Source organism: Gobio gobio (assembly GCF_949357685.1).
Source record: "Gobio gobio genome assembly, chromosome: 7".
In the NCBI taxonomy this organism is placed as follows: Eukaryota; Metazoa; Chordata; class Actinopteri; order Cypriniformes; family Gobionidae; genus Gobio; species Gobio gobio.
Genome location: NC_137103.1, coordinates 57,076,506 through 57,148,594, shown reverse-complemented (window position 1 = coordinate 57,148,594; position 72,089 = coordinate 57,076,506). Strand labels below are relative to the sequence as shown.

The window sequence follows — 72,089 nt, the reverse complement described above, 5'->3', positions numbered from 1 at the left end:
TCTGAAGGACAACTGGTCATCAAATGTAACTCCAAGATTTCTGACTGATTTTGAAGGGGAGATCAGGGATGCACCTAGCTGGATGGTGAAGTCATGTTGCATAGTGGGACTGGTGGGAAAGATGAGGAACTCAGTCTTTGCCAGGTTGAGCTGTAGGTGATTTTTACTCATTTACTGTAGGTGATTTTATCAGTTTTTATCTTCGTCTACTTTCAAAAATTAAAACTGTCTCTCCCCAAAAACTCTCGAAATGGCTGTTCATGCATTTTAGATTAGATTAGATTAGATTCAACTTTATTGTCATTACACAAGTACAAGTACAAGGCAACGAAATGCAGTTTAGGTCTAACCAGAAGTTCAATAGCAGCAAGTGCAGGATATACAACGTTTGCATAAGTGCAGGACATGGATATGTACTGAGTATATATAAATATATCTATAAATAGAGAGATGGTTATTACTATAAACAGAATTTACAGGTGAATATGTACAGTGAATAATATACAGATGGTTATTACTATAAACAGAATTTACAGGTGAATATGTACAGTGAATAATATACAGATGGTTATTACTATAAACAGAATTTACAGGTGGATATGTAATATAACATACAGATGGCTATTACTATAAACAGAATTTTACAGATAGAGGTATACAATGATATGTTAGGCTAAAATGAGGAATATGGCAGTGGATTAAGGTAGTGCAATAAATTATGGACAGAAGCTATCCGAAAAAAAAAAAAAAGTGCAGTGGAAAGTGATTGCATATTACAGTTAGGAGTATGGTGCAAAATGCAAATGTAAACAGTAGGTACTGTAAATAACAGTCGGCAGTGCAAATGAGCATAATACAGTTACGGTGTGGTAGTGCAAAATGAATAAGTAAACAGTTGTGACTATAATAAACAGTCAGTAGTGCAAATAACAAAGTGAAGGCGGATGTGAGGTAGGAGAGTTATCAGTATATGAGGGAAGTGGATCAACGGGGGTTTGAGTTCAGTAAAGAGGCAGCTCTGGGGAAAAAACTGTTCTTTAGTCTGCTGGTCCTGGTCCGGTGGATCCTGAAACGCCTGCCGGAGGGCAGGAGAGAAAACAGTCTGTGGGCTGGGTGAGAGGAGTCCTTGAGGATGCTGGAGCTCGATGCAGGCAGCGTTTCCTCTGGATGTGCTCGATGGCAGGCAGTGGAGTCCCTGTGATGCGCTGGGCAGTTTTCACCACCCGCTGCAGTGCCTTGCGCTCCGCAACAGAGCAGCTCCCATACCACACTGCCACACAGTTGGTCAGGATGCTTTCTATTGCGCAGCGATAGAAGTTCACCAGGATAGCCGAGGAGAGCTGATTCTTCCTCAGTGTCCTCAGGAAGAAGAGGCGCTGGTGAGCCTTCTTGACCAGGCTGGAGGTGTTGGTCGTCCACGACATGTCCGCCGAGATGTGGATCCCCAGGAACTTGAAACTGGAGACACGCTCAACAGCCATTCCATTGATGTGGATGGTGTCGTGTGTGCCTCTTGACTCCTTCCTGAAGTCCACGATGAGCTCCTTCGTTTTGGTGGTGTTGAGGAGCAGGTTATTATCAGCGCACCATGTGGCCAGGTGCTGGATCTCCTCCCTGTAGGCAGTCTCATCGTTGTTGCTGATGAGCCCAATCACCGTAGTGTCGTCCGCAAACTTGACGATGGAATTAGATCCATACACAGGCTTGCAGTCGGCGGTGAAGAGGGAGTAGAGAAACGGACTTAGCACACAGCCCTGTGGGACACCAGTGTTGAGTGTGATGGATGTGGAGCAGGTGAATCCTGAACGAACATTCTGGGGTCTGTCAGTTAGGAAGTCCAAAATCCAGTTACACATTGAAGTGTTGATGCCCAGGTCTCCAAGTTTGGCAATTAACTTGGTTGGGATGACAGTGTTGAATGCTGAGCTGAAGTCAACAAACAGCATGCGTGCGTAAGTGTTCTTATGGTCCAGATGGGTGAGCACAGAGTGCAGTGCCATGGAAACGGCATCCTCTGTGCTCCTATTGCTGCGGTAGGCAAACTGGTGCGAGTCCAATGTGGATGGTATAGAGTCTTTTAGGTGTTCCAGGACCAGCCGCTCAAAGCATTTCATGACGATGGGTGTGAGTGCTACAGGGCGGTAGTCATTAGGGCACCTCGGGTTAGAGTGTTTTGGCACTGGCACAATGGAAGTGCGTTTAAAGCATGAAGGTACAGCTGCTTGGGCAAGAGACAGGTTGAAAATGTCTGTAAAAACCCCAGCGAGCTGCTCCGCACATGCCCTGAGAACACGACCAGGGATGTTGTCTGGTCCAGCAGCCTTGTGCGCGCTGATCCGGCTCAGTGACTTGCAGACATCTGTGGAGGAGAGTGTGATTGGTGGGTCAGCTGAGGGTTTGAGCTTGGTGGCAGTTTCTCTGTTGTCTCTTTCAAAACGAGCATAAAAGTAATTTAGCTCATTCAGGAAGTTGACATCAGTGGCTGCGGGGGTGGAGTGGGTGGGTTTGTAGTCACTGATGGCCTGAATGCCCTGCCACATGCGTCGAGGGTCAGAGTTGGAAAAGTGACCCTCTATCTTTAGCTTGAAGCAGTGCTTGGCCTGTTTGATGCCCCTCTTCAGGTTTGCTCTGGATGTGCTGTAGGCTTGTGCATCTCCTGATCTGAAGGCAGTGTTGCGTGACTTCAACAGGAGTCGCACTTCCCTGTTCATCCATGGCTTCTGATTTGGGTATGTGGTGATCTGTTTCTGGGTTGTAACACTGTCAATGGTGGTATTGATATGATCCAATACAGAGGAGGTGTAGAAGTCAATGTCTGTGTGAGCGCCACTGGTGGCTTGAGAAGCAAACACACTCCAGTCTGTGTGTAGAAACCTTTCCTGGAGTGAGGAATCAACCCCCGCAGGCCACACCTTGATGATCTTCACTGATGGCTTCACACGGTTGATGAGGGGTGCATATTTGGGGATGAGGAACAAAGAGAGGTGATCTGACTGTCCCAGGTGGGGGAGGGGTGTCGCAACGTAAGCTCCAGCCATGTTTGTGTAAACATGGTCTAAGGTTTTGTTTCCTCTGGTGTGGCAGGAAACATGCTGGTGAAACTTGGGTAGCACTGACTTTAAGTTTGAATGATTAAAGTCACCTGCACCAATAATATTGTTACGTTGTGTCTAGATTACTGTAATTCTTTATATTGCGGTATATCTAAATCTCAGATTGCGCGACTTAAACATGAACATGAAAGTAAACATGAACACATCACTCCTATTCTTAGATCCCTTCACTGGTTGCCGATTTGTCAGAGAATAGACTTTAAAAATCTCCTCTTCGTTTATAAATCCCTACATAACAAAGCTCTTGTCTTTTTATCTGAACTCCTTCACTCCTATTCTCCACCCAGAAGCCTCCGTTCTTGTGATCAGGCTTTGTTGGTCGTTCCACTAGACTAAAGCGTAGAGGCGAGCGTGCGGTGGCAGGGCCACGACTTTAGAATACGCCTTTAGAGATTAGGCTGGCCCCTTCCTTGTCTATTTTTAAGTCCCTGCTAAAAACTTTTTTATTTTCCTTAGTGTACTGATTAAACTTTTAAATAGGTGGTTTTATTTTTTTTTCTGGTTTATTTCTATGTATGTGTGATATTCTTGCTCTTCTGTAAAGCACTTTGGTCAGCCTGGGGGCTGTTGGAAATGTGCTATACAAATAAAATTGAACTTGAACTTTAAAGTGAATTTCGTTTGGTATAAATTGTATCTTAAATTTAATCAATGTTACTCCAACCAATTGCCTGGATTTAATAATTAATGAGCAAATATGGCAGACAATTCAGTGTATAGACTACTTGCCTCACAGACATGAGAAATATGTCAATAGAAAGCTTGAAATGTCTTTTGATCGAAACCATCAAAAACGAAAAGAAATAGGCCACTCTGTGCATTTCTGCAGCTGACACTGACACAGAAAACACTAGTTTATTAATAAACAAGAGGTCTCCATGCTATTTTTGACATTCATAATCATTACTTTTGCCGATGCTTTGTGGCAAGCTTTATGAGTGCGCTTGAGTGTGGAATAGGCTAATATAGCCTATTATTTAAACGCTCATTATAGGCTATGGTTTAGAATTCTCTCCAGTAGCCTATATTTATGTAATTAAATTAATTGTAATTAAAAAAAAAGGTGCTTAGTCGACTAATGGCTTAAATGAACAACTAAAATAAAAAAACTTGCGGGGAGGTCGGGGCAGCCTTACTTATTTCACATATTTTCAAACCAGCATGTCACAAAGGGCATTCTGGGTGATATTCGCTGAGCGGAACGAGCGGCTCGCTGCTACACATCTTTATAGGCTATAAATCATATTTCTTATCGATAGGCTATACATTGAGTGAAACAATGTGGTAAATAACAGTTACTTAGACTGATGATTAAAATGGCGTCTTAAAGATGCACAATAAGTTGCAAACAGAATAGTGACTTTTGATGTCACTGTATTCTTTTTGCAACTTATTGTGCATCTTTGCAACGTATTGTGCATCAAAAAGCATCCCAAAATTGTATTTAGTCTATATCAACTGGATTAAACGTTTGTTTTTTTAGAAACCTTACCTAAACCACATATTAATATTTAATATATTATTTTTAAAATGTAAAACGAAAAGAGACGTTTTATTATAAATATATAAGATAATCAATGTAGGCCTAGCTACGCGTTGCCTGAACCACATTCGTGTGGCTATTATGTTTAAGATTTTTATTTTTTATGAAATGAGGCAGTGGTGTTTTATGACATATTTCGTACGCGAACTTCTGACTTGCGTCCGTGACTTGCCAAGTTTGACTCCGGAGAATGAACTCCCGAGGACTGAGGACACTAGTCCGCCTACAATGCTGACAGCATCACTCAGTATATATTTGTATATGTAGTGCAGGCAATGCATATTATCTTCAATGCATGTTTATAACAAAACGAAATATAAAAAAACCCAGCCTCTTTTTGTTTACATAAAAAAAAAACATACACATAATATTGGCTATGATTATCACTGTAATAAATTAAATATGACATAAACACAACCCAGTCTCTTTTTGTTAAATGTCAGTTTATGTGTGATCATCAATAGCAATTATAAAAGTAAGTAAAAGGTATAAGAAGCTATACAATAAATAAAGCAATTCAGTCAAAGTCAGCGCTAGGAGACTACAACGGTAAAGTTTAATAGCTTAAAAATATAAAGTTATGAAACTTCACTTTGCCCTCAGCCCTATATTTTGTAAAACATTAACACTAGAGGGCTCTCGCTAAGACCCATTTAGCCACCAAAGGGCCAAGCTGGTTTCAGACTTTTGCCGAATCCAGTCGGTAAGACAGCGATAACATCTTTTTTAGATATGAAGGCTTCGAGTGTTGTTCTTTCCTCGGGTTTTAACGAAAAGGAAAAGTTTAAATCGCTTAAAACAGACGCGATAGCTGATTCGAACGAGTGATGCTCCACAAATCTGCTTCAATGTCGCTGCGCTGTCGTCATCGTGTAAAGCCCGCCCCAACGTTTCTGATTGGTGCCGCGATTTCTAGGGTTTAGAAATGGGCTTGAATGGACTCTTTGCCAGATTACTTGCAGAGCAAATCTAAATTTGCCGGAAGTTGTCTGGGTTTTCCCAGGCTACGTCACACCCGTTTCACCCATAGACCGCAGTTTCACCTTTTAAACAATCTCTGAAATGTGGTCCGTCGCACACGTTTTTTGCACATGTTCTGCTGACAGAAGACATGACAAGCAGTTGATTGCAGCACGAAACGTAACAGTTGCTCAGTCAGTGTTGATGCACTTTGGCAGTTGTAGTTTTTATTCCGATTGTATTATACATCTATTCATGAGAATCGATTGGGTCACTCCTAAACTCCTAAATGCGCCTAAATATTTTTTTTGCAGTCGCACGCGGTAATTTTCAGCGCCCAAAATGGTCGCTATGTAGAGCCCTGTAGGGTACAATTATACCATTGTTTTCCTCACTTAGAGCAAATTCGTCCTACAGAACCGCTGTCCTACAGAGTTTGGCTCCAACCCTGAAAGACGTCTATAGAAGCTCTTATTGAGAACTAACTGAGGTTTAGATGATGATTTATTGAAAATGTTTGGTCACCATTGTGTCAATTTTTAATGTTGAGTGTCAATCCACAGTGTACGAGCCTCTGCTAGACTGCATGTAGTCTCAAATTATTACACAACCTCACCTTGTTTTTGTGTGATTTGATAAGGCAGACTCTCGCTAATGTGGTGTGTATGTGGAACTTTGAATATTAATCATATTTTCAAATCAGACAATTTTTCGGTCTGTTCCTGCTCCATAAAGCCATTAGAGAAACTCTGAAATCAGTGAGAGGAGAAACAATTGAGACATTTGATAAGAAATGAACAACAAATGAGCTGAAGACAGTCAGAGGAGAGAGCAGAGCCGAACACTCACAGGATCTCATGACAAGATGAGACTGATGCTTATTTCTGATATAAACTACATCATTGATCTAGAGGAAGTTGATGCCCACTTAAGCTCAAAGTGACTAAGTTCAGAGCGTGAATTAATGAGCTAAAAGGAGCTATAGATGATCACATGTATTAACACTTAAAGGTGTGCAGTTATTTTAGATGTTGGTGGTTTCACATCATTTTTCTACGGAGCACCGTCACATCAGCGCGTCTCATTTTATTACTGAAGCCGTTTTGAAGAGTTTGTCTTCTCATATTTGTGGACTGAAACCGCTGAAGATGTTTTGGACTGTTTTGTTGTGTTTGTGTTTCTGGCGTCTGGATGGTGAGTTTTAAATGTGTTTTTATGGCTTCTGCTGCTTCTGTTCTGGTCTCATGTAATAAATGACTGGTTAAATTAGTCAGAGAGGATTAACATTCACTGTCAGGACAGCACTGATAGGGGGCATTCAAATAAAGAGAAGATAAATTAAGAAAAATCATGCTGGCAAGTTTGAATTTCTACATTATTATCCAAAAAATATGTGCATCAGTTTTAAACAAAGTTCATTTTTGCTATCGTCCCCACACAGTTGTGATAGTCTATTATGTGGGACATGTTGCTGTAGAGCTGCATGATTATCATTAAAATATTGTGATATTGATTTAAACACTACGCCATCTTATTCCTAAATAACAATGATTCTATAAGGATTCTCTCTATTAAACCTTTGACAAAAACCTTTGCTGTTCTTTGCCTAAAACACCTTCACAAACACTCTTTTCAACCACACAGGATCATAATTTCTGTTTTAAAATCATTCAGATTATCACAGAACTACTGAAATAAAAGTTTATAGTTCAAATATAAACACAGTATATCGATCAAAATAGAGTAACTTGATGCTTCAAATAAAAATTGCATCAATTATATCGTTACACCACTAGGAGGTGACATATGAATGTTAAAAAATATATATATTGAATCATTCATTCAAGAGATTCATTCAAAAACACTGATTCATCCAGTAATGAAACAAGTGAAGTCTATATGAGTCAATGAATCATTCATTCAAGAGAGTCGTTCAAAAACGCTGATTCATCCAGTAATGAAACAAGTGAAGTCTATATGAGTCAATGAATCATTCATTCAAGAGATTCATTCAAAAATGCTGATTCATTCAGTAATGAAACAAGTGAAGTCTTTATGAGTGAGTCATTGAATCATTCACTCAAGTGATTCATTCAAAAACACTGATTCATCCAGTAATGAAACAAGTGAAGTCGCTATGAGTCATTGAATCATTCACTCAAGAGATTCGTTCAAAAATGCTGATTCACCCTGTAATGAAACAAGTGAAGTCTTTATGAGTGAGTTATTGAATCATTCACTCAAGAGATTTGTTCAAAAACACTGATTCATCCAGTCATGAAACAAGTGAAGTCGCTATGAGTCATTGAATCATTCACTCAAGAGATTTGTTCAAAAATGCTGATTCATCCAGTAATGAAACACAGGAAGTCTTTATGAGAGAGTCATTGAATCATTCATTCAAGAGATTTGTTCAAAAATGCTGATTCATCCAGTAATGAAACAAGTATGGCCCTGTCCCAAATGGCACACTTCATGTGCACTTTCGATCTTGGGGACTTACAATGGCCACTGCGTGCCCGTGTCCGTTAAGTCCACGAGACCACAGGGTGTCCCAATTTTCATTTTAGGTCTTAGAAGGCCCGCGAGCGCCCGGTTTGAGGTCGATATGCGCCCTCGATGCGCACTTCTGCCGAGCCCGCACTGGTGCAAGATACGCAGCAGACTTCTTCCCGTCAGTCAAAGCGGCATTATGCCGTGAAAGTGCGGACTCCGTGAGGGTTTAGGGTGCCATTTGGGACAGTGCCTAAAGTCTTTATGAGTGAGTCATTGAATCATTCATCAAGTGATTTGTTCAAAAACACTGATTCATCCAGTAATGAAACAAGTCTTTATGAGTGAGTGAGAGCTCAGGAGGCTCACACAGGGCACTGGAAGGGGGCAGAGGCCATGGTGCTTTGGTAGAGATTCCTATTCGTCAGTACTGCGATGTGGCGTTGAGAGTGACCGACTGAATGGGAACGTCTCGGATAGGTATGTAACCCTCATTCCCTGAAGGAAGGAGAGGAGACGCCACGTCCCGTCGTCATGTCCTCTGTACCCTGCTGGGGTGCCAGTCTACCTACTCGACTCCTCAGCAAAAAGCTAATTTGATGCAAACACCTGTCATTTATACCCGCGCTGCATGGCATGAGCACCTGGTGCAATCATTGCATGCCAATGTGCATTGGCTCATTAGTTACACTCGAAGTAGACCGGCTCTCATGAGCGAGATTCCTATTCGTCTGTACTCCGACGTGGCATCTCCGTTACATACGTAACCGAGACGTTCTTTCCACTCATTTCTGCATTTCTTTCTCAAAAGGAAGTTTTATCAAGTGGCATTAACAGTGTATTAAACGAGCTCTGTACCTGTCAGGTCCAACAGTGGTTTGGTTTTGTCCAGAAAACACTCATCATCAGGGATGATCATCCAGGGCTGTGAGAGCTTGCATGAGTTTATTGTTGGTCTCAAAATAAGCCATTTCTCCACTCACAGCATCAACCGTGCTGAAATAAAGATGATGAAGTTCAGTCCCTGTGTTCATTTTGTCCTACGGTTTCCTCAACACAGTAATGCTCCAAGTTCTCACTCGATGTTCCTTGTCTTTTGTTTGGATTGTTTTTGGTTGGGACTAAATCGCAGCTATTTCTCTTTGTGTAATTAACATGTTGAAATGATCAACAGAGCATTCAACAGCTCAAGCGCAGACAGAGTGCCTTCAGAAGGATGGCAGATTATTCTGTAACTGCTATTCTAAAAATTGTTTAATCATGTAGGATATGCTGTGACTGGTATCATGTGCGTTTCTATGCTAGACTTCCATTAAAAAGAGGTGCAATACTCCAATATACACTAAATACAATCTTGGGATGCTTTTTGAAAAGAGTGTTTATGTATATGTGGTTTGCTACAAAGAAATGCACAAAATACAATAGTCTTCATATCGGTGAGTTTGGGTTTATTAGTAGGCCTACTAACAATACCAGTACCCAGTAATGTATAAATGTAGAATGTTAAAAAAGTATGGCTTATTTCTGCATTGACGGCAAAATCCTCTCATGAACCGCTGACGCTCACCCGCTCAAGCTCTGTACTGCAGGATACTTTTTGTAGCCACTAAAAAGACGTATTTAGTTTTATATTTATGTTTGAATATTATGTAGAGATGCTCCGATCAGCATTTTTGGGGCCGATCACCGATTACCGATCACCAAGATCATGATCTGCCGATTGCCGATCACTGCCGATCACAGAATGGCAATATTTTATCTATAATCTTGCAGAGTTTGCACCATTTGTAGAAATTAAACTAACTCTAAATTAACTGAGTCAAGATCTTGAAGAACCACCAAGTGTTTATTTTAGAAAATGAGATAACTTAAGGCTACTGTAGGCCATCTTTCCCAAATAAATATAATAAATGTATATAATTATCTCACCTAAATATTTGATCATGCAGTGCATTTTTGTTTTAAAAAACAATTTTTCAGGTAGGTCTAACATTAGTATTGAGGTAAGAAATACTAAAGACATTTAATAAGAAATCAAATGTAAATTAATATTGGTCTTCCCTGAATATATTAAATTAGATTAATCCTTACACTTAAGGTTGCAAAAGTTAGTCATTCAAGAGCAGTGAGTGTCATAAAGGTTCATCAAACAACACAAGACAAAGAGAAACTCAGAGACAGCAGCAGTTTATTCCACAGCTGTCACTTTAAGAGCGAACACGGATACGGTTACAGTTGCACAAACGTTCACTCGCGAGTCACGACGGGGTTTACGTGCACACTCGTCAAGAGCTTTTTGTGAGATGGCCTGTGTGTGTGTGTGTGTGTGTGTCAGAGGTGGACAGTAGCTAAGTACATTTACTTGAGTACTGTACTTAAGTACACTTTACTTGTATCTGTACTTTACTGAAGTATTATTTTTTAGGGAAACTTTGACTTTTACTTCACTACATTTGAAAGACAAATATCGTACTTTTTACTCCACTACATTTCTATCAAGGTCCTCAAAGTTGAAAGTAATTTCTTTAGCAGCTTTGAAAGTCAGTGGAGGATTTTTTTCTTCTTTAAAAGTTTTTTGTTGTTGTTGTTTTTTCAGACAGCCTATCAGTAATCACGCTTGTATACGGTCATGTGAAGTTTCCCAACATTTTTTGAACACTGATCAGTTTATAGCAAAATGGAAGAAAGTGGTTCCTCTGTGAAGTGTGTGCACCCATGGCCATACTTAAAAAGTATGTTTCAGTTTTCTGAAAAGATTAAAGATGAGTTTAGTTGGCATACAGTTGATAAAAAATTTAAAAGTTTGGGAGAAAGGGAAAAGTAAACAGTTGGGAGAACATCGGATGTGTATCAGTGTATTGGATCCGTGCATTTGGCCTTAAAGTGACAGCAGCTTTGTGAAGATCACTGTAACTTTTATACAAGTATTGAAATGAGTTTAAGGTAGTCGTATGCTAACATGTCGGATTGAGCTTCACTGACTGGCTTAAACCACCATAGTGGCATAATGTGCATTTATACAATAATAATAAAATAATGCATTGACATAAAAAATGAAATTTACTTTTGATACTTAAGTACTTTTAAATACAAATACTTCTGTACTTTTACTTAAGTAAAAATCTGTTTTTAGAACTTTTACTTGTAACGGAGTAATATTTGACCTGTAGTACTTTTACTTTTACTCAAGTAATAGAGTTGTGTACTTTGTCCACCTCTGGTGTGTGTGTGTGTGTGTGTGTGTGTGTGTGTGTGTCTCTCCAGACCGTGCGCGCGAGTGCTGAGCGGTTTGAACACTGGCAAGACTTAAAAAAAAATGCAAATGATAAACTTTAGTCACGATGCGACACTGCCTCGATTGTGCAAGCGGCAAATCCTGTGTTAACTGTGCAGCTCGATTTTATTGCAGATGCGCTGATGTGAAGCCATTTGAGCATTATGAGGGAAAGAGAGAGAGAGAGTGCACGCGGTGATTCACGCGCGCTGTTTGTGAACTTACGTCCCACAGAACGTTTTCAAATGACTGCGTAAGTTATTTAATATAGAAATATGAATTGTACCTCACCTTCAGCATTATAATTATTTTACCCGCGTCGGAAAGAGAATGAGACGGTGTCGCTGCATATCATGCCCTCGCTCTCACGGCAGGTGCGGGTTTATGTGTCGTCAGCTGAGATCGGTTCATGAGATCTGCCTTTTTAGAGACCGCTGATCAATCATCCCAAAGCGATTGTCGACCGATCGAGATCGGTTGCCGATCAATCGGAGCACCCCTAATATTATGTTTTTTTTTATTTTTATTTAATGATTATGAAAAGTGAACACCATGAGTAAGATCATAGGACACATCATGTTGGAAGACCTGAAGTGGGTCAGAAATTATTTTGACCACTTCATTAGGCTAAGTTTTGTAGAAAGCTTTTCTTTAAAACTCTGTTACCCATCTCTTAAGACAAAACTGCAGGAAAGCAGAACGTAAATGGAAACAAGACAGGCTGCATATCTCTCTTCAAATGTTCAGAGACTCTCTTACATCTTACCAGACTGCAGCCAAGTCTGCAAAAGCTGCATACTTCTCCAACCTAATTGAAACTAATCACTCTAAACCGAAGGTTTCGTTTTCAATTATTCAATCAGTTACCAATCCTTCTGTGAACACCCTGCCTGTGGCTTCTGGTGCTCTCTGTGAAAACTTCTTGAGATACTTTAGTGACAAAATTACGAACTTAAGACTTGATGTCTGTCCCACCTTAACGTTAGCCAATTCTCCAATCATGTCACCCGCCTCGGCATTTTTGGACGCTTTTGAACCCATCAATCTCCAGGAATTGAAGGAGGTGATTGACAATCTCATTTTGTGATTGACAATCTCAAAACCCTCATTTTGTCCTAGTGATATTATTCACCCCAAATTTTTATAATTAATTATTGATTCGATTGGGCCTGGTCTGTTATCTCTTGTTAATAAGTGTCTCCAAACGGGCTCTGTTCCTGCTGACCTTAAAATCGCTACAGTCACTCCTCTGCTCAAGAAGCCTTCTCTGGACCCCACTGTCCTAAAAGAATTTTGTCCCATTTCTGTTTTGCCTTTTATTTCAAAAGTTTTAGAGAAAATTGTGCTGAATCAACTTCAACACTTTATGACAAGCAATTCTATTTATGAGGTTTTTCAGTCTGGCTTTAAGTCCGCTCACAGCACTGAGTCCGCCCTTCTGAGAGTTGTAAATGACATCTACATCTCCACTGACTCTGGGGACTCTGTGGTTCTTATTCTCTTAGATTTATCGGCTGCTTTTGATACCATAGGCCACTCCTTACTATTATCTAGACTAGAGTCTTGGGTAGGTCTAAAAGCAAACGCTCTGAAATGGTTTAATTCATACCTATCTGACAGAAACTTTTTTGTGAAACTGGGTAATTTTTCCTCTTCCGCCGCTCCTCAGACCTGTGGCCTTCCTCAAGGCTCTATTTTATCTCCCTCTCTATTCTCTCTGTACATGCTGCCTCTGGGCTCTATTCTAAGAAAGCATGGTGTGTCCTTTCATTTCTACGCAGATGACACTCAAATCTATCTTCCAGTCAAGAAAAACAACTCCACTGTGATCACCTCTCTTCTCCAATGCTTAGAGGAGGTTAAAATATGGCTAGCCCAGAACTTCCTCTTCTTAAACGAGGACAAGAGTGAGGTGATTGTATTCAGTCCTAATGAAAACTCCCAGTGTATAAGCCCTGAGCTAGAAAGTTTATCCGCTTTTTGATCGACACGGGTGCAGAACCTAGGTATTATTTTTGACCAGCTTTTAAAATTTGACAGACATATCTCCTCTGTTGTTGGATCCAGTTTTTACATTTACATTTACATTTATGCATTTAGCAGACGCTTTTATCCAAAGCGACTTACAACTTGGGGGTAAAATAAGCGATTGGTCGTGAAGAGTCGAGTGAGCGCAACAAGTGCCTGAAATACTTAGTCCATGTACATTTCTCAGTGTAGCACAGGCTAGAGTAGGGAGGGAAAGAGGAGGAAAAGAGGAAAGGAAAGATTTTTTTTTTTTAGAGGTTAAGTGCTCATGGAAGAGATGAGTTTTTAGTTGACTTTTGAATGTTGTCAACGAATCAGCATTTCGGATGGCGGTGGGAAGACCGTTCCACCAGCTGGGAACGTTGAATGAAAATGTTCTGGAAAGGGATTTTTTGCCCCCCCGTGAAGGTACTACAAGCCTTCTCTCATTGGCTGAACGAAGGCTTCTGGTGGGGGTGTGGAGTCGTAGAATCGAGTCAAAGTATGCCGGAGCTGAGCGCGTGGTGGATCTGTAGGCTTAAACTTGATGCGAGCAGCGAGTGGACGCCAGTGCAGAGAGATGAAGAGTGGAGTGACGTGGGTCCTTTTGGTCAAGTCTGGAAATAACCAGGGCCTGGACAAGAAGCTGTGTTGCGTGTTCTGTTAGGAACGGTCTGATCTTCCTGATGTTGTAGAGCGCAAACCTGCATGAGCGAGCTGTCTTAGCAATGTGTTCTCTGAAGGACAACTGGTCATCAAATGTAACTCCAAGATTTCTGACTGATTTTGAAGGGGAGATCAGGGATGCACCTAGCTGGATGGTGAAGTCATGTTGCATAGTGGGACTGGTGGGAAAGATGAGGAACTCAGTCTTTGACAGGTTGAGCTGTAAGTGATTTTTACTCATTTACTGTAGGTGATTTTATCAGTTTTTATCTTCGTCGTTTTATTTACGTTCGTAAAACTTTCTCTCCCCAAAAACTCTCGAAATGGCTGTTCATGCGTTTGTTACGTCGTGTCTAGATTACTGTAATTCTTTATATTGCGGTATATCTAAATCTCAGATTGCGCGACTTCAGCTTGTCCAAAATGCTGCTGCCAGACTGCTTTTAAAGTGTCGTAAACATGATCACATCACTCCTATTCTTAGATCCCTTCACTGGTTGCCGATTTGTCAGAGAATAGACTTTAAAAATCTCCTCTTCGTTTATAAATCCCTACATAACAAAGCTCTTGTCTTTTTATCTGAACTCCTTCACTCCTATTCTCCAACCAGAAGCCTCCGCTCTTGTGATCAGGCTTTGTTGGTCGTTCCACTAGACTAAAGCGTAGAGGCGAGCGTGCGGTGGCAGGGCCACGCCTTTAGAGATTAGGCTGGCCCCTTCCTTGTCTATTTTTAAGTCCCTGCTAAAAACTTTTTTATTTTCCTTAGTGTACTGATTAAACTTTTAAATAGGTGGTTTTATTTTTTTTTTCTGGTTTATTTCTATGTATGTGTGATATTCTTGCTCTTCTGTAAAGCACTTTGGTCAGCCTGGGGGCTGTTGGAAATGTGCTATACAAATAAAATTGAACTTGAACTTTAAAGTGAATTTCGTTTGGTATAAATTGTATCTTAAATTTAATCAATGTTACACCAACCAATTGCCTGGATTTAATAATTAATGAGCAAATATGGCAGACAATTCACGCGTCTCATAAATGAACCGACACTCAGTGTATAGACTACTTGCCTCACAGACATGAGAAATATGTCAATAGAAAGCTTGAAATGTCTTTGATCGAAACCTTCAAAAACGAAAAGAAATAGGCCACTCTGTGCATTTTTCTCTTGCACTTTCGCAGAGATGGCCAGTCGTCTTCATCTTCATCGTCAACTTCATCTTTGCAGCTGACACTGACACAGAAAACACTAGTTCCCTTTCAGTCGGTCACTACGACGTACGTCGGTAATACCGACGAATTGGGATCACTTTAGAGAGCCCCTATCAGCTTCGAGATTTAGAGAACAGGCCAATGGGCCATTGGCGTGCGAGATTTGCATCTCGCGCTCCGCCCCGCGCCGCGGGTATAAACAGAAAGCGAGAGCATCGCACTGACGTCATTCACTTCGGAGCCGAACAGCGTTGATGAAGCAAGCCTGCTTTTCTAAAAGAAAGCCTATCTGCAAGAGAGATGCTCCAGAGAACGAGAAGGACGCTCTGTGTTGGCGAAAAGGCACAATCAGTGCGACCGCATGTTCACCGCTGCATCAGCATAACAAACTGCTGTTCTCACAGCAACTGTCGGTCCAGTGGCAGGCCACCTCCGCCCTGCTTAGGGCATGAGGGTAGTTCTCAGCCGAGGTTGAGCTGCGCACAGCGCTGGCCCTTGGCTAGACGATGTCCAGAAACACCATTGACCCGGATTTGGTTCGGGACTGTTCTTCCCCCGGAGGAGGGCCGGGTAAAAACCATTAGTAATTCTGTTCCGCCACTGGGGTTAAAAACAGCCAGTGGTACCCAAATATATATATATAAAAAAAATAAAAAAAATAAAAGAGAAGAACAGTTCCAATATCTCTGGGTCTCGGGAGTTCAGGAATGGCAGCGTGTGACGCTACAAGCCTCGCCACTCTCATTCCCCTCTTCTCAGCGGTGTGTGGACGACAGTGTGCGACGCTATGCCTCGCCGCTCTTGTTCCCCGCTGAGGAAGGAGGTGAGGCAGACCGTGTGCAATGCCACAAAGCCTTGCCACGCTCAGCCCCTCCTTCATTTGGAGAGCGCGCTGGGCGGTGTACAACGCTCCCATGCCTTGTCAGCCTCTGGTGCCTCTCCAAATCGCCAGCAGGGGGTGCCGGCTGTGGGAACGCACTCAAGCGGCCTTCCCACACTCGCGCACCCCCTCAGCGGATGCAGGTCGTGTGTCAGACCCAGACCCCTACACGGACCACTCCCATGTCGTCCTGGGGTCCCTGCATTCCGCCTCGCTGCCCTGCTGCGGGTACGTCTGTGGTACCGATGACCCCGCTTGTTCGGTCTCTGGGGGCCTGGCTAGCGCTCCCCAGCCCGTCTCGCTGGGTCATCTGTACCATCAGACTCGGATTGCGATTCAGTTCGCCCGGCGTCCACCCAAGTTCGGGGGCGTTCACTTCACGTCTATTGCGTGGGTGGATGCCCCCGTGCTTCGGGCGGAGATCGCTGTCCTACTGGCGAAGGACGCGATAAAGCCGGTCCCTCCAGCTGATATGAAGTCCGGGTTCTACAGCCCGTACTTCATTGTACCCAAGAAAGGTGGCGGGTTACGACCGATCCTGGACCTGCGTTACCTGAACCGCTCCCTCCACAGGATGCCGTTCCGAATGTTAACCCAGAAACGCATCTTCAGATGCATCCGTCCCCAGGCTTGGTTTGCAGCGATCGACCTGAAGGACGCGTACTTTCATGTCTCGATTCTCCCTCGACACAGACCGTTTCTACGCTTTGCTTTCGACGGACGGGCATACCAGTACAAAGTCCTGCCCTTCGGGCTGTCCCTGTCGCCCCGTGTCTTCACGAAAGTCGCGGAGGCGGCCATTGCTCCCATGAGAGAGCGTGGTGTTCGCATCCTCAACTATCTCGACGACTGGCTGATTCTTGCCCAGTCACGGGAGCAGTTGTGCGAACACAGGGACATGGTGCTCCGGCACCTCAGCCAGTTGGGTCTTCGGGTCAACTGGGAGAAGAGCAAACTCTGTCCCGTACAGAGGATCTCTTTTCTCGGGATGGAGATCGACTCGGTCGCCATGACTGCGCGCCTCACAGAGGAGTGCGTCCAGTCGGTGCTGAGCTGCTTGAGTACGCTCAAACGCAGTACAGCGGTTCCACTGAAAAATTTTCAGAGGCTCCTGGGGCATATGGCAGCAGCAGCCGCAGTAACGCCGCTAGGGCTGCTCCATATGAGACCGCTTCAGCACTGGCTACACGACCGAGTCCCAAGATGGGCGTGGCACAGCGGGTCCCTCCGTGTCCAAGTGACGCCGAGATGCCGCCAAACCCTCACCCCGTGGTCGGACCCTTCATTTCTACGGGCAGGAGTGCCTCTAGAACAAGTGTCCAGGCATCATGTTGTCTCCACGGATGCCTCACCCACGGGTTGGGGTGCCACGTACAACGGGCTTGCAGTATCGGGTCTGTGGACGGGGCCCCAACTGCAATGGCATATCAATTGCCTAGAGTTGCTGGCAGTTCGTCTTGCTCTCAGCCGCCTCAAAGGGTCGCTCAAAGACAAGCACGTTCTGGTCCGGACGGACAGCACGACGGCCGTTGCGTACATCAACAAACAAGGTGGTCTACGCTCCCGCCGTTTGTCCCAACTCGCCCGCCATCTCCTCCTGTGGAGTCAGAAGCATCTGAGGTCCCTTCGTGCTATCCACATTCCGGGCCTGCTCAATCGTGCGGCCGACGAGCTGTCGCGGTTGCCAGTGCTTCCCGGAGAGTGGCGACTCCAACCCCAGGTGGTCCAGCTGATTTGGAGTCGCTTTGGGGCAGCACGGATCGATCTGTTTGCCGCCCACGACACGACCCACTGCCAGTTGTTTTATTCCCTGTCCAAGGGGACCCTCGGCACGGATGCACTGGCACACAGCTGGCCCCGGGCTCTGCGCAAATATGCGTTTCCCCCAGTGAGCCTTCTTGCACAGACACTGTGCAAGGTCAGGGAGGACGAGGAGCATCTCCTCTTGGTAGCTCCGTACTGGCCCAACAGGACGTGGTTCCCGGAACTAGTGCTCCTCGCGACAGCACCCATTCCTCTGAGGCAGGACCTTCTGTCTCAGAGACGGGGCACCCTATGGCACCCGCGTCCAGACCTCTGGAAACTCCATGTCTGGTCCCTGGACGGGACGCGGAGGTTCTAGGTGACCTACCGCAAGCGGTAGTCGACACCATCGCTTCCGCCAGAGCCCCCTCTACGAGACGGCTATATGCGTTGAAGTGGAACCTGTTCGTCGACTGGTGCTCTTCTCGCCGAGAAGACCCCCGGAAATGTTCGATCGGATCTGTGCTATCTTTTCTTCAAGACGGGTTGGAGCGAAGGCTGTCTCCCTCCACCCTCAAGGTATATGTTGCCGCTATCGCCGCAAGCCATGACCTCGTTAATGGTGAGTCCTTAGGCAAGCATGATCTGATCGTCAGGTTCCTGAGGGGAGCGAGGAGACTAAATCCTCCTCGCCCTTCCTCTATACCCTCTTGGGACTTGACTCTGGTGCTGACCGCACTGCAGAGGGCGCCCTTCGAGCCTTTACAGTCAGTAGAGCTTAAGATCTTGTCTCTAAAGACAATACTTCTGATTGCATTGGCCTCAGTTAAGAGGGTAGGGGACCTGCAGGCATTTTCGGTCGACGAATCGTGCCTGGAATTCGGGCCGGGTGATTCTCAGGTGACCCTGAGACCCCGGCCTGGATATGTGCCCAAGGTTCCCACTACTCCCTTCCGGGACCAAGTGGTGAGCCTGCAAGCGCTGCCTTCGGAGGAGGCAGACCCAGCCCTAGCTTTGCTCTGTCCCGTCCGTGCTCTCCGGACTTACGTGGACAGAACGCAAAGCTTCAGGACCTCAGAGCAGCTCTTCGTCTGTTACAGAGGACAGCAGAAGGGAAAGGCTGTCTCCAAGCAGAGGATGGCCCACTGGATAGTGGATGCCATCGTCTTGGCGTATGAATCCCAAGACGTGCCCTGCCCGCTCGGGGTTAGAGCTCACTCCACCAGGGGTGTAGCTTCTTCCTGGGCGCTGGCCAGTGGCGCCTCGCTGACAGACATTTGTAGAGCTGCGGGCTGGGCGACACCCAACACGTTCGCTAGGTTTTATAGCCTGCGTGTAGAGCCGGTGGCTTCTCGTGTGCTCGCTTCCCATAGTCAGCTTCACTGAAGTGCCCGTTCTAGTGTCGGCTTGCTGCGCCATTCCCTTCCCCTGGAATGGATACGTGCGCTTATTTTCTCCAGTCGAGTTCCCCAGGATTGGCGAACCCTGTTGAGTCCTCCGCACCCCTCGGCAGTCGGATGTTGCGGAGCGTCCGACGCCAGGTCTGGCACTCGTATGCATTGGTGGAACTTGTGTCAGGCTGGGTTCCGTATGTCGTGACTCCTACGGCGGTCCCATACGTGTATCTTCCACGGTACAGCTCCCTACGGCGAGCTCGTGTCTTTCCCTTGGCAGAATTCCTCTGCCGTCTCAGTACGGTGTCGTCCCCCGCCTGCATTAGGCCGGGGCCTCCCCTGGGACTTCGTATGTTGAGCTGCCCACGGCCAGCCCATACGTATTCTTTCCACATGGTAACTCCCTCTGGGCATGATGTGGCTCCCGCAGCGTCCTTCGGGCACGCTTTCCCAGCGTTATCCAATCAAGTCTGCTGAATGGGTCTTGCGGAACAGCAGTATGACTCTTCTGGCGTGAATCTTCCCGCCCGCTTCAGAACGGGGTCTGAGGGGCTCTCGCTGGGCGCTGGAAGTGGTAGTAACTGTGGCGTTTTCCATAGGGATCCCAAATCTCGCACGCCAATGGCCCATTGGCCTGTTCTCTAAATCTCGAAGCTGATAGGGGCTCTCTAAAGTGATCCCAATTCGTCGGTATTACCGACGTACGTCTCCGTTCCCTCCTTCAGGGAACGAGGGTTACCATACGTAACCGAGACGTTTATTAATAAACAAAATGTCTCCATGCTATTTTTGACATTCATAATCATTACTTTTGCCGATGCTTTGTGGCAAGCTTTATGAGTGTGCTTGAGTGTGGAATAGGCTAATACAGCCTATTACTTAAATGCTCATTATAGGCTATGGTTTAGAATTCTCTCCAGTAGCCTATATTTATGTAATTAAATTAATTGTAATTAAAAAAAGGTGCTTAGTCGACTAATGGCTTAAATGAACAACTATAATAAAAAAACTTGCGGGGAGGTCGGGGCAGCCTTACTTATTTCACAAATTTTCAAACCAGCATGTCACAAAGGGCATTCTGGGTGATATTCCCTGAGCGGAATGAGCGGCTCGCAGCTACACATCTTTATAGGCTATAAATCATATTTCTTATCGATAGGCTATACATTGAGTGAAACAATGTGGTAAATAACAGTTACTTAGACTGATGATTAAAATGGCGTCTTAAAGATGCACAATAAGTTGCAAACAGAATAGTGACTTTTGATGTCACTGTATTCTTTTTGCAACTTATTGTGCATCTTTGCAACGTATTGTGCATCAAAAAGCATCCCAAAATTGTATTTAGTCTATATCAACTGGATTAAACGTTTGTTTTTTTAGAAACCTGGAGTATTGCACCTCTTTCTAATGGAAGCCTAGCATAGAAACGCACATGATACCAGTCACAGCATATCCTACATGATAGTATGATAACAGACAAATTATGTAATGCAATTTTATTTCAAACGAAATAAAGTAGGTTGAATCCAAGCAGCTCTAAACAATTTTTAGAATAGCAGTTACAGAATAATCTGCCATCCTTCTGAAGGCACTCTGTCTGCGCTTGAGCTGTTGAATGCTCTGTTGATAATTTCAACATGTTAATTACACAAATAAAATGTTTATTAAGTGAAGCAAAGATTTTGCTGAAAGATCCACAACATAAAATACCTGAGGAACACACCGCCCCTAGTGTTGAGGAGAAGAACTACAGCAACAGTAAAAGTGTCTCTTTATTTAGTTATTGTTCCATTTATAAATCTATTTCTCTTTTTATTTATCATCTTTAGTCTTTGTTTTGCTTCAGAATATTATTAACATCACATTTCAGTGAATATTCAAACCAACATTTTAAAGCTTTAATCTGTGAAAACTCTGTTCTTCAGGTGTGTTTGGTGATGAAGAGAAGCCAGTGATAGTGAAGGAGGGAGATTCAGTCGCTATAAACTCTGATCTCACTGAAATAAAGGATGGCGATGTGATTCAGTGGTGGTTTGGAAACACTGTAATAGCTGAAATCAATAAACGGGCCAACAGATTCACTGTATATGATGATGTTCTTGATGGGAGATTCAGAGACAGACTGAAGCTGGACAAACAAACTGGATCTCTGACCATCACAGACATCAGAACTGAACATAAAGGATTCTATACACTAGAGATCAACAGTGTGAGAAAGAAAACGTTCAAAGTCTATATCCGTGGTGAGGTTAAAAAAAATGCTTGTCAAACTGACATTTTAACTATTTAATGTATAGTAAAACATTATAAAGTGATTTCAAAGTATTAATCTGTGACAAACCCTGTGTGTGTTTTTGGTTTTACAGGAAGGAGGTTAGTGTCAGTGAAGGAGGGAGATTCAGTCGCTCTAAACTCTGGTCTCACTGAAATAAAGGATGATGAGATTCAGTGGTGGTTTGGAAACACTGTATTAGCTGAAATCAATAAACGGACCGACAGATTCACTGTATATGATGATGTTCTTGATGGGAGATTCAGAGACAGACTGAAGCTGGACAAACAAACTGGATCTCTGACCATCACAGACATGAGAACTGAAGATGCTGGAGTTTATGAACGAAAGATCAACTCTAGGATCACTGATTTCTTTCTCGCTGTTGCTGGTGAGTTAAATATCAGTTTCACCATTTTATGCTTTAAACACCCAATACTATTTGTAATTGTTTAATAGATTTAAAGGACTGTACTGGTTTTGTTATTTTAATTTGTGATCGGGGGCGTCAGCAAGAACGCACAAAGCAAGAGGTCAGTACTCAACTGATGCTCTGTTTATGATGCACGCTCTCACATACACAGAGCTCTCAATTCTCACGCATTGGGCATTTCAACCCGCTCACACGCCGTACCTTGCATTTCTCACGCAGAGAAATTAAGTTGCGCCACTATTAGAGGAATCAAGTGAGTTCTCCATAGAGTTCAGAAGGCCCTGCCACGCACCAGCTAATCAAATAAAAAAATACAGCTACAGAACAGCCAATCAAAAAATAGCATTGCTGTATCCAGGTAATATTATATATTTCCGCAACAACAATGTTTACATTCTGATTCCAACACACATTTTGTGATTCATGGGCTCGCTCGACACATTGATTCACATCTCGCCGAAGTGGCTACAGACTGATCGATGTGGAAGAAGACCATATCCTAGTATGAGTACAGTAACGTCTCGGTTACGGATGTAACCCTCGTTCCCTGAGGAGGGAACGGAGACGTAACGTTAGTGACTAACGAATGGGGGTTTCGCTTAGAAGCCTATCAACTTCGAGTTTTGAGAAAACGCCCAATGGCGTGCCAATGCCATGGGGCATGCGGAATTTGCATACGTAGCTCCGCCTCACTGCGTGAGTATATAAGGAAGTACGAGGCAATATCGCATTATGTTACCTGCTTGAGGAGCCAAGACTGAACTCCTGCGTTCCAGGCAACACAGCTCGATGTGGCAAGGGGACGTTACGTCTCCGTTCCCTCCTCAGGGAACGAGGGTTACATCCGTAACCGAGACGTTCCCTTTCGTTCAGTCACTATGACGTAACGTTAGTGACTAACGAATGGGGGTCCCAATATAATCCCGCCACTCAGCTGTCTTCCAGTGCCCTGCGTAAGTGTGAGTACCCTGTCGTAAGACTAGTACGGACGAAGGACTCCCACTTAACACAGGATTACCAAGGTACACTGGGAAGCATATCCCAGTGAGGGAATGCCAAGATGCCTACCTGTGGGGAGGACTTAAGAGACACATATGACCCGGAGAGGGTTGCATATGGAAGATCTCTAGGGTACCAGCCGAAGGTGGATTTTTAACCCTAGGGGTGGCGGGGACACGCCAAGGGAAGAAACCCGCTCACTGCGGAGACTTACGGTGAAATACACATGTGGGGGTCGCCAGAGGGAACCATGCACATGGGGCACCTGGCCGGACATGAGGGTCTGGGCTCGAAGGGCAGACTGAACTGATGTCGGCGTCGACAGTGCTGGAGGAGCTCAGGGCTCTCGGGGAACTCACCTGAGGAAATATCGCACGTATCCAGTCCGTGGAGTGGAGTGGCGAGCAAGCGAAGACACCTGAACCTGGTCCTTCACCGGCCCCTCGGGGGGGCGAGTACATAGTCGGACACTGGCTCCACTCGGAGATTATAGAATCTGGCGAATGTGTTGGGTGTCGCCCAGCCTGCAGCTCTGCAGATGTCTGCTAGCGAGGCGCCATGCGCTAGAGCCCAAGAGGAGGCCACACTCCGGGTGGAGTGCGCCTTCACACCAAGGGGACATGGTCGGCCTTGCTGCTGGTAAGCCAAAGCAATGGTGTCCACAATCCAGTGAGACAGCCTTTGCTTCGAGAGAGCACTTCCCTTCCGCTCTCCACCATAACAGACAAAGAGCTGGTCTGAGGTCCTGAAACACTGCGTCATGTCTACGTAGGCGCGGAGAGCGCGTACTGGACAGAGCAATGCCAAGGCTGGGTCTGCCTCCTCCAAAGGCAGCGCTTGCAGGTTCACCACCTGGTCCTTGAACGGAGTGGTGGGAACCTTGGGCACATATCCAGGCCGGGGTCTCAGGATCACGTGAGAGTTAGCCGGCCCGAACTCCAGGCACGCTTCGTCAACCGAAAATGCCTGCAGGTCCCCGACCCTCTTGACTGAGGCCAATGCGGTCAGCAGAGCCGTCTTCATAGACAGAAACTTAATATCAACCGACCGCAAAGGCTCAAAGGGAGGTCTCTGCAGAGCAGTTAGCACTACTGCGAGGTCCCAAGAGGGTACGAGAGGAGAGCGAGGAGGATTCAGTCTCCTAGCTCCCCTCAGGAACCTGATGACCAGGTCGTGCTGACTTACCTTTTTGTTCTCCAAGAGATCATGGTGGGCAGATATTGCGGCCACATATACCTTGAGGGTGGAGGGAGACAGCCTTCGCTCCAGCCCCTCTTGGAGAAACTCAAGCACGGACCCGATCGGACATTTCCAGGGGTCTTCTTGGCGGGAAGAGCACCAGGTGACGAAGAGGTTCCACTTCAACGCATAGGCATGCCGAGTGGACTCTGCCCTAGCGGAAGTGATGGTGGCGACCACCGTAGGTGGTAGGCCACTCAAACCTGCCGGGTCCCGTCTAGGAGCCACACGTGGAGGCTCCAAAGGTCGGGACGCGGGTGCCAATGGGTGCCCCGTCTCTGAGTAAGGAGGTCCGGACTCAGAGGAATAGGCCAGGGAGGGGCTGTCGCAAGGAGAAGAGTTCGGGGAACCAGGTCCGGCCGTGCCAGTACGGGGCGACCAAAAGGACCTGCTCCTTGTCCTCCCTGATCTTGCACAGAAGCTGTGCGAGTAGGCTCACTGGGGGGAACGCATATTTGCGTAGGCCCCGCGGCCAGCTGTGCGCCAGTGCATCCGTGCCGAGCATGCCCTCGGTCAGGGAATAATACAGGCTGCAGTGGGAAGAGTCGTGGGAGGCAAACAGGTCTACCTGTGCGTCGCCGAACTGTTCCCAAATCAGCTGAACCGTCCGGGGATGGAGTCTCCATTCTCCCGGGAGAGGCTGAAACCGCGAGAGCTCGTCGGCTGCGTGGTTCAGGACTCCCGGAATATGGACAGCACGAAGGGACCTCAGGCGCTTCTGACTCCATAGGATGAGATGGCGGGCGAGTTGAGACATGCGGCGGGAGCGTAGACCGCCCTGGTGGTTGATGTACGCTACTACGGCCGTGTTGTCTGTCCGGACAAGCACATGTTGACCCTTCAGCAACGCTCGGAAGCGGTGCAGGGCGAACCGTACTGCCAGCAACTCGAGGCAATTGACATGCAGGAGGCGCTGGGGTCCTGTCCAGGAGCCCGCGGCTGCTTGTCCATTGCACATGGCACCCCAGCCCGTGGCAGAGGCATCCGTCGATACGACAACATGCCTGGAAACTCGTTCTAAGGGCACACCGGCCCGTAGAAAGCTGAGGTTCGACCACGGGGTGAGTGTCTGTAAGCAGGCCCGAGTCACTTGGACCCGGAGCGTGCCAGACTGCCATGCCCATCTCGGGACTCGATCGCGAAGCCAGTGCTGAAGCGGTCTCATATGAAGCAATCCGAGCGGCGTTACCGCGGCTGCAGATGCCATATGCCCCAGGAGCCTCTGAAATAGTTTCAGTGGAACCGCATTCTTGCTCTCGATTTGTCGGAGGCAAGTCAGCAGAGACTGCGCGCGCTCGCTCGAAAGCTGCGCGTACATGGCGACCGAGTCGATCTCCATACCGAGAAAAGAGATCCTCTGCACTGGGCAGAGTTTGCTCTTCTCCCAGTTGACCCGAAGGCCCAGACGGGTTAAGTGGTGGAGAACCAGATCTCTGTGTCCGCAAACCTGCTCTCGAGAGTGGCCTAGTATGAGCCAGTCGTCGAGGTAGTTCAGGATGCGGACCCCGTGCTGCCAAAGGGGCGCAAGGGCTGCCTCGGCGATCTTCGTGAAGACGCGAGGGGACAGAGATAACCCGAATGGGAGAACCGCGTACTGGTATGCCCGCCCCTCGAAAGCAAACCGTAGGAACGGTCTGTGTCGAGGAAGGATGGAGACATGGAAGTAGGCGTCCTTCAGGTCGATCGCTGCAAACCAATCGTCCGGACGAACGCATTCGAAAAGGCGTTTCGCAGTCAACATCTTGAACGGAAGCCGGTGAAGGGATCGGTTCAAGATGCGAAGGTCCAGGATTGGCCGTAACCCACCGGTTTTCTTGGGTACAATGAAGTAGGGGCTGTAGAACCCCGACCTCATTTCGGCTGGAGGGACAGGCTCGATCGCACCCTTCGCCAGTAGAGTGGCAATCTCCGCACGCATGACGGGGGCATGGGCCCCGGTCATGGTATAGCGGACTCCCCTGTAACGGGGAGGAGCCTGCGCGAACTGAATCGCGTAGCCGAGCCTGATGGTCCGGGCAACCCAGCGGGACAGCCCCGGAAGCTGAAGCCAGGCTTCCAGAGACTGCACCAACGGGGTCATACGGACGACAGACGTACCCTGGGTGGGGCAGCGAGGCAGCGTTACCGGCGCGGACAGGGGAGGCTGTTGGGCGTCCCCGGGTCGGAGCACGGTTAACGGCTGCGCCCTGACAGAGGAGACCAGGGAAGGACTCGCGTTCCACTGGGGTCTGCTCTGCCAGGGGGCTGGCGACAGAGAGGGACGAGAGTGGCGAGACCCGAGGGTGGCGCGCACTGCCGTCACCGGTCTCTGGGTGCTCAGAGACAGGAACATGAGTTCTTCCCAAGCGCTGCTAGCCCGGGGGCCAGCAGCGGAAGGATTTTCCCCCGGCCCTCACCGGGGGAAGGAGAGGCCCTGCCACCATCCCCTGGGAAGAACTGGAACCCATCTCTGAGTTGTCCACCTCCATCCTGGCGTTTAACCAGTCTGGGGAGCGGACTGGGCGACATCCTCAACCACCTCCACGGCGCGGCCCAGGTGAAGGCTGCTGCTGGGGCCGGGCGGGAAGAGGGAGGGCGCCCTCGGCGGCGAGCGGACTGAGGCGACTGGGCCGGCGGCTGGTGCAGCAGCTGGCCGCCGGGGCAGTACGTGTTACAGCCTCAGTCTGCTCTGGGGCGGCCGAGAACTGTTGGGCGCAGTTCTCAGCCGCGCCGCCGAAGAGGCCAGCCTGGGATATGGGTGAGTTGAGGAGGCGGGCCCGCTCAACGTCCTCCACATCACCAGGTAAGGCCAGGTGTTCTCCCGGACCACAGCTGTGGACATCGCCCGACCCAGGGAGCGTGTGGCCACCTTCACCGCCCGGGGGCGGGGTCAGTTGCGGCACGCAGCTCAATGAAGAGCCCTGGGTCGGCTCCACCCTTGTGCATGTGCAAAGGGGCGGCGGCCTGCCCGTAGCTCTGCAGGACGACGCCACCGAAGTAGACGAGCCCACAGGCTTGGGGGGGGGTGCTTAGGACAGCCACACCACGCCACGTCAAAGCCCTCTGTGGACACCGTAGTGCGCAACAGAGAGTTCAACAGTGGGGGGGAGGGGGCCCCAGTGTACCCTAGGCCGCGGCCCCATCAAGGGCAGAGAAGGCGGAGGAGGCCACCAAACGGTCACGGGAAGCACGGGGACTTCCGGGACCGCGTGATCTCCTCATGCACCCCGGGAGCGAAAGGCATTGGGGGCGGGGCCCAACAGCTGTCGGGTGCCGCCCCCAAAAACCAATCGCGCAACCACGAGCACCCGCGACTGGGCGGAGTTCCACACCAGCGCGAGACTCGCGGCTGCCCGAGATAACATGGCTGTCAACTTTAGGTCGGATCAGGCAGTGCTAACACACCCGGAGGCGGAGCACAACCTAATCGTCATCCCCAAAGGACTCCAGCCCACCTTGGGATGCGGCGATCGACATCTCACTGCTATCCGGAGCGTGAACTGAACGAACGGGCGTCAGAGACGGGCCGTAGATTCAATCCAACACTCACGGAAGCGATGTATAAGAGGGGGGCGTGGCCCGAGGAATGAACGTCGGGGTTCTTAATACCACAGCACCGCCCTCAGGTCACCCTGGCCACCAGCCAAAGTACCATCTCACTCGGGGACGGTAGATTGGGGTGTGGCAGAGGGGACTCTCTCTCCTCACGGAGATCATTGAGTCTCGACCGCGACATCGCGATGGTCACGCCCCCGCAATGGAAACGTGACACATCCGCAAACACTGCCCGAACGTGCTGAAGCCCAAACACGCTCGAGCAGTGAATGCGTCCAAAGACAGCAGCGGAAAATCGATCGCACCCGGAAGTGCACGGGCGAGCCGTCTTGAAAAAGACGTGCCACGCGCAAGCTCTTTTTGTGAGAGGAAAGCCTCGCAGTCGATGCCGAAGCGCCCAGGGAAACACACACCAGCTGTCAGGCGGACCACTGCGCAGATCAGCAGGCAGGAAGTATGCGATCACTGGAACGCGCCGTCACACCAACACCGACTGGAAAGCTGCTCGTCTCGAAGAAGCTGACAGAGTCTCAGAAGGCTGTAGGAGTGAAGAGGTAGGTACTCTTGGCTCCGAAAGCAGAACATAATGCGATATTGCCTCGTACTTCCTTATATACTCACGCAGTGAGGCGGAGCTACGTATGCAAATTCCGCATGCCCCATGGCATTGGCACGCCATTGGGCGTTTTCTCAAAACTCGAAGTTGATAGGCTTCTAAGCGAAACCCCCATTCGTTAGTCACTAACGTTACGTCGTAGTGACTGAACGAAAGGGAACAGGGCTTGACATTAACGTTTGTCCGCTTGCTCCGACCGGACAAGTAGTCTGAATAAAACGTAGATTATAAAAAAATAACTAGGGAATCACCAAAATGCAAGAATGATTCTGCATTAATTTAGTGCAAGTGGCGATCGATAGTGTATAATATATAATGTAATGTATAATGAACTAACAGTAACACGGTTGAGCTGTTGACTCGCGCAGCCTCTCGAGGAGGAATCAAAAACAAATGAGTGCCTCTCACACAAAGAAACTCAGTTAACATACACTGTTAAAATGACAAATTGTGGAGTTTTTATATTTATAACATATGATACAGTTAAGCAACATCACACAACAACGAGTTTTCCATCATGACTGAAAATGACTAATTGTTTATGGAACTGTCAAATGAAATCAATTAACATTAAGTCACTTACATTTGCAAGATGCAATATTGACTGTTTTTTATGGCTGTAACGATTTAACCAAAAATAAAAACCTCGATTAATTGAACATTTTACCTCGATTACGATTAATGAACGATTATTTTTCTTTTTTTTTGCCCTCATAAGGTTTTTGAGTAAGTTCCTGATAATGTTTTTACTGTAAATATTTTCTAATGAAAGTGCATTTCTTTGTGATTTTAAAATACTTGAAGGAAACGGTTGACTTTCAGCAGTTATTGTCTATGGGGCAGATTTCTGCTTGTTGTACATCAGATACAGATACATTAACACTGTAGGCCTACATTACATTTATCTGAATGCATTAATGAGAGAGATGATTAAGATGATTAAGATGGCGCCGCCGTGCTCGGTCGCCGTTCAGGTCGCTCCGCTAAGACTTTGCTTTTATTTATTATTCTACTCTCTTTTACTCTCTATTTTTTCCAACGGATCATCTGCTTTGATCTGTTACGACAGCAAAACACTTCTGGAAATTGGTTACCGCTACACTGACCTGTTTCAGGACACTTTCTCCAATCTTCCATCTGAGATTCGCCGGGACGCCGAGTTGAACAATGGCCACTCGAGTCGACGGCGAAGATTCAAAAAACACCGCGGGAAACGCGCTGGGATCCGCAACAGACTGAGAAAAAGAGCATTCAGTCCTCCTCTCCCGAGCATTTTGCTCGCAAATGTCCAATCCTTGGAGAATAAGATGGACGATCTTAGAGCCAGGATAAGTTTTCAACGGGACATGAGAGACTGCAACATCTATTGTCTGTCCGAAACATGGCTCACGCCAGCGGTCCCGGATACAGCCGTGACGCCGTCCGAGAACTTCTCTGTTTTTCGGATGGACAGAACAGCCGAGGCCGGGAAATCTAAAGGCGGTGGAGTGTGTTTCATGATAAACAAGAAATGGTGCGATCCTAGGAACATCTCCATTCTTTCGCGATCCTGCTCGCCTCACTTGGAACATTTAACTCTCATGTGCCGGCCTTTCTACCTACCGAGGGAGTTTTCCTCGGTCATCGCCACTGCCGTTTATATTCCACCACAGGCAGACACGGGGCTGGCTTTATCTGCCCTCCATGATGTGACCAGCGGCTTCATAAACAAACACCCCGACGCTGCTTTCATCGTCGCGGGTGATTTTAACAAAGCAAACCTAAAGAAAGTATTGCCAAACTTTCACCAGCATGTCTCCTGTCCCACACGAGGAGCAAACACACTGGATCATTGCTACTCTCCGTTTAAGAACGCCTACAAAGCTCGCTCACAGCCAGCTTTTGGCAAATCGGACCATGCCGCCATTTTCCTCACACCGGAATATAAACAAACGCTCGTTCAAGAGCCCCCGGTGAGGAGGGAAGTCAAACGCTGGTCATCCCATTCAGAGATCACGCTACAGGCAGCTCTTGATGACGTCGACTGGGACATGTTCCGCGCGAGTTCTGAAGACGTCAGCGAGTTCACAGAAGTGGCGCTCTGCTTTATCAACACACTGACAGAGCAAGCCACACAAACAATAACTATAACGTCCTTCCCTTATCAGAAACCGTGGGTGGACAGTTCAATCCGCACTGCAGTTAACACGCGCACTATCGCGTACAATGCCGGTCTCCAAACGGGGGATATGAGGGAGTACAAAGCTTCATGTTACGCCCTCCGGCGCGCCGTTAAAGCCGCAAAACTCCGCTATAAAGACCGAGTGGAATCTCATTTCCAACTCAACGACTCCCGGCGGATGTGGCAGGGACTGAGGACCATCTGTGCTTTTGGAACTAAATCCTCTGCAGAGGTGAGAGCTGATCCGTTGCTGGTGAACGAGTTAAACTCTTTCTACGCTCGCTTTGATGGTAATCGCGGCAGCGCGACTCCGGCGAGTGACGCGTCAGAGAGAGTCCCTCAGAGCAGCAACGGTCACGTGATCTCTGTCTCGGAGGACGAGGTTCGGAGGGCACTCAAACGTGTGGATGTCAGGAAAGCTGCTGGGCCGGATGGTATTTCAGGTCGTGTTCTGCGGTCCTGTGCTGATCAGCTCGCAGGGCTCTTTACATCCATATTTAACGAGTCCCTTGCTACATCTGTTGTCCCCACCTCCTTCAAACGATCCTCTATCATCCCTGTACCTAAGATCAGTAAACCCTCTTGCCTAAATGACTATCGTCCAGTGGCTCTCACATCTTTAGTCATGAAGGTCTTTGAGAGACTCATTAAAAACAACATTTGCTCCTCCATTCCTGACACTTTGGACCCTCTTCAGTTTGCCTATCGTCCCAATAGATCGACTGAAGATGCCATCTCTCACGTCCTTCACTCCTGCCTCACTCACATCGACAGCAAAAGTGGGAACTATGTCAGGCTGCTATTTATTGACTATAGCTCAGCCTTTAACACCATAGTTCCCATTAAGCTAACACACAAACTCCTGGATCTAGGCCTGAATTCTTCTCTCTGCCTCTGGATTGAAGATTTCCTCACTGGCAGACCCCAGGCGGTGAGAGTAGGCCAGTTCACCTCCACCTCCATCACCCTGAGTGTTGGAGCTCCACAGGGCTGTGTGCTGAGTCCCCTGCTCTACTCTCTCTACACCCATGACTGTTTGTCCACACACAGCTCCACCTCGATCATCAAGTTTGCTGATGATACTGTTGTCCTGGGTCTCATCTCCAACAACAATGAGACGGCATACTTGGACGAAGTGGAGCAACTGACATCATGGTGCCAGGACAACTGTCTCTCTCTGAATGTTAACAAGACCAAAGAACTGATTGTGGACTTCAGGAAGAGACAGCATCGGTCATACTCCCCTCTCATGATCAGCGGGACACCGGTAGAGAGAGTGAGCAGCTTCAAATACCTGGGTGTGAACATCTCCGAGGATCTGACCTGGACTACACACATCCAGACACAGGTGAAAAAAGCCTGGCAAAGACTGTACCACCTGCGCCAGCTGAGGAAATTCAGGGTTTCACCAGCCATCCTGAAAACTTTCTATCGAGGGGCGATAGAAAGTGTCCTGACTCAGTGCATCACAGCGTGGTACGGGAACAGCACCAGTCACGACTGCAAAGCCCTGCACAGAGTGGTGCGCTTATCCGAGCGCATCTCAGGCTCAGCTCTCCCGTCTCTGCAGGACATCTACACCAAACGCTGCAGAGGTAGAGCTACTAAAATCATCAGAGACATTAATCACCCTGCAAACTCTCACTTCACCCTGCTGCCATCTGGTAAGCGCTTCCGTAGCCTGATGGCAAAGACTGAAAGACTCAGGAGGAGTTTCTTCCCCCAGGCCATCAGACTCCTGAACTCAGTCACGTGACTTCACTTCACCCCCGCACACACATAAACATCCAGTTTAAACATTAACATCCACATACTGCCATTGCACTGCACTTTACTTTCCTATTGTTACTGCGTAACAACCTGTAATAAACCTTGCACATTATACTTCTTTATATATACATATATATATATTTATGTTAACCACTTATTTCTAAGTCTACAGTTTATCTCACTTATCATATCCACTTATTTTTTTATATTTTTATATTTTAATTTTTATATTTTAATTTTTATCTTATTTCCTATTTTTATCTTTTACTTGATTTATTTATAATTCTACTTATGTTAATACTTTTTATTCTAATTTTATTCTATTTCTATTTTAATTTCTTGTAACTGTTATTTGCACTGTCCATGGAGCGGACCTGTTTACATTTCACTGCCAGTTGTATATTGTGTATATAACTGTGTATGTGACAAATAAAACTCTTGAATCTTGAGTGATTGTGTGTGTGAATTACTCATGAAGCTGTGGTTTGTACTTACTTCAAAGGTATTAAAATATATGCCAATACCGGTTGAGTTTCTAAGCTGCTTTAGTGACTTTACTTTAGTCACAGGACGGCGTTGACACTGTGTTTCTGCTGCTCTCTGCGCGCGATCTTCACGTGATGTGCGCGCTTCTGTCTGAGTGTTCGTGTGTCACAATATATCAGGCATTAGTTCAACATAATACACATCTGATGGTCGAAAATCACTTTAATGTTCAAACTGGCAGGGCTTAAAACACATACAAATGACAAAGCTTTGTGAGGACGCAGGTGAAAGATCTGCCTTCAGGGCGCGCGCGTTGTCAGAGACGCGACACGGCTCTGTGTCACAGAAAAAAGCTCATGAGCACTGAACGGAGAAGTTTTCCATATTGTTGTTTTTGAATAGTGCACAATCCCTTTAAATGTTCAAGCTTTTAAATGCATTTACTTGACAAACTTTATGAGGACGAAAGTGAAAGCAGTCTGGCTTCGGGGCTTGCGCGCGCCGTCTGTGTGTGTGTGTGTGTGTGTGTGGCAGCGCGTAGGCTATAAGAAGAACGGCGATTAACTGACCTGTATAAACTGTGTAAAACCTGCAGTTAGTATAGTGATTCTGGGCATCTATAAACACAGATAACTGCTCCTGCATCTCTGTGTGTGCCTGCAAACTGCACTTGATGTGACTGACGGGCGGAGTCATGTGACTAAAACCGAATTAACCGACATGGGAAAAATACGTCGGTTAGAGGTTCTGAATTTCGGTTTTGATTATTTTTCGAGTAATCCTACAGCCCTACTTTTTTTGTTCGGTTTCAGCAGTGAAAATAGTTCCAATCAAAGATTACAGCAGAACCATAATGCATTTCACAGCAATAGTGTGTGTTAGTGAATGATTCAGTGTTTGAATGAATCGGTTGAATCAAAGATTCAATTACCTATTCATAAACGACTGCCTCAGACTTGAATGAATCAGCCGTTTAAATGAATCATTTGAATGAATGACTCACTCATTAAGATGGTCACAGCGCCACCTACTGGCGGTTTAGTTTCATGTTTTCTTTCCAACATTCCTTATTTGTATATTCAAAAATATTTCAATCTCATACAATTTTTCAGTGTAAATTATTTAATTTGATTGGCAACATAGTGGCCTATAGGCCCTATAGTGTCTTATTCTAATTTAATTTATTGATCAAATTTAAGAATATAAAATGAAAGCTGAAGCATAGCCTTTATGTAATAAGATTATGGAAAAAATGCCCTTTATGAAAGGTAAAAAATATCACAAATATGCAGATTTAAATATATAAAAGCTGATTGAACACTGGTGGGAATATTGCTTCAGAATAAATTATATATTTTTTTTAAAATACAATTTCTTCTGGACAAGCACATTTTTTACTCGGATAAGTGAATGACAGATTTTCTTGTCCCAAGGACAAGCACGTGAACCGGCTTAATGTCGAGCCCTGACAATAAGTCATCTCATCATTGCTGGGGAATATATGCGTCCAGGCAGCTGGTAGGTTAGCTAACAGTTTGACCAGAGTAGCCTATGTGAACTAGCCTAGCTAGCCGGTTAAATCCCTGCTAATTTCAGCAGCTTTTCTGACACTTGTTTAGTATTAGATTTGAAAGCGAAAGTGGAAGTGAAGTGACGTGTGTATGGTGACCCATACTTATTTCATGGTGACCCATACTTGGAATTTGTTCTCTGCATTTAACCCATCCAAGTGCACACACACAGTAGTGAACACACACACACACACACACACACACACACACACACACACACACACACACACACACACACACACACACACACACACACACACACACACACACACACACACACACACACACACACACACACACACACACACACACACACACACACACACACAGTGAACACACACCCAGAGCAGTGGGCAGCCATATTGAAATAATAAATAAAAAAAATTACTTTTCAAAGCAATCATAAAGTTATTTAAAATCTCTCTCTGCTACAAACTCTGTTTCTGTTTGTTCTCTGTTTGGTGATACAGAAGAAATATCAGTGAAGGAGGGAGATTCAGTCGCTCTAAACTCTGATCTCACTGAAATAATAATGCATTATGATGTGATTCTGTGGAGGTTTGGAAACACTGCAATAGCTGAAATCAATAAACAGTTCAACAGATTGACTGTATATGATGATGTTCTTGATGGGAGATTCAGAGACAGACTGAAACTGGACAATCAAACTTTATCTCTGACCATCACAGACATGAGAACTGAAGATGCTGGAAATTATATACTTCAGATGAGGGTTTCAGACAGATACTCAATCAAAGCATTCAGAGTTTCTATTGGTGAGTAGAGATCATTTCAACACTGATTGAACCGAGAATAAGATTGTTGATTATATTTGTTCTTGTCTATCTTTTTTCTGTCGTGTTCATGTATCAAGTATCATGCTTTTATTCCTCAGACTCTGTCCACTGTTGTGGTTCCACTGAAGCTGTGATCCGATTGGTCCTCTCTGCTCTGGTGGGCGTGGCTACTGTCGTTCTTCTGGTTTATGACATCAGATCCAGAAGAGCTGAACGAGATCAAGCTCATATTCACACATCAGAAACCTAATGGTGTAATTTCTCATATATTCATTTATTAATCTTCATTTATTTGTAATGGCTTTATATGCTGGCATTTACTGTGTGTTTATTTTTAGGCGGCTTATTTACACCCTAGAACATAATCTGAGAACAAACAGCAACAGATTTCTTGAATCATAGTTAACCGTTTGCTGATATCTAACCATGAAATCTTTATAAAGGGGCAGTTTGTGTGGTTTTGATGGGCTCTAGGCCTCCAAGTGTCCGCTGCAAAGAAAGACCAAAGAAATGTGTGTGTGCTTGCTGCAAAAGTTGTTGCAACCTTGGACAAATATTATAATTGCTTTAGTCCAAGGCGAGTTTTTACCTTATAAGGATGTACTATATTGTAATGACAGTCATAGCTTCTTAAGGCCGTGCCCCAGGATATGTCCAAGTATAAAGAGCTTTGTTCATGGTCTTTAGGGGCCGCGCCTCGGGTGAAGACTTACACTGTGTTTTGTTATTTTTGTCTTTTGGATTATTGTCTTTGTATTATTCTGAAACTTCTTTGAGTAAAACGAAACCATTCTGTGGTGATTCGAGAAAACGTTTAAATCACGTCTCAGAGTGAATTTTTCCTGAAAATATCTTTATTGGTTGTAGTTTAGATATTTATATTAGCAACCTGCCCAGTGCACTGGAACTGGAGATTGAGCTGGTTATAAGGACACCGCCGAGGACCCTTGAGCAACGCCTGACATCTTTAACCTGCAGGAGAGAATAGTTTATGATTGTTATAGGCCAGGGGTGTCCAATCCTGCCCCTGGAGGGCCACTGTCCTGCAGAGTTTAGCTCCAACCCCAATTAAACACACCTGTACCAGCTAATCAAGGTCTTACTGGGCATACTAGAAACTTCCAGGCAAGTGTGTTGAAGCAGGCTGGAGCTAAACTCTGCAGGACAGTGGCCCTCAAGGACCGACTTTGGACACCCCTGTTATAGGCTATGGGGATGTTTTAGGATGTTAAGATGTTACAGTGGTAGAGAAAATACAACAGTGCTCAAAGTGTCAAATGTGTCTTTGTAAATACTGATTTTATTTTATTTTTTAAATCTAGTCATCCATATTTGATTTGGGCTTTAAAAATGACTTCCAATCACACTTTAAGTCTCACACGTCTTGCAGTGTTATTATTGTTCAGATCAGACGTCTCTAATACTGAAGTTAAATAATGTGTTTTGGTAAAAACTACAAAGACCACAAACCTACATTAAAAACCAAGAGTCAAACTGCTCAACTAAAGGAAACACTGATCACCATAATTGCGACTAATACGACATCAACATCTAAACCTCTGTTCCTTCTCAAAAAGATCTGTAGATGAATGACAGAATAAAGTCAGTCTGGTTTGTAATACAGTGCCTCGGGAAAGTATTGACAGCGCTTCACTTCTTCCACATTTTGTTATGTTACAGCCTTATTCCAAAATGGATTCATTATTTACCTCTAATTTCAACAAACAATACCCCATAATGACAACATGAAATGTGTTTGTTTGAAATCTTTGTATTTTTGACAGAAAATATCTTTGGAAAAAATATTTGAAGTGTAATTTGATTGTTTGTCCCATTACATTTAATGGAGAGGGCGGGGTTTATGAGCTGTACTGCCTCCGGCCACCTGGGGGCGATCGATACGCTTTGGCTTCATTTTTCAGGACTGGTGTGGCACGCTTGTATAAAACACGTAACAGGCAAACAAAAGTACAGTCACAGGTATTTATTGCAATAACTAACCAAAAACAGTATAAAAGTATAAACTCGTGCTGCATTCCAAGTCTTCTGAAGCCATACGATATCTTTATGTGAAGAACAGAGTGGATCTTAATAGCATAAATAAAAAAATTAATAAATGTAAATAAAATCATGCTGGCTGATTAAATTGAGAATCACACTTCATTTCATAATGGCAAAATCATAACCAAATATATAATTTCATCATGACGATAACATTCCCATTGCCAACGCTTCTGTGTATGACGTCAAAGGTTTCTCAGTGAAATCAATGGAGTATCCTGAGTGTTAAAAAGTGACGTCACCTGAGCAAGCGTCAATATGTGAGGAGTTGGGAGTGAGAACTTGGGCTGCGTCCCAATTCGCCTACTTATACTACGTCCTAAAAGTATGTACTCTTTTTGTGAAGAAAAAGTACCTACTTTTGAGTGTGTAGCAGAAGAGTATGCAAGCTTTGGGACTACTTCATCATCTTTAACGGACTCTGTTACGAGCGTCCCGTCACCGTATAAACTGCCCTGTCAATCATCGTCACAGTTCAAATCCTCCACATTCAATTTAATTTCCTACCGTATCGGAGAGAAATGTAGTCGCTCGTTGATCTGCCTTTCGTGGGTCTTTAATGCAGAGACTCCTCTCATGTGTTTGCAAAGTTAAGGCCAAACGTATCATTACAAAAGTTCTCAAAGCTGCTGAAGGAGAAATATAATGTGGATAATATTGAATAAATATCTTTTCGTCAGGTTAAATACTGATAATTGCTCACTCAAACCCCTTTATCTAATCCTCTCCACTTAACCGTCAGACCCGTCATGTTTGTAGTTCCCTTTCAGTCGGTCACGTTCGACGTACGTCGGAACTGACCGACGAATTGGGATCTGATCTCAGAGACCAATCTACTTCGAGTGTATTAAAAACGAGCCAATGGAGATTGGCATGCGATCCACGCATTCCACGCACCGCCCCGCAGCGCGGGTATAAATAAGGAAGTGGAATGCTTGATCATTGCTTTCTACTTCGGAGCCGAACAGTGAATGTTTCCTGTTTCTACGAAGAGTGTTTTGACGAGTCTCGTGAGAGGATCTGCTTCCAGTGCGGGTGTGACAGTGCGTCAGCGAGTGCCGCTTCAGACGGAGATCAGCTGTTGGTTCGCTGGGCGTTTCCTATTTCTGAGTGCACACACAGGCTTGCACCTTTGTACTGTGTGGTGCCGCGGTCATCTCCCTGAGTGCTTCAGCACGTTAAAAGAGCAGTTTCCTTTCTAAAAGAGCAACACGGTTTGACCCTGCGTCTTTTTCAAGATGTCATTCAAACCGTGTGTTTCTGGATGCGGTCGATATCTGTCCCCAGCTGACGGTCACGTTCGTTGTCTCACGTGTTTGGGCGTTCAGCACGCTGAGGCTGCGTTCGTGAATGACTCATGTTCCCATTGCGGGAACATGACCATCGCAGTTTTACGGTCCAGACTCCATTACCTCGAAAGAGGCGGAGCACCATTGCGCATCCCCCGATCTAGTGGTCCTCCCGCTGCAAAGCAGAGGGCTGCTACTTTGGCTGATGGCCTTGGTGGGGACCTGAGGGTTACTGTGAGGGCTTCCCCGACGGGTCAAACGGCTCCTCGGGCCCCTCCCCCCTCCGCTGCGCCGGTGGAGCTTCCAGAAGAGCGCGCTGGCCTCCCCCGGGAGGTCCCAGGCGTTTCTTTTGGGGCTCCGGCTGAGGACATGCTGTCGATTGCAGCATCGGGGGACGAGCTAATGGGCTCTGAGGATGAAGATTCGGCTGCGCTGCCCCCTTCGGGTGTGACAGCGTTGCCCGAGTCCGACCCAGAGCTTACGGCTATGCTTTCCCGGGCCACCGCGAGTGTCGGGCTCGAGTGGAACCCTCCACCGTGTCCCGAACCCTCGCGGTTGGACGATTGGTTTCTCGGGACGGCCCGTGCTGGTTCTCAGCGCCCCGCCCCGGTTCCTTTCTTCCCGGAAGTGCATCAGGAGATCACGAAATCATGGGTAGCGCCTTACAACGCTCGCTCACGGTCGACTGACTCCTCCGTCCTCACTACTCTCGATGGTGGTGCGGCTAAGGGCTACGTGGGAATCCCCTCAGTCGAGCGGTCTGTGGCGATGCAACTGTGTCCCAAGACCGCTGCGGACTGGCGGGGTGCCCTGCGTCTCCCCTCCCGGGCGTGTAAGTTCTCGTCCGGTCTCACGGGCAGGGCTTACACCGCCTGCGGGGAAGCCGCATCATCTCTGCATGCTATGGCGCTCCTGCAGGTCCACCAGGCCAAGGCGCTAAAGCAATTGCACGAGGGTAGTTCCGACCAGGGTGTTATGCAGGAACTGCGTGCGGCGACTGACCTCGCTCTCCGGGCGACGAAAGTCACTGCACGCTCCCTGGGTCGGGCGATGTCCACACTAGTGGTCCAGGAACGCCACCTGTGGCTGAACCTGGCAGACATGCGTGATTCCGACAAGGTCCGGTTTCTCAACGCCCCTGTCTGTCAGGCCGGCCTCTTCGGCGACGCCATCGAGAGCTTCGCCCAGCAGTTCTCGGTGGCCCAGAAGCAGACGGAGGCCATCAAAAACATCCTGCCCCGACGACCCGCTGCTGCCTCCACCCAGTCGTCGTCGGCAGCACCTCCGCCTGCTCGTCGCCGAGGGCGTCCCCCTGCGTCCGCCTCCGCCCCTGCGAAACCCAAGCAGCAGCCTCCACCGGGAAAGCAGGGTGCCGGACGTAAGGGAGGCGCCCAACCCGCTCAGGGCTCCGCTAAACCAGCCGGCAAGCGCAAGGGGAAGCGGCCCTGAGACGGGCAGCCCAGGGAAGACGGGAGCTGCTCTGAGGGAGATGATGTCCGCATCTTTCTCCCACCCCCCCGGAGGAGGACCGGGGGGCCCCGACTGGTGTTACATCTCTGCCGCTGGCTCTCCGGAGTCCAGCGGCACCCACATTCTCAATAAAAGAGCAGTTTCTATTTTCCCTGGGCCCCAAGAGGGCCAGGTTGGCAGTGCGCGACGCCCCCGGGCCTTGCCACTCCTTTCCTCCCCTCTCCCCCTCGCCAGGGGGCAGCAGTGTGGGCACCGAGAACGCCCCCGGGCCTTCTCACCCACTCTCTGCCCCACCCTGGAATATTCGGACAACACTCCGGGCCGCCTCCGGGCCTCCCGAGTCGGGTCTGTCTATTCCACTTCGCTGCCCCACCCCGGGTACGTCTGTGGTGCCGTTGGTCCCGCTTGTACGGTCTCTGGGGGCTTGGCTTCAGCTCCCCAGGCCGTCTCGCTGGCTCATCCGTACCATCAGACTCGGCTACGCGATTCAGTTCGCTCGCCGGCCTCCCAAGTACAGGGGCATCCTCTTCACCTCCGTGCGGAGCAGCGATGCCCAGGTCTTGCGGTCAGAGATCGATGTCCTGCTGGCGAAGGACGCGATCGAGCCGGTTCCTCCAGCCGATATGAAGGCGGGGTTCTACAGCCCCTACTTCATTGTACCCAAGAAAGGGGGTGGGTTACGGCCAATCTTGGACCTGCGTATCCTGAATCGGGCCCTGCACAAGCTCCCGTTCCGGATGCTAACGCAGAAACGCATTTTCGAATGCATCCGTCCCCAAGATTGGTTTGCAGCGATCGACCTGAAGGACGCGTACTTTCATGTCTCTATCCTTCCTCGACACAGACCGTTCCTACGTTTTGCGTTCGAGGGGAAGGCATATCAGTACAAAGTCTTGCCCTTCGGGCTGTCCCTGTCGCCTCGCGTCTTCACGAAAGTCGCAGAGGCAGCCATTGTTCCGCTCAGAGAATGCGGCGTTCGCGTCCTCAACTATCTCGACGACTGGCTTATACTCGCCCAGTCTCGGGAACAGTTGTGCGAACACAGGGACATGGTGCTCAGTCACCTCAGCCTGTTGGGCCTTCGGGTCAACCGAGAGAAGAGCAAACTCTGTCCCACGCAGAGGATCTCTTATCTCGGTATGGAGCTGGATTCGGTCAGCCAGACTGCGCGCCTCACGGAAGAGCGGGTCCGGTCGGTGTTGAACTGCTTGAATTCGTTCAAGAACAGGACGGCGGTCCCACTGAAATTTTTTCAGAGGCTCCTGGGGCATATGGCATCTGCAGCCGCGGTAACGCCGCTCGGATTGCTTCATATGAGACCGCTTCAACACTGGCTCCATGGCCGAGTCCCGAGGTGGGCGTGGCAGAGCGGCCAGTACCGGGTCCCAGTGACTCCTTACTGCCGCCAAACTTTCAGCCCATGGTCCGACGCTTCGTTTCTCCGGGCCGGAGTGCCCTTAGAACAAGTGTCCAGGCATGCTGTGCTCTTCACGGATGCCTCCTCCACGGGCTGGGGGGCCACGTACAACGGGCATGCAGTTTCAGGTCTGTGGACGGGACCTCAATTGCATTGGCATATCAATTGCCTCGAGTTGTTAGCGGTACACTTGGCACTGCGCCGCCTCAAGGGGCCGCTACGTGGCAAGCATGTACTGGTCCGTACGGACAGCACTGCGGCCGTTGCGTACATCAACCGTCAGGGTGGTCTACGCTCCCGTTGCATGTTCCAACTCGCCCGCCACCTCCTCCTTTGGAGTCAGAAGCATCTGAGGTCGCTTCGTGCCATTCACATCCCAGGTGCGCTGAACCAGACAGCCGACGAGCTCTCTCGCCAGTCGACACCTCCGGGGGAGTGGCGACTCCATCCCCAGGCGGTCCAGCTGATATGGGACCTCTTCGGAGCCGCACAGGTAGACCTGTTTGCCTCTCCGGACTCGACCCATTGCCAGTGGTACTATTCCCTGACCGGGGGCACCCTCGGCACAGATGCACTGGCGCACAGCTGGCCCCGGGACCTGCGCAAATATGCGTTTCCCCCAGTGAGCCTTCTTGCACAGACCCTGTGCAAGGTCAGGGAGGACGAGGAGCAGGTCTTGTTAGTTGCGCCCTACTGGCCCAACCGGACCTGGTTCCCAGAACTAACTCTCCTCGCGACAGCCCCTCCTTGGCCGATCCCCCTGAGGAGGGACCTTCTTTCTCAGGGACGGGGCACTCTATGGCACCCGCGTCCAGACCTCTGGAAACTCCATGTCTGGTCCCTGGACGGGACGCGGAGGTTCTAGGTGGTCTACCACAGGCAGTGGTAGACACCATCTCTTCTGCTAGAGCCCCCTCTACGAGGCGCCTCTACGCTTTGAAGTGGAACCTGTTCGTTGAATGGTGCTCTTCCCACCGGGAAGACCCCCGAAGGTGTTCGATTAGTGTCGTGCTTTCTTTCCTGCAAGATGGGCTGGAGCGAAGGCTGTCTCCCTCCACCCTCAAAGTGTACGTCGCAGCAATAGCGGCGTATCACGACGCAGTCGAAGGTAAGTCCGTAGGAAAGCACGACTTAATCGTCAGGTTCCTCAGAGGTGCGAGGAGGCTAAATCCTCCTCGTCCAAACTCGTTACCCTCTTGGGACTTAGCTCTAGTGCTCAGAGCACTTCAGAGCCCTCCCTTTGAGCCTTTGCAGTCTGTGGAGCTTAAAATCCTGTCAATGAAGACATTGCTTCTGACGGCATTGGCCTCCATCAAGAGGGTAGGGGACCTGCATGCACTTTCGGTCAACGAATCGTGCCTAGAATTCGGGCCGGCCAACTCTCACGTTGTCCTGAGACCCCGGCCTGGATACGTGCCCAAGGTTCCTACCACTCCCTTCCGGGACCAGGTAGTGAACCTGCAAGCGCTGCCTTCGGAGGAGGCAGACCCAGCCCAGGCTTTGTTATGTCCCGTCCGCGCTCTCCGCGCTTACGTCGACCGGACTCAAAGCTTTCGGACCTCAGAGCAACTCTTCGTCTGTTACGGAGGCCAGCAGAAGGGAAAGGCTGTCTCCAAGCAGAGGTTGGCCCACTGGATAGTGGATGCTATCGTCTTGGCTTACCAGTCCCAAGACGTGCCTTGCCCGTTCGGGTTGCGAGCACACTCAACAAGGAGTGTTGCTTCTTCCTGGGCGCTGGCTCAAGGCGCCTCGCTGACAGATATATGTAGAGCTGCGGGCTGGGCGACACCTAACACGTTCGCTAGATTCTATAGCCTCCGTGTAGAGCCGGTATCTTCCCGCATCCTCGCCCCCAGTGGCCAGTAGCGCTAAGTGCCCGTTCTAAGTGTCGGCTTGCAACGCCACTCCCGCCCTCTGGGCCGGATACGTGCGTCTATTTTCTCCAGTTGTGTTCCCCGGAAACGGCTAACCCTGTCGAGCTCCTCCGTCACCCCTGCGGTGCCAGACGTTGCGGCCGTCTGACGCCAGGCCTGCACCCGTATGCTTGTGAAACGTGTGTGTAGGCTGGGTTCCATATGTAGCGGTCCCCTCACGGCTACCCCATATGTGTATTCTTCCACGGTACCAGCTACCCTACTCGGCTAGCCCCGTGTCTTTCCCTTGACAGAGCCCGCTCTGTCGTCTCTGGGCGTGTTCTTTCCCCCCTGGGACCAGGCTGGAACCACCCCAGAGACTGCCATATGTTGCACTACCCTGCCAGGTTAGTCCTTATGTGTATTCTGCCACCTAGCCTTCTACTGAAGGACGTGGCTCCGCAGCGTACCATCTCCCGAGACGGGCACGCTTTCCCAGCGTTATCCAATAGTCACACTGAGTGGGTCTTGCAGAAACAGCAGTGACTGACCTCCCTGCTTGGAGCCCTGACTTCCGTACCATCTAAGACGGTCCAGTGCGCTCAAGCAGGACGCTGGAAGGGCCAGCGCCCTGGCGTTTTGGTAGGGATCCCAATTCGTCGGTCAGTTCCGACGTACGTCGAACGTGACCGACTGAAAGGGAACGTCTCGGTTACGTATGTAACCCTCGTTCCCTGAAGGAGGGAACGGAGACGTACGTCCCGTCGCCAGGTGCTGTGCTTCCGCTAGGGGGCCGAGTCACTAGTTCGGCTCCTCAGCAGAAAAAAGCAATGATCATTGCATTCCACTTCCTTATTTATACCCGCGCTGCGGGGCGGTGCGTGGAATGCGTGGATCGCATGCCAATCTCCATTGGCTCGTTTTTAATACACTCGAAGTAGATTGGTCTCTGAGATCAGATCCCAATTCGTCGGTCAGTTCCGACGTACGTCTCCGTTCCCTCCTTCAGGGAACGAGGGTTACATACGTAACCGAGACGTTTTTTAACTTCTTAACCCGCATCGGATCGTGGACGGGGGGGTTGACGGAAGTGGGGGGGTGTGTACTTTTATTTACTTTTGTTTTATACAAAATATTCAATCAACTATCACAAACTATGCATCATTTGAAAGCTAAAACACTCAAGATTCATGTTCTGAACTTGTTTTTGCAATAAATACACCAGAGAGGAAAGGGTTAAATGAAACGCTAAAGGACCGTCCATGTAAACATTAGCATAATATCAGCGTTACTCATCTTTCATCTCCTGTCATTCAGATCAGATCGGACGAATCCAATAAACACCCGCATACATCTCTGTGTAAGAGTCCATTCTTCAAAATGCATCCCACTTTTTAATCCAAAACAACGAAAAAATAGGGAAAAAACTAAAAATCCTCCGTTGTTTGCAAGAGAGTTTTGAGTTAGCGTGATCAATCATGTCCATTTTCAATGAAATATCGATTCTATTCCGTGTCTGGCAAACTCCCCCTGCTAGAATAGCTTCTCCCACGTATTTTAAACCCTCCCTCGTCTCTCTCCTTCAATCAGAGACTCTTCTGGGATGCATCATATAGAGGAAGTGCCTTACAGGCTTGGTGAGCTGTCAATCATTGCGCCCATGGTTTTCGTTGGATAAAGGCACTCGGTGCCCAGCCAATGCCTTTCCAACAAAGGTTTGATTGATGGACTTAGTAACCAATCAAAAGGCATTATCTTGCGCAGTTTGCGTAAGTAGGCTTTGGTGAATACTGTTTTTGCGCTGGCTGCGCGCTCTCAATGGCGCAACTGCAGTGGAGCGCGCAGACTCTCACTGACACTTCCCATCAGCTAAATGAGTTTTTTACACTTTGTAATCTCTGTAAATAGTTGCTTTAGTTTTTCAGTAACTGTTTATCCATTATAATTAGTAGTTTATTGCAGTTTATTGCAGATTTATTTGAATGAAAAACTACTCTTTACAATAGCAAATGTTCTGAAATAAATGGCCTTTTTGAAATGACGCCTAGACTTTTCTTGACATAAAAGCTCACAGAAGCTACATTACTGAGAGAATCATCCTCATATTTGAATCATGACATGATTAGACATTCAGTTTTATATTTAAGTTATTTTCAGGCTCTTAACATTAAATTATAATATTTTTTTCCCTAAGTGAAAACAAAAAACAAAAAACGTGAGTCACTTACATGTATATTTACATGTATATTACTCTGTTCCCATATTACTTTGAGTTATTATGACTCTTGGGTAGCAATATTTCAAGTGTCTAGTTTAAAATAAGACCAGGTTTATGAATATAGACCATAGGGTTTAAGAGCTGCAGACATTTTCATTTGGGTATATCGTTTTCAAAGAATTCCTAAAAAATGGGGCGCTTGTTAAGAGGTTAACACTTTTTATCCGCGTATGTAGTTCTCGCAATGGGTTGTGGGTAATATCAGCCGTTAGAGTGCGCATCGATCTGCACTTCGGATTCTGACCGGAAATAGAAAACCATCCGGGAATCTTTGGAATACTTTTTTCAACATACTAAGATTTGGGACATACTAATTCTTTTTTCGAATACTATTTAGTACGGATAGTATGCGAATTGGGACGCAGCCTTGTTCTTTGACTTTCACAGACTCCATTTCAACATCCTCAATCGGCACATTAGTCTCTGTTTGTTTACCAGCAGCCACAAAACCTGCACCATAATTATTTACACTCATTTTCACACACTGTTGAATTCATTCACCTTGTCAGTAACTTTAAAACTTAAGCAGCCAATGCATTGGATTTACGCTATTAAATGTGCACACAGAGTCATTCATAAGGTATCGCTACACATACCTTTCATTGGATTCATTCATTGGTCCTTGATTCATAATTATATCCAAAATCCAAAACAGAATCCAGTGCTTTGTCCGTTAATAAGTTCCAAAGTGATGCGTGATAATCCACAAAGAAGCAATTATTGGACAAAATTAATTGACTAATTACCATCTTGTCACATAGAGGATTATTTCTGACATGTGAGACACTTCCAGTCCTGCATTTATCAACTGAATTTGTCACTGAAACAATCCTCAAGTTGCATGTCCACACCTGACACACTCAAAAAAATGGTTTGCTTCCCTCATTACACCTGACTTCACTTACTCTCTGGCTACCAATATACCAATTAAAACCCACACTCCACCCAGTGCCCAACAGTGGAACTACAACAGACCTTTAAATAATGGCTCTTACAGCTCTTAAACTTTCTCTGGTTCTCTGGCCTCGACCACAGCATGAACCCTTTCAGCGATCGAGTCAATGCCCCGTTCTGAAAGCAGCTTTGCCATGAACTTCATATTGTCTTAATGTTGAGTGTCAATCCACAGTGTACGAGCCTCTGCATGTAGTCGCTCAAATTATTACACAACCTCACCTCAGGTTTGGTGATGTTCACACATTTTAACTTCAGAGTTTCCAGCACAATCTTCACACTTTCACCAAACGAACATGCTTTGGTTAAAGTTCCCAGTCATAATGAACAGTGACGAACAGAGCTCAGGTCATTTAACTCGGGTGTCTTGCAATAAAATAAAATAAACTTCAGAGCTATGTAACTTTTTTTCAGTAAAATATCCAAACACCACTAGGCTAGTGTTACATATTTTGTTCAGTTGAGTACTTATAATATCCCAAATGTTTCCAACTATTTGTAAATCGTGAGAAAATGCTATTGTACCCGAGGAACCAGGACGTGTGAGGGCGTGGCCTGTCGATGACATCATATCTGCATTTCCCTCGGTTTGCGGTTTTATTCTGCAGAAGCGCTTTTCTCTCACTGCAGTGCGAACAAGTGTCATAGCAGCGGCGAGAGAACACACAGAGTAACGTCATCACATCACACACACACTCAGATGTGTGTAATATGATCAACAGAGCTGCGTTACACACACTCATGAGCGGAGGAGCGGAAGTGGCGACTGTGGCATAATAAAAGTCCCGCTGCTTGCGAGGCGTGTGTTGCGTTCATCTCATTAACAATCGCTCCAGCCGTTCCTCAGCTCCACAACACACGCTCCTGCTCTGCTTCACTACAGTAACGCTAATAATCACATCATCATGATTTCTGCCCGAGTCCTGTCCCGATTCTGAGGTGAAGACCACATGTCCCAAGATTTGCGCTCAAACATGCCGTCATCAAACTACGCCTTTGTTTTGAATAGGCGACCTCAAGCGGATGGAAAGGTTACATAGTGCACCTTTAACTGAAATTAAATTAAAAAATATATATTTCAGCTAGTTGCTTTCTCATTTTGTGTTAAATAACTAAAACTAAATAAAATGTATAAATAGCCTACTATAGACATTTAAAAAAAACACAACAATATGACTAAAACTTTATCAAAAATTAAAGTGAAAACAATATATAAAGAAATATATATTCTAATTCAAAATATTAATCCTTTAGAACCTGAAGCTAAAAAAGGGCGTTTTCACATATATATTTTTTTTTTTTACTGTAGAATTATAACACAATGTGCTATCTTAAAGTGCAAGGTGTCATTTTTTTCAGAAAACAGCAGGCTTTCAATAAATTACTAATAAAGTGTGTGGTGAGTTTGAAAATAGAATTTAAATAGACAAAAATTTCAAAAACGGGAATACATTTTACTGCTTTTTATTTAGAAAAAAATCTGAATACCCCTGAATGAAAGAATCTAACACTTTAAACTTGAAGAGTAAACTATAATAAAAAAAAAAAACTGAAAACAGTCATGTACCACTTCTGTGTTTTACGGTGAGACAGACTTTGTGCCCATCCTCTGTTATCTGCCACTTCTGTATACTGTGTGGACAGTTGTGCACATGGAGACCTTCCTGGTGTCCAGATCCAGCGAATGGAGCCTCTTGGTGACCTTCAGTTCAAGGCATTTTGATAGGCTATGACTGAGCCCACGTCTGAGGTGGTGTTGTGGATGGCCCATTTGCATCTGTAGAAGCCACACTGAAAAAAAAAGCTTGTGTTACAAACTCACTGTATATTTATAAATGTATTTTCCATTTCGAAACAATACATTAGTAAAAGCAAAATTGTAAAAAAAACAACAACACAATATACAACACAAAAGCAAAGAAATAATACTAAAAATAAAGCCTGCAGTTACTTACACACACGCATACAAACACACACACACACATGCAAAAACATGAAGGGACACACACACAACATCAACAGACACACGCGCACACACACATACATGCATGCATGAAAACACATGAACCGACACACACACACGCATGCAAACACGTGAACGCACACACATGCAACGCATACATATGCACGCACACGCACACATTCTAAGATTTAAGATTCTTTTCCAGCAACACCTGACCGATCGAGAATAGCCCTTATCATTCTATTCATTGTCTGTCTGTCTGTCTAATTTATAAAAATAAAAAAAATTCTGTTCTGTGCTAGATTAACTGAGACTTGTTACAGCACTTGCATATTGTTGATATTGTTGCCCTTGACTGCTCTAGCTGCTTCTATTGCCCTCATTTGTAAGTCGCTTTGGATAAAAGCGTCTGCTAAATGACTAAATGTAATGTAATGTAAGATGCATGAAACAGTGGTATTTTGAACTGAAACACTGAATCTATGCCTATTTTACTGACCTTTATCACAGCTTCATCAGAAAAAGACAAGCTTCACTTACCAATTCATGCCTGGATCAACGCCAGCAGCAAACGCATCCTCAACATCTGAATATGCAGGCTCCAGGTCTGAAGAGTCCCACTCAGCCTCCTTCCAAGTGTCAAAACTAAACTCAATCGCCTCCTCTCTTATACTCTGTCTTCGCCATGTTTTTTAATTATGTTTTGTAATCTAAAGTGATAAGCGTTTCCATCTGCCGTAGATCATGCACAGATTCAAAAACTGCCGCCAAAGAAATGTTACATCAGCTTTGATAGGGAAACTGCATTGGCTCTTGTGTGTCTCATGACCAATTGCGTCATTACGTCAGCTTTGATTGTAAAATGTCATTGGTGGGGATAAAATGTACTTCTCCTTGGCGGAGTCTGTCAGGGGAACTTGCCAGTATCCTTCGGTGAGATCGAGGGTTGATATGTACCAGGCCCTCCGCAGACGTTCAGCTCTTCGACACGGGGCATCGGGTAGCCATCGAACTCCGAGACCTCGTTGAGCCGGCGGAAGTCATTGCAGAAGTGGAGGGTGCCATCCGGCTTCGGTACCATGACGATGGGGCTGGACCAGAAACTGCACTAGGGATGTGACGGTGAGGAAATTTTCCCACCGGTTAATCGACGTGTGATAACACCGGTAATACCGGTATCACCGGCGGGGGCTTGTAAATCACTAATTCTATCTAACCGAAAGTAACATACAGGACACCGTGAATGACAGCTCGTCTGTAAATGCGCGCTCTGTGAGGCCATGAATGAAGTTCGTCCGTAAATGCGCGCTCTGTGAGACCATTTATGAAGTTCATCCCTAAATGCGCGCTCTGTGAGGCCATGAATGAAGTTCATCCGTAAATGCACGCTCTGTGAGGCCATGAATGAAGTTCGTCCGTAAATGCGCGCTCTGTGAGACCATTTATGAAGTTCATCCCTAAATGCGCGCTCTGTGAGGCCATGAATGAAGTTCATCCGTAAATGCGCGCTCTGTGAGGCCATGAATGAAGTTCGTCCGTAAATGCACGCTCTGTGAGACCATTTATGAAGTTCATCCATAAATGCACGCTCTGTGAGGCCATAAATGAAGTCCGTCCGTAAATGCGCGCTCTGTGAGGCCATGAATGAAGTCCGTCCGTAAATGCGCGCTCTGTGAGGCCATGAATGAAGTTCATCCGTAAATGCACGCTCTGTGAGGCCATGAATGAAGTTCATCCGTAAATGCACGCTCTGTGAGACCATTTATGAAGTTCATCCGTAAATGCGCGCTCTGTGAGACCATGAATGAAGTTCATCCGTAAATGCACGCTTTGTGAGGCCATGAATGAAGTTCGTCCGTAAATGCGCGCTTTGTGAGACCATGAATGAAGTTCATCCGTAAATGCACGCTCTGTGAGGCCATGAATGAAGTTCATCCGTAAATGCACGCTCTGTGAGACCATTTATGAAGTTCGTCCGTAAATGCGCGCTCTGTGAGGCCATGAATGAAGTTCATCCGTAAATGCACGCTCTGTGAGACCATTTATGAAGTTCGTCCGTAAATGCGCGCTCTGTGAGGCCATGGGTGCGTCTCAACAGTTCCCTAGTAGTCAGGGCACTGATCAGGCATTGATCGGTCTATCTGTGTGACGCACGCCATGAATGAATGACAATTCGTCCGTGAACCCTTGTTTATACTCGACGCGTCCGCACCATGGTCCGAACGAACGAGCGCGAGGGTGCGCGCGGCAAAAATTGCGTCATCAGAGTGTCGACTCAAAGGAAACAATGCACGCTCTGTGCGGCCGTGCACATTTTACTTTCGGTTTTGAATTAGCGCCAATTCGGTGGCGGGTTGCTTGAATTGTGGGTTCATTAGCCTATTATTTTATATGAAAAACACAACAACAAAACAAATGACAAACTCCGTTAAATAGGCGCTTTTACGTTTCGCTTTGAAACCAAATCTTCCGCGATCATCTCAGTCAGCTCCTCACTCTATGATGAATGAAATTATGACTCCTGCCGAGACTCACGGTCGGGTCATGCTTTATTAAGCAGACACGTTCAGTTTTAATTTGTATTTTCTGTTCTCTAACTGAACTAAATTATTTTATTAGGATAAAAAAAAAATCCTAATATGCGGTGCCACGGTGGGCAAGTGATGTAAGCGGTGTTGAGTCTGAACACCGGTAACACCGGCAACACCGACTATCGTAGCAAGCCTACACTGCGCGATGGTTCGATTACCCCTAACTTGAGCATCTCACCAATCTCATCCTCAATGGCTTGTCTGCGAGCCTCGGGGACCCGATAGGGCCGCTGCCTCACGATGAGTCCGGGTGGCCTGCGGATGTCGTGCTGGATGACGTTGGTCTGCCCGACATCAGAGAACTTCTGGGCGGCGGACAGCGGGTCTCCGACGTCCACCACCGGGGGTGCGACAGAGGCCAGGGCGGCAAGCTGATCCCGGGTCCCCGCCCACTTCTTCAACAGGTTGATACGGTACAACTGTTCTTCACGCCGCCTACCCGGCTGGCGCAATCGGTAGTTAACAGGACCCACCCGCTCGATGACAGTAACTTGAGTAGGAACTTGCACGCCGAGGTGGGGACCAGCACCATGACCCTGTCGCCCGGCTGGAACTCTCGTGGCTGAGCCGCCCGGTCGTACAGCCGCTGTTGGGACTGCTGCGCCTTCGTGTTCCCGGACTAATGGCATGACCCTCTCGATCCGCTCACGCATTTCCCTCACATGCTCGATGGCCGAGTGGAGATGTGCCGGCTGCTGCTGCTCCCAGGCTTCACGGGCCACATCCAGAAGGCCCCTTGGCTGACGGCCGAAGAGCAGCTCAAATGGAGTGAAACCAGTAGATGCTTGGGGAATTTCTCGGACTCCAAACAGGACGTAGGGGAGCATTAGATCCCAGTCCCTCTTGTCTTCTGCGGCCACCCGCCGGAGCATCTGCTTCAGGGTCTGATTAAACCGCTCTACAAGGCCGTCTGTCTGGGGATGGTATACGGTGGTTCGGAGCTGTTTTACCTGCAGCAGCCGGCAGAGGTCAGCCATTAGCCGGGACATGAAGGAGGTCCCTTGGTCCGTCAGTATCTCCGCTGGGATGCCGACTCGGGTACAGAGGAGGAAGAGTTCCTTGGCGATGTTCTTTGCCGGTTGCAGGTCCATTCCAATCCGCTCGAAAGGTACCCCGATGATGGGAAGCGGGATGAGTGGACTGGGGGGAGGAGCTCGTGGTGCGGTCCGCTGGCAGGTCGGACAGGCTTGGCAGAACCGCTTCACATCTCCATCCAAGCCCGGCCAGTGGAAACGGTCCCGGATGCGCTGGACGGTGTTGGCGGGTCCCAGGTGGCCGGCCATCGGATGACTGTGGGCTAGCTCCATGATCATCTCCACTTTCGTCTTTGGCACCACGAGCAGCAAAATTGGGCTAAAACAACCCAACAGCTGGGCTTAAACAACCCAATCGCTGGGCTAAAACAACCCAATAGCTGGGCTAAAACAACCCGAATGCTGGGATAAAACAACACAACTGCAGGGCTAAACAAGGCAAGGCAAGGCAAGGCAAGTTTATTTGTATAAACTTGCCGAGTTAAAACAACCCAAATGCTGGGATAAAACAACACAACTGCAGGGCTAAACAACCCAATCGCTGGGCTAAAACAACCCAATAGCTGAGCTAAAACAACCCAACTGCTGGGATAAAACAACCCAATCGCTGGGCTAAAACAACACAACTGCTGGGCTAAACAGCCCAACTGCTGGGCTAAAACAACCCATTCACTGGGTTAAAACAACCCAACTGCTGGGCTAAAACAACTCAATCGCTGGGTTAAAACAACCCATTCACTGGGTTAAAACAACCCAACTGCTAGGATAAAACAACCCAATTGCTGGGATAAAACAACCCAACCGCTGGGCTAAAACAACCCATTCACTTGGTTAAAACAACCCAACTGTTGGGTTAAAACAAACCAATTGCTGGGCTAAAACAACCCAATCGCTGGGCTAAAACAACCCAATCGCTGGGATAAAACAACCCAACTGTTGGGTTAAAACAACCCAATTACTGAGTTAAAACAACCCAACTGCTGGGTTAAAACAAACCAATTGCTGGGCTAAAACAACCCAACTGCTAGGATAAAACAACCCAATCGCTGGGCTAAAACAACCCAACTGCTGGGGTAAAACATCCCAACTGTTGGGTTAAAACAACCCAATTACCGAGTTAAAACAACCCAACTGCTAGGATAAAACAACCCAACCGCTGGGCTAAATCAACCCAATCGCTGGGATAAAACAACCCAACTGTTGGGTTAAAACAACCCAATCGCTGGGATAAAACAACCCAACTGCTGGGTTAAAACAAACCAATTGCTGGGCTAAAACAACCCAACTGCTAGGATAAAACAACCCAATCGCTGGGCTAAAACAACCCAACCGCTGGGCTAAATCAACCCAATCGCTGGGATAAAACAACCCAACTGTTGGGTTAAAACAACCCAATCGCTGGGATAAAACAACCCAACTGCTGGGTTAAAACAAACTAATTGCTGGGCTAAAACAACCCAACTGCTAAGATAAAACAACCCAATCGCTGGGCTAAAACAACCCAACTGTTGGGTTAAAACAACCCAATTACCGAGTTAAAACAACCCAACCGCTGGGCTAAAACAACCCAATCGCTGGGATAAAACAACCCAACTGCTAGGATAAAACAACCCAACTGCTAGGATAAAACAACCCAACTGCTAGGATAAAACAACCCAACTGCTAGGATAAAACAACCCAACTGCTGAGTTTGTCCATTTTCAACCCAACTTTTTTTTAGAGTGCAGCTGGCAGGTTTTTTTTTGACAGTAAATGTAACGGATTTGTTTAATAGTGTCATGAATGAAACATTGGTATTTTATGTCAAACACTGACTGAAGTCAAAGAAACACACTATGATAATAACCGAGGATAATAACGCTTGAGATCTGCTGGAGTTCAGCCGCGCTTATTCTCTGTTGTTCAGGCAGACTCAGATTAAACCGAAGCACATGATGATGGAGCTCGTGATTTCTCAGGCCCGTGAGATGAATGAGTTTCCTCTTCTCTCCTTCTTCTCCTCCTTCTTCTCCTCCTCTTCATCATGGCCTCTCCGCGGCTCGAGACCTTCTGCTGCCCGAACCGCGATCCCGCCACCGAGTTCGTGATCAGCTTCCAGCCGCTGTTCTTCAGCGCGATCTGCGTGAGCAGCGCCGGCCTGAGCCTCGCCCTGTCGCTGCTCCAGATCCTGCCGAAGCGGAGGCTCGGACACCGGCGGACCGGAGCCCAGCCGCGGCCCAGACCGGCCTCCTCCCTCCGGATCCTGCTCATCATCAGCGTCTGCGATATCTTAGGATGCTCAGGTACACACACACACACACACACACACACACACACACACACACACACACACACACACACACACACACACACACACACACACACACACACACACACACACACACAACACGCATCGGCACATTTGAGCTTCACACACTGATAATGCACACACACACACACACACACACACACACACACACACACACACACACACACACACACACACACACACACACACACACTGATCTGGGTCAGTCTGTCTGTTTCATAAGTGGTTCACTTTTATAAGAATTTAAACATGCAACAAATAATCTGTTTAAATGTTTATGAACTGGATTGTGCCATAAAGCATTAGTGCATTATTCTATATGTTCATAATAATGTTTTTAAAGGGATAGTTCACCTGAAAATGAAGATTAGCCCATTATTTACTCTCCCTCAAGTCATCCTCTGTGTCTATGACATTCTTCTTTCAGACGAACTCAATCAGTTATTATAATAAATGTCAGATGTCAATCATATTTTATAATGTATAATTTTGTTCTGTTTGTCTATAGCCTACATACATTGTCGAATTATCGATATTCACTTCTCTAATAAAGCATCAAGCAACAAATGAGCAAAACTGTAAATCTTGTGATTAAAGGCACAGTATGTAAGATGTTTAGATTAAAATATCCAAAAGCCACTAGATCTGTGTTATATATTGTGTTGACTTGTGTGCATTTATTATCCCAAAAGTTTCCAAGAATGTTTAAATCCAGAGAAATCTGTGATTTTATCCAGGACCCTGTTTTAACCTCTGTGTGTGTGTGTGTGTGTGTGTGTGTGTGTGTGTGTGTGTGTGTGTGTTTATCTTTGTGTCTGAGTCTGTGTGTGTGTGTGTGTGTGTATGTGTGTGTGCATTATCAGTGTGTGAAGCTCAAATGTGCCGATGCGTGTTGTGTGTGTGTGTGTGTGTGTGTGTGTGTTTATCTTTGTGTCTGACTCTGTGTGTGTGTGTGTGTGTGTGTGTGTGTGAAGCTCTAATGTGCAGATGCGTGTTGTGTGTGTGTGTGTGTGTGTGTGTGTGTGTGTGTGTGAAGCTCTAATGTGCAGATGCGTGTTGTGTGTGTGTGTGTGTGTGTGTGTGAAGCTCTAATGTGCAGATGCGTGTTGTGTGTGTGTGTGTGTGTGTGTGTGTGTGAAGCTCTAATGTGCAGATGCGTGTTGTGTGTGTGTGTGTGTGTGTGTGAAGCTCTAATGTGCAGATGCGTGTTGTGTGTGTGTGTGTGTGTGTGTGTGTGTGTGAAGCTCTAATGTGCAGATGCGTGTTGTGTGTGTGTGTGTGTGTGAAGCTCTAATGTGCAGATGCGTGTTGTGTGTGTGTGTGTGTGTGTGAAGCTCTAATGTGCAGATGCGTGTTGTGTGTGTGTGTGTGTGTGTGTGAAGCTCTAATGTGCAGATGTGTGTTGTGTGTGTGTGTGTGTGTGTGAAGCTCTAATGTGCAGATGCGTGTTGTGTGTGTGTGTGTGTGTGTGTGTGTGAAGCTCTAATGTGCAGATGCGTGTTGTGTGTGTGTGTGTGTGTGTGTGTGAAGCTCTAATGTGCAGACGCGTGTTGTGTGTGTGTGTGTGTGTGTGTGAAGCTCTAATGTGCAGATGCGTGTTGTGTGTGTGTGTGTGTGTGTGTGAAGCTCTAATGTGCAGACGCGTGTTGTGTGTGTGTGTGTGTGTGAAGCTCTAATGTGCCGATGCGTGTTGTGTGTGTGTGTGTGTGTGAAGCTCTAATGTGCAGACGCGTGTTGTGTGTGTGTGTGAAGCTCTAATGTGCAGATGCGTGTTGTGTGTGTGTGTGTGTGTGTGTGTGAAGCTCTAATGTGCAGATGCGTGTTGTGTGTGTGTGTGTGTGTGTGTGTGTGTGTGGGAAGCTCTAATGTGCAGATGCGTGTTGTGTGTGTGTGTGTGAAGCTCTAATGTGCCGATGCGTGTTGTGTGTGTGTGTGTGAAGCTCTAATGTGCAGATGCGTGTTGTGTGTGTGTGTGTGAAGCTCTAATGTGCAGATGCGTGTTGTGTGTGTGTGTGTGAAGCTCTAATGTGCAGATGCGTGTTGTGTGTGTGTGTGTGAAGCTCTAATGTGCAGATGCGTGTTGTGTGTGTGTGTGTGAAGCTCTAATGTGCAGATGCGTGTTGTGTGTGTGTGTGTGTGTGTGTGAAGCTCTAATGTGCAGATGCGTGTTGTGTGTGTGTGTGTGTGTGTGTGTGAAGCTCTAATGTGCAGATGCGTGTTGTGTGTGTGTGTGTGTGAAGCTCTAATGTGCAGATGCGTGTTGTGTGTGTGTGTGTGTGTGTGTGTGAAGCTCTAATGTGCAGATGCGTGTTGTGTGTGTGTGTGTGTGTGTGTGTGTGAAGCTCTAATGTGCAGATGCGTGTTGTGTGTGTGTGTGTGTGTGTGTGGGAAGCTCTAATGTGCAGATGCGTGTTGTGTGTGTGTGTGTGTGTGTGTGAAGCTCTAATGTGCAGATGCGTGTTGTGTGTGTGTGTGTGTGTGTGTGTGTGTGTGAAGCTCTAATGTGCAGATGCGTGTTGTGTGTGTGTGTGTGTGTGTGTGTGTGAAGCTCTAATGTGCAGATGCGTGTTGTGTGTGTGTGTGTGTGTGTGTGTGTGTGTGTGTGTGAAGCTCTAATGTGCAGATGCGTGTTGTGTGTGTGTGTGTGTGTGAAGCTCTAATGTGCAGATGCGTGTTGTGTGTGTGTGTGTGTGTGTGTGTGTGTGAAGCTCTAATGTGCAGATGCGTGTTGTGTGTGTGTGTGTGTGTGTGTGTGTGTGTGTGTGTGAAGCTCTAATGTGCAGATGCGTGTTGTGTGTGTGTGTGTGTGTGTGTGTGTGTGAAGCTCTAATGTGCAGATGCGTGTTGTGTGTGTGTGTGTGTGTGTGTGTGTGTGTGTGAAGCTCTAATGTGCAGATGCGTGTTGTGTGTGTGTGTGTGTGTGTGTGTGTGTGTGTGTGTGTGTGAAGCTCTAATGTGCAGATGCGTGTTGTGTGTGTGTGTGTGTGTGTGTGTGTGTGTGTGTGTGTGTGTGTGTGTGTGTGTGTTGTGCGTTGCAGTAAAATGACTGGATATCCTTTGAGACTTAATGAGTGCAAAACCACACGTGTTATTTTCAGACATGATCATTTCACAGTGTTTGTCAGAGGACAGTTCATTCAGCGTCAGGAACACCAGGACGTTTGTTGTTATATTCATGACACACACACACACACACACACACACACACACACACACACACACACACACACACACACACACACACACACACTTCCATTAGCTCGACTGGATTGAGATCTGGGGAATTTGGACTCAAACTCGTTGTTGCTCTCCTCAAACCAAACTCCACAAACTGAGATGCTCTGGCCCTCGTCAAACTCACTCTAATCCTCACGCTTGGCCATTTCTCCTGCTTCTACATCAACTCTGAGGAGGAAATGTTCACTTGCTGCCGAATATATCCCACCCACTAACAGATCATCAGTGTTACTGGATCTGATCAAAACACATCTTGGAAGAGGGATTGATGATGTATTTAACAATGGTGATGTAGTGTAGCTCTGAATAGCAGATCTCAGGGCTGTTATTATGGGATGTGTGCAGGAATCATCCTCCGCTCCTCCATATGGCTCGGCCTGCCCGACCTCATCCACCGGATCTCAGGAACCGGCTCTGACGTCTGGCCGCAGGTGTTCTGTGTGGGAAGTGCGGTAAGAGAAGCGTCCAACACCACTATAGGGTTAACCATAGGCGGAGTTTGGGGGGGCTGGAGACCAGAGCCAATGATTTTGTCTGAGCTATGGATTAAAAAAATTACAAATAATATAATTAATATTTTCTTATTTTATTTGTCTTATCTTATCCTTTTAGTGTAGAATGAGTAAAGATGATTGTTTTTAGGATGACAAAAAAATGTTAAAAGTTAAATTTTCTGGTGATTGATTTTCTTGGCTGCTCTACCTCAGTGTCTAACAGCGCTCGTCAATGTCAAAATGATCTCGATAGGCCAATCAAATCAAAGAAGGCGGGGCTTACTGTCATACTGTCAGCAATGATGGACAGATGTGATTAGATGCAGGTCTTAGACACTGTTTATGATAGAAATGTTCAGCTACTGACAGATATAGAGCAAACTTCTCCACTTTATGTGAAATTTCGCCGTTTTAAACTGAAAAAATGCGATCATGATTCATGTACTTCATAAATGAATGTGACGACGAGGCAAAACACGTTAGCATTTTCTACATATTAGACATATGAATATTAAGAGTGAATAAAATATTTGCAAATAGTTTTTTGATTACTTCAAAAACTACACTTAGACCTAGGACTTTACCATTCATATTTATTTATTTATTCCCTTAAATCCATTTAATCCTTTAATTATTCAATTCCTTTTTTATTATTATTATTATTATTATTATCAGGGTGCGATTTGTGAGAAAAAAAAACTGGGATGCTTTTTAAAAGTTTTTTTTCCTAAAAATAAATCACACTGCAGCTATAGACAATTTTTTGGGCGGCTGTTACATTTGTTATTTTTTATAATAAATATTCTGATTTAACTTCGAGCTTTGAAGTATTAAATAGATTAGCTTCGATATTTGACCACTATTTACAATGACACTACTAATTCTTAATTTCTGATAGGACTGTACAATCAATCTGTAGTTATTAATATTTTGAAAACAATAACGAGACACAAACCTGTACATATTCAATCGCGTTTGCATCCATTTATTTTTGATCACAGTGCTTCAGAAGGCTACAAACTTTAGTCCACATTTGGAGAAATATGTCGGACATTCACACGTTTACCTCATATTTCTTTAGATAGAATAGAACCATAATTTCTTAATGATTCTCTGCCGATCCATTAGTCAATATTGCGTAATAATAATTTACCTTACAATGTCGGTAAATTTCAGCGTTCTGTCTCATTATACATTTATGCGTCCGTTATGATATATAATATCTGCATAAGATCACAATAGAGTGAGTTTTGAGCAGAAACATTGCTTTAATCTCATACGAGCCGCTAGATTAACGGTGAAACAGTGGGGGGGGGGGGGGATTCATTATTATTATTATTAATATAAATTATACCCAAGGTACCCCCAAAGCACAAAAGTGAAACTCCACCTATGGGGTCAACTCAAGCCCTCTCAACGGCAGAAAGTGTCCGAAATTCTCCCTTCTAGATTCTTACAAAAACATGTAAAACAAGTGTAAACAGGCTCAGAAAAATACATTCAAAGGAAAAAAAAGATTGTGCATTTAGTCTCACCAACAAGTTAAAGGGTTACTTCACCCAAAAATGTAAATTGTGTGATTAATGACTGAGCCTCATGTGGTTGGACACCCGTCAGACCTCCGTTCATCTTCAGACACAAATGAAGATATTTTAGTGTAAATCTGATGCTCTGAAAGGCCTCCATTGGCTCAACTTTACACTCTCAAGACCCTTAAAAGACACTAAAGACTAAAGTTACAAAGTCCATCTCACTACAGCGGCTCTACAATAACTTTATGAAGACGAGAATAGTTTCTGTGCGCAAAAAAACCCTAAATAACGACTTATATAGTGATGACGATTTCAAAACACGGCCTCATGAAGCTTCGAAGCGTTATGAATCAGTGAGTCGATTCAGCGGTTCAGAGTGTTATGAATCAGCGAGTCGATTCAGCGGTTCAGAGCGTTATGAATCAGTGAGTCGATTCAGCGGTTCAGAGTGTTATGAATCAGCGAGTCGATTCAGCGGTTCAGAGCGTTATGAATCAGTGAGTCGAATCATGGTTCAAATCGCGTGTCAAACCGCCAAACTGCTGAATGGACTCACTGATTCATAACGCTCTGAACCGCTGAATGGACTCACTGATTCATAACGCTCTGAACCGCTGAATCGATTCACTGATTCATAACGCTCTGAACCGCTGAATCGACTCACTGATTCATAACGCTCTGAAGCTTCATGAGGCCGTGTTTTGAAATCGTCATCACTATATAAGTCGTTATTTAGGGTTTTTTTGCGCACAGAAACTATTCTCGTCTTCATAAAGTTATTGTAGAGCCGCTGTAGTGAGATGGACTTTGTAACTTTAGTCTTTAGTGTCTTTTAAGGGTCTTGAGAGTGTAAAGTTGAGCCAATGGAGGCCTTTCAGAGCATCAGATTTACACTAAAATATCTTCATTTGTGTCTGAAGATGAACGGAGGTCTGACGGGTGTCCAACCACATGAGGCTCAGTCATTAATGACACAATTTACAGTTTTGGGTGAACTAGTCCTTTAATATTTTTTAAATAATTTCTACCTTTTTTTATCTGAATGTGGTTTGGCTTCCTCTCCAGATGTGGATCCAGCTGTTTTACAGCGCCTCCTTCTGGTGGACGTTCTGTTACGCGGTGGATGTCTTCCTGGTGGTCAAGAGATCAGCTGGCATCAGGTGCGTCCCATAATGCATTGTGTTCGTGTAGCTGCTGGAGCAGATGTTTGATCATGTCCATCTCTGCTGTAGCACCATCGTGCTGTATCACATGATCACCTGGGGTCTGACGCTGCTGCTGTGTGTGGAGGGCGTGGCCATGCTCTACTACCCCTCCATCTCCAGGTGATATTACTAACACATTATTAAAAAAACACTAGCAATAACCAAGGTCACGGGATTCTTAGTGAAGGTACAGGGGCATGAAGAAGTGTGTGAACCGCTTGCAGAATCTGTGAAAATGGGAATAATTTGAACTAAATAAGAGGGATCATGTTAAATGCATGTTATTTTTTATTTAGTGCTGTCCTGAATAAGATATTTTACATAAAAAATGTTTACATATAGTCCACAAGACGAAAACTAGGGCTGTCAAAAGATTAATCGCATTCAAAATAAAAGTTTGTGTTTACATAATATATGTGTGTGTACTCTGTTAATTATTATTTATATATAAATACACACACAAGCATGTATATATTTAAGAAAAAAATAAGATTTTTTATATATAAAACATTTATATTTATATATATTATAGATTATATAAATGTATATACATGCAAATATTTCTTAAATATATACATGCTTGTGTGTGTATTTATATATAAATAATAATTAACAGAGTACACACACATATATTATGTAAACACAAACTTTTATTTTGGATGCGATTAATCTTTTGACAGCCCTAGTTTTTTCGTCTTGTGGACTATATGTAAAAAAAATTTATGTAGTTATGTTTTTTATGAGCGTTATGAATCAGTGAGTCGATTCAGCGGTTCAGAGCGTTATGAATCAGTGAGTCGATTCAGCGGTTCAGAGCGTTATGAATCAGTGAGTCGATTCAGCGGTTCAGAGCGTTATGAATCTGTGAGTCGATTCAGCGGTTCGAAGCGTTATGAATGAGTGAGTCGATTCAGCGGTTCAGAGCATTATGAATCAGTGAGTCGATTCAGCGGTTCGAAGCGTTATGAATCAGTGAGTCGATTCAGCGGTTCGAAGCGTTTAATCAGTGAGTCGATTCAGCGGTTCAGAGCATTATGAATCAGTGAGTCGATTCAGCGGTTCGAAGCGTTATGAATGAGTGAGTCGATTCAGCAGTTCGAAGCGTTATTAATGAGTGAGTCGATTCAGCGGTTCGAAGCGTTATGAATCAGTGAGTCGATTCAGCGGTTCAAAGCGTTATGAATGAGTGAGTCGATTCAGCGGTTCGAAGCGTTATGAATGAGTGAGTCGATTCAGCGGTTCGAAGCGTTATTAATGAGTGAGTCGATTCAGCGGTTCGAAGCGTTATGAATCAGTGAGTCGTTTCAGCGGTTCGAAGCGTTATGAATCAGTGAGTCGATTCAGCGGTTCAGAGCATTATGAATCAGTGAGTCGATTCAGCGGTTCGGAGCGTTATGAATCAGTGAGTCGATTCAGCGGTTCGAAGCGTTATGAATGAGTGAGTCGATTCAGCAGTTCGAAGCGTTATTAATGAGTGAGTCGATTCAGCGGTTCGAAGCGTTATGAATCAGTGAGTCGTTTCAGCGGTTCGAAGCGTTATGAATCAGTGAGTCGATTCAGCGGTTCGAAGCGTTATGAATGAGTGAGTCGATTCAGCGGTTCAGAGCGTTATGAATGAGTGAGTCGATTCAGCGGTTCGAAGCGTTATGAATGAGTGAGTCGATTCAGCGGTTCGAAGCGTTATGAATCAGTGAGTCGATTTAGCGGTTCAAAGCGTTATGAATGAGTGAGTCGATTCAACGGTTCGAAGCGTTATGAATCAGTGAGTCGATTCAGCGGTTCAGAGCGTTATGAATCAGTGAGTCGATTCAGCGGTTCAGAGCGTTATGAATCAGTGAGTCGATTCAGCGGTTCAGAGCGTTATGAATCTGTGAGTCGATTCAGCGGTTCGAAGCGTTATGAATGAGTGAGTCGATTCAGCGGTTCAGAGCATTATGAATCAGTGAGTCGATTCAGCGGTTCGAAGCGTTATGAATCAGTGAGTCGATTCAGCGGTTCGAAGCGTTTAATCAGTGAGTCGATTCAGCGGTTCAGAGCATTATGAATCAGTGAGTCGATTCAGCGGTTCAGAGCATTATGAATCAGTGAGTCGATTCAGCGGTTCGAAGCGTTATGAATCAGTGAGTCGATTCAGCGGTTCAGAGCATTATGAATCAGTGAGTCGATTCAGCGGTTCGAAGCGTTATGAATGAGTGAGTCGATTCAGCAGTTCGAAGCGTTATTAATGAGTGAGTCGATTCAGCGGTTCGAAGCGTTATGAATCAGTGAGTCGATTCAGCGGTTCAAAGCGTTATGAATGAGTGAGTCGATTCAGCGGTTCGAAGCGTTATGAATGAGTGAGTCGATTCAGCGGTTCGAAGCGTTATTAATGAGTGAGTCGATTCAGCGGTTCGAAGCGTTATGAATCAGTGAGTCGTTTCAGCGGTTCGAAGCGTTATGAATCAGTGAGTCGATTCAGCGGTTCAGAGCATTATGAATCAGTGAGTCGATTCAGCGGTTCGGAGCGTTATGAATCAGTGAGTCGATTCAGCGGTTCGAAGCGTTATGAATGAGTGAGTCGATTCAGCAGTTCGAAGCGTTATTAATGAGTGAGTCGATTCAGCGGTTCGAAGCGTTATGAATCAGTGAGTCGTTTCAGCGGTTCGAAGCGTTATGAATCAGTGAGTCGATTCAGCGGTTCGAAGCGTTATGAATGAGTGAGTCGATTCAGCGGTTCAGAGCGTTATGAATGAGTGAGTCGATTCAGCGGTTCGAAGCGTTATGAATGAGTGAGTCGATTCAGCGGTTCGAAGCGTTATGAATCAGTGAGTCGATTTAGCGGTTCAAAGCGTTATGAATGAGTGAGTCGATTCAACGGTTCGAAGCGTTATGAATCAGTGAGTCGAATGAGCAGTTTGAATTGCCAAATTTCAGCAGTTTGGCAGTTTGACACGCGATCCAAACCGCTGAATCGACTCACTGATTCATAACGCTTCGAAGCTTCATGAGGCCGTGTTTTGAAATCGGTCATCACTATATAAGTCGTTATTTAGGGTTTTTTTGCGCACAGAAATTAAATACAGTATATACATGCAAATATTTCTTAAATATATACATGAATGTGTGTGTATTTATATATAAATAATAATTAACAGAGACTTCCCTCTCCCTAGCCACTTCCTCCAGCGTGTCCTAGGTCTTCCCCGGGGCCTCCCTGGGAAGGCGTTCAGGAGGCATCCGAAATAGATGCCCGAGCCACCTCAGCTGGTCCCTCTCGATGTGGAGGAGCAGCGGCTCTACTCTGAGCTCCTCCCGAGTGACTGAGCTCCTCACCCTATCTCTAATGGAGCGCCCAGCCACCCTGCGGAGAAAGCTCATTTCGGCCGCCTGTATCCGGGATCTTGTCCTTTCGGTCATGACCCACAGCTCGACCATAGGTGAGAGTAGCAACGTAGATTGACCGGTAAATCGAGAGCTTTGCCTTGCAGCTCAGCTCTTTCTTCACCACGACAGACCGGTACATCGACCGCATTACTGCAGAAGCTGCACCGATCCATCTGTCAATCTCCCGTTCCATCCTTCCCTCACTCGTGAACAAGACCCCAAGATACCTGAACTCCTCCACTTGAGACAGGAACTCTCCACCAACCTGGAGTGGGCAAGCCACCCTTTTCCGACTGAGAACCATGGCCTCGGATTTGGAGGTGCTGATTCTCATCCCAGCCGCTTCACACTCGGCCGCAAACTGTCCCAGTGCACGCTGAAGGTCCTGGCTCGAGGAGGCCAACACGACAACATCATCCGCAAAAAGCAGTGACGAAATCGTGTGGTCCCCAAACCGGACACTCTCCGGCCCTTGGCTGCGCCTAGAAATTCTGTCCATAAAAATTATGAACAGAACCGGTGACAAAGGGCAGCCCTGCAGGAGTCCAACATGCACCGGGAACAAGTCTGACTTACTGCCGGCAATGCGGACCAAACTCCTGCTCTGGTCGTACAGGGACCGAACAGCCCTAAGCAGGGGGCAGCCGACCCCATACTCCCAGAGCACCCACCACACGATGCCGCGAGGGACACAGTCGAATGCCTTCTCCAAATCCACAAAACTCATTTGGACTGGTTGGGCAAACTCCCATGAACCCCCCAGCACCCTGGAAAGGGTATAGAGCTGGTCCAGTGTTCCACGACCGGGACGAAAACCAGACTGTTCCTCCTGAATCCGAGGTTCCACTATTGGCCGAATTCTCCTCTCCAGTACCCTGGCATAGACTTTCCCGGGGAGGCTGAGAAGTGTGATCCCCCTATAGTTGGAACACACTCTCCGGTCCCCCTTCTTGAAAAGAGGGACCATCACCCCGGTCTGCCAGTCCAGAGGCACTGTCCCCGACCGCCACGCGATGTTGCAGAGGCGTGTCAGCCAAGAACAGCCCCACAACATCCAGAGACTTGAGGTACTCAGGGCGGATCTCATCCAACCCCGGTGCCTTGCCACCGAGGAGCTTTTTAACCACCTCGATGACTTCAGCCCGGGTGATGGACGAGTCCTCCTCCGAGTCCCCAGCCTCTGCTTCCTCAACGAAAGACATGTCGGTGGGATTGAGGAGATCCTCGAAGTATTCCTTCCACCGCCCGACGATATCCCCAGTTGAGGTCAACAGCTGCCCATCTCCACTGTAAACAGTGTTGGTAAGGCACTGTTTCCCCCTCCTGAGGCGTCCAACGGTTTGCCAGAATCTCTTCGAGGCCGACCGATAGTCTTTCTCCATGGCCTCACCAAACTCCTCCCAGGCCCGAGTTTTTGCCTCCACGACTACCCGGGCTGCATTCCGCTTGGCCTGCCGGTACCGGTCAGCTGCCTCCGGAGTCCCACAAGCCATCCAGGCCCGATAGGACTCCATCTTCAGCTTGACGGCATCCCTTACTTCCGGGGTCCACCACCGGGTTCGGGGATTGCCGCCTCGACAGGCACCGGAGACCTTACGGCCACAGCTCTGAGCGGCCGCAGTGACAATGGAGGTGGAGAACATGGTCCACTCGGATCCGGTCGAAGTTCTGCCAGAGGCAGGAGTTGAAGATCTCTCTGACAGGAGACTCGGCCAAACGTTCCCAACAGACCCTCACAGTACGTTTGGGTCTGCCGGGTCTGTCCAGCTTCCTCCGCCGCCATCGGATCCAACTCACCACCAGGTGGTGATCAGTTGACAGCTCCGCCCCTCTCTTCACCCGAGTGTCCAAGACATATGGCCGAAGGTCGGATGACACGACCACAAAGTCGATCATCGACCTCCGGCCTAGGGTGTCCTGGTGCCACGTGCACTGATGGACACCCTTATGCTTGAACATGGTGTTCGTTATGGACAAACCGTGGCTAGCACAGAAATCCAATAACGGAACACCGCTCGGGTTCAGATCAGGGGGGCCGTTCCTCCCAATCACGCCCCTCCAGGTGTCACTGTCACTGCCCACGTGGGCGTTGAAGTCCCCCAGTAGAACGACGGAGTCTCCAGTCGGAGCACTTTCCAGCACCCCTCCCAGAGACCCCAAGAAGGCCGGGTACTCCGCACTGCCATTTGGGCCGTAGACACAAACGACAGTGAGAGACCTATCCCCGACTCGAAGCCGCAGGGAAGCGACCCTCTCGTTCACCGGGGTGAACTCCAACACATGGCGGCTGAGCTGGGGCTATAAGCAAACCCACTCCAGCCCTCCGCCTCTCACCATGGGCAACTCCAGAGTGGTAGAGAGTCCAGCCTCTCTCTCGAGAAGTGTGGTTCCAGAGCCCAAGCTGTGCATGGAGGTGAGCCGGACTATCTCTAGTCGGTACCTCTCGACCTCCTGCACAAGCTCAGGCTCCTTCCCCACCAACGAGGTGACATTCCACGTCCCTAAAGCCAGATTCCGTGTCCAGAGATCGGGTCGTCGGGGGCCTCGCCCTCGACTGCTGCCCGATTCACAAAGCACCGGCCCCTTACGCTCCCTCCTGCAGGTGGTGAGCCCACAGGAGGGCGGCCCCACGTCACTCCTTCGGGCTGAGCCCGGCTGGACCCCATGGGGGGAGGCCCGGCCACCAGGCGCTCGCATACGAGCCCCAACCCCAGGCCTGGCTCCAGGGTGGGGCCCCGGCTGCGCCATGCCGGACGACGTCACGGTCCTTGGTCTGATTGTGGTCATAAGGGTTTGTGAACTGTTCTTGGTCTGTCCCATCACCAAGGACCTGTTTGCCTTGGGAGACCCTACCAGGGGCATATATCCCCAGACAACATAGCTCCCAGGATCATTCGGGTACTCAAACCTCTCCACCATGATAAGGTGACAGTTCAAGGAGAGGTACAGTTCAAGGACTTTTATAAGCGGAAGATGATGGATGGATGGATGGATGGATGGACAAACTTTTATTTTGGATGCGATTAATCGCGATTAATCTTTTGACAGCCCTAGTTAAAATTATTCCCATTTTCTCAGATTCTGCCAGCGGTTCACACACTTCTTCATGCCACTGTATGAAGCATTGCATGCAATTCGAGTTGCTTTGGATAAAAGCCTCTGGCAAATGCATGCTGATCTGAACTGAGTGTGTGTGTGTGTGTGTGTGTGTGTGTGTGTGTTTGTCATGTGAGCTGTGAGAACGGCCTCCAGCACGCCGTCCCGCACTACATCACCACATACGCCCCGATGCTGCTGGTGCTCCTCATCAACCCGGTGCTGTTCACACGGACCACATCAGCCGGTGAGGGCCCTGATCACTGTGGTTCATGTTATGTTAACAATTGACCTATCGGTAAGCCCCGCCCCTCGAACGCAGATGAGCCAATAGCAGTTGAGTATCAGTTGCGCTGGGACCGGAACTCGGACATCTCTTTAGGTTTCAGCGCCATAGAGAAACACTGGAAAATCCGAGACTCTCATCGGTTTGATGGTGTTTATTAGGGATCGACCGATATGGATTTTTTAGTGCCGATACCGATTTTTTAGCCCTTAGCCGATGCCGATACCGATTTTTTAGCCCTTAGCAGATGCCGATACCGATTTTTTACCCCTTAGCCGATGCCGATACGGGCTGCCGATTTTCTTGAGCCGATATTTGGAGCCGATACTGCTTTTGCTCCCTCAATTTACATCATAAAAATGACAAAATGATCATGATGATAACAATTTAAAATGTACAATTTAAAAAAGGAACAGTTATTGAACTAAAAAAACAATATTTAACAAATAGTAAAAACAGGTGAAGTAGAACGGGAAAAAAAAAAGAGTTCAGTGGTGAAAATAAATATTTAAGCATAAATAAAATAATTACACTATTGCACACAGTATCAACAAGCGAGCAGCATAATAAAGTGCACACTGACTGTACTATACTTCATTTAAAAACTATATACAACCTAGTCATTTAATGGTCACACTCTAAAAAATGCTGGGTTAAAAATAACCCAAGTTGGGTTGAATATGGACAAACCCAGCAATTGGGTTGTTTTGACCCAGCGGCTGGGTTCAATATTTGCTTAAAACAACCCAATTGCTGGGTTGAAACAACCCTATTGATAGGTTAGTCCATTTTCAACCCAACTTGGGTTATTTTTAACCCAGCATTTTTTAGTGTGTAGGTGCACTTCACTTAATCTCTTGTAGAGCAACACCAGCGGTAATTCAGGAAAAATCTCCCAATGCTCCACGTGAAACTTTCCACCTTTTACCATCGTGTCAATTCTCAATTGATTTTGATTAATATGCGCGAGGGAGAGCGAGACAGTTTGAAGACGGTGAGAGCTGCCCTGTGGACGCCTGTCTATAAATAATGCAGGGGAAAAAATATCGACGAACGCAGCAGCCTTATATCGGCCGATACACATAAAAAGCACAAATATCGGCCCGATATATCGGTCTAGTGTTTATGCTACAAAAATGCTCAAATGTCGTGCCTGAGATACTGTAACTCTGAATCCAGGGATCCTGAGAGGATTTTCTGTTTGTCAAACTCTCGTTAAGTTACGATTAAAGTCCCTGCTAACATACAAACCATAATAACTGACTGTTCTCACGTCATGTAACACTGTAGGTCAAAAACATTTCAGTGCCTCTCCATATTAAACTGGTTATATGTAAATTAATTTAATTTTAGATATGTTTAAGGTCTACATTATCTCCTATTTTGATGGGTATTATAGTGAAAGGAAGAGCTTGCGCGCAGTTTATCAGAGTTGTTTTGCGGATAAGAAGTTTACCAGTTATTAACTGCACCCTCGAAAACTCAGAAGCTGATGTTTGTTTATTGTTAGTTGTGTGTGTGTTTTTGTGTAATTTGCTGTGTATGTTAATTCTAATGCAACGGAGAGAGAGAGTTCGTGAATAAGACGTTAATGCGCACTTCTTATGCTTTGTTTGTTCAGCTCTTACGATGATTTTTTGGGAGTGAAAAAGGACATAAACTTGATAAACCATCAGTAAAGTTTGGCCATCATTAGGACGGGATATACGCTACAATCTGTGTCCAAAAACATCTCGGGATAAGGTTTTCACACTGACAGCTGTCATTGTAAGATATAGCAACTCCGTTTGTTTGTCCGAGTTAGCAACAGTAACTAAGGGGGGCGGGGCTTACCGATAGGTCAATTGAAGCTCAGTGTAAAGTGTTGCCAGTTGTTTGGGTGAAGAGATGCAGTCACACATGAGGAACTCATACAGTAGTTTGTGTGTTTTAATGCAGTGACATCGCTACTCAAGGGTCAGCAGGGGATCTACACCGAGAACGAGAGACGACTCGGATCGGAGATCAAAATACGCTTCTTTAAGATCATGCTGGTGTTCGTCATTTGGTAAGATGTTCAGTTCCTCTTCATGGAGCAGAGACTCATAACAAGCGAATATTCTGAGAGTGAGCAAAGCATCTCTTTAATGAAAATGCTGTGATCATTTACTCACCCTCAAGGTAGTCAATGGGGCACAAGATCTGCTTGGTTACAAACATTCTTCCAATTACACTATATTGCCAAAAGTGTTGTGACGCCTAACGCCATCCCATTCTCAATCCATAGGGTTTAATATGGAGCTCTAACAGCTTCAGCTCTTCTTTCCTCAAGGTTTAGGAGTGTGTTTATGGGGATTCTTCATTTGTGATGTTGGACGAGAAGGCCTGGCTCTCAGTCTCCGCTCTAATTCATCCCAAAGCTGTTCTATCAGGTTGAGGTCAGGACTCCAGTTCCTCCACACCAAACTCCTCATCCATGTCTTTATGGAGCGACGCTTTGTGCACTGGTCAGTCATGCTGGGACAGGAAGGGGCCGTCCCCAAACTGGTCCCACAAAGTTGGGAGCATGAAATTGTCCAAAATGTCTTGGTGAAGCATTAAGAGTTCCTTTCACTGGAACTAACCCCTGAAAAACAACCCCACCCCATAATCCCGTTTTCCGGACAACCGCCAAACCCAGCCTCGTCCATGGGATTGTCAGACAGAGAAGCGTGATTGGTCACTCAGAGAACACGTCTCCACTGCTCTAGAGTCCAGTGGCGGCGCGCTTTACCCCACTGCATCCCACGCTTTGCATTGCACGTGGTGCTGTAAGGCTTGGATGAGCGGCACGGCCATGGAAACCCATTCCATGAAGCTCTACACACTGTTCTTGAGCTCATCTGAAGGCCACAGAAGTTTGGAGGTCTGGAGCTCTTGACTCTGCAGAAAGTTGGCGACCTCTGTGACCCTCAGCATGTGCTGACCCCGCTCTGTGACCCTCAGCATGTGCTGACCCCGCTCTGTGACCCTCAGCATGCGCTGACCCCGCTCTGTGACCCTCAGCATGCGCTAACCCCGCTCGGTGACCCTCAGCATGTGCTGACCCCGCTCAGTGACCCTCAGCATGCGCTGACCCCGCTCTGTGACCCTCAGCATGTGCTGACCCCGCTCTGTGACCCTCAGCATGTGCTGACCCCGCTCGGTGACCCTCAGCATGTGCTGACCCCGCTCTGTGACCCTCAGCATGTGCTGACCCCGCTCTGTGACCCTCAGCATGTGCTGACCCCGCTCTGTGAGCCTCAGCATGCGCTGACCCCGCTCTGTGACCCTCAGCATGCGCTGACCCCGCTCTGTGACCCTCAGCATGTGCTGACCCCGCTCTGTGACCCTCAGCATGCGCTGACCCCGCTCTGTGACCCTCAGCATGTGCTGACCCCGCTCTGTGACCCTCAGCATGTGCTGACCCCGCTCTGTGACCCTCAGCATGAGCTGACCCCCCTCTTTGTGGCTGAGTTGCTGTTGTTCCCAATGGCTTCCACTTTGTTATAATCCCACTAATAGTTGAGCATGGAATATTTAGTGTAATATTTGGCCTTATTGCACAGGTGTCCACCGATCACGGCCCCACGCTTGAGTTCTCTGAGCTCCTGAGAGCGGCCCATTCTCTCACTAATGTGTGTAGAAGCGAACACACACACACACACACACACACACACACACACACACACACACACACACACACACACACACACGCTCCTGAGAGCGGCCCATTCTCTCACTAATGTGTGTAGAAGCGTCAGGGATGTGGAGGGGTGGCCCAATACTTCTGGCAATATAGTGTATCTTCCTTTGTGTACTATCCCTTTAACTAATATGAACAGATCCAACTTTTGATTTTAATGTAATAGTAAATGTTGAAATTACTGTTAAGAAGATTATAGAAGACTATAGAACTATTGTTTATAGTTAGTTCATGTTACTAAAGTAAAGTAATGTTAACAAATGAACCGTATTGTATGTTTTCTGTGCTCTTCATCACATCAGCTGGCTGCCCAACATCATCAACGAGAGTTTGCTGTTTTATCTGGAGATGCAGGATGATGTAAAATCCGACGATCTGAAGAATGTTCGCAACGCCGCGCTCATCACATGGTTCATCATGGTGAGTACAAAATCAAATATCCTCTGAGATATCAATCAATTCAAGGGGCTTTCAACGTTTCAACTATTTCCTATAACTGTTGGTGGAAATGTCACTTTTTGGCGTGTTTGCACCGCAAGAACTGCGAACAGTTTTAGTTCTAGGGGACTAAACTAGCTCCTACTTCAGAATAGGGTCTGACCCAGCACAACAGAAACTACCAGTGACGTAAGTGTGCATTGATTAGCCGAACGCACAAATGAACGATTGACTGAACGTCTGATACATATGGCAAAACCCCCTCATGGAAGAAGAACACCATCATGAAGCAAAACCCCCTCATGGAAGAAGAACGCCATCATGAAGCCAAACCCCCTCATGGAAGAAGAACAC

General features: G+C 46.8%; 2 protein-coding genes across 2 annotated transcripts in view; both read left to right on the top strand.

Moving 5' to 3' along the window:
• Positions 1 to 14,247: 14,247 nt before the first annotated feature.
• On the top strand, positions 14,248 to 35,979 carry LOC307128802 (uncharacterized protein; the record flags this gene model as incomplete). The annotated part of the gene is made up of 5 exons (XM_079820786.1): positions 14,248 to 14,278; positions 21,211 to 21,528; positions 21,652 to 21,948; positions 34,837 to 35,142; positions 35,262 to 35,979. The coding sequence occupies 5 exons, from the start codon at positions 14,248 to 14,250 to the stop codon at positions 35,411 to 35,413; spliced, it is 1,104 nt and encodes a 367-aa protein (XP_079676912.1). The 3' UTR covers positions 35,414 to 35,979.
• Positions 35,980 to 53,987: 18,008 nt separating this feature from the next.
• gpr143 (G protein-coupled receptor 143) overlaps positions 53,988 to 72,089 on the top strand; it is a 34,288-nt gene continuing 16,186 nt past the window's right edge. Inside the window, exons 1-7 of the mRNA XM_079822536.1 lie at positions 53,988 to 54,355; positions 57,964 to 58,070; positions 60,710 to 60,804; positions 60,877 to 60,969; positions 67,446 to 67,555; positions 69,533 to 69,641; positions 71,600 to 71,717. Of these exons, the coding sequence (XP_079678662.1) occupies positions 54,097 to 54,355; positions 57,964 to 58,070; positions 60,710 to 60,804; positions 60,877 to 60,969; positions 67,446 to 67,555; positions 69,533 to 69,641; positions 71,600 to 71,717 (891 nt within the window). The 5' untranslated portion in view covers positions 53,988 to 54,096. The remainder of the gene's footprint in view (positions 54,356 to 57,963; positions 58,071 to 60,709; positions 60,805 to 60,876; positions 60,970 to 67,445; positions 67,556 to 69,532; positions 69,642 to 71,599; positions 71,718 to 72,089) is intronic.